Below are 72,089 nucleotides of genomic sequence, written 5' to 3'. Positions count from 1 at the left end.
AGCTCCTACGCGCGGAGCGCCTTTATATATACTCGAGATTGACGTCAGCGATCATGTGTCTTGCCACGCGGCTGCACGCGCGTTAAACTACTTCTCTCAGGTCAGTTGATCTTTGACCTTGACATTGACGTTTGGTGGAAACATAGCTACCAAAAACGATTATGGCTTAAGTTCAAACTTTACCTCGGAGCTGTTTGAAGGTCATGGAAGCACACAGTGACCTTGGCTTTTACCTCGCGTAGTAAAGCTATCGCTTCAAAACGTTTCGAGAGCATATGCGGTAGAGAAATGTAACAGCCTGGGCACTTCTGCTGCACAAGGTACATCGCGCGCCCCTTGTCGAACACAACCAGCTTTCCCTTGAACCCATCAAAGTACACTGGCGTTGTATAACTGGTTTACAGAAAAGGAAGAGCGCTGTATCTGCAACTCGCGGACAAATCTCGCCACCACATCTCGCGGACAAATCTCGCCGGCACAAGATTTTCATGTCGGGCCTACAGAGGCTACAACCTTTTAAAAAAATATTAGAACATGCGCAGCTAGCTGCACAATGTCGTCCATGACGCCGCTGCTGTCGCGATTTACGCAGTGTGAAATCACTACAAGAGACGCGTGATATACCGTGTGCAGCTCAGGCTTACGCATTTTTCCAGTGCAGATTCTACAGTGCACTCTTTAAAGTTTTGTAGTTGTTGTTGTTGGTGTTGTTGATACTGTCAACCTGTCAATTTGAAGGTCGTCACAAGGGCGGGTATAAAATAGAAAACACAACAGGCAAAACATCTTATAACATCTTACAACTTCAACGGGCAAAGCATTCCAAACCTCGATCACGTCAGGAAAAAAAAAGACTGGCGAAAAGCATCACCACGTGTCTCGTAAGGCTTGATTGGTCTAGTGTGGTTTGTACTCGCGCTCCGTTTTCCCAGCGCCCGAACGTATCTATTTTTTCTTATCATTAAATGTTCTTAGAATATCTGAAAGAAAAGCTTTAATATGAAATTTTGCCTTCGAATTTCAAGTATTTCCTTGCCACGATAAAGTTCTTATACAGGTGTATACAGGCTTCAATACAGCCTCAGTTCGAAACTGTGATCATTTTTTAGTAACAATGTTCACTCCGATATATGTGTGAGTGCCTGCACACCTCCAACAAATAACTGAAAGGATATAAATTGCTGAACTGCTGCATTCACTTGTACTGCCGGAAGAGAAGCGTCCTGATTCTCTTTTCAACCCTACTCTACAATCTACTGAGCAGCACATTTTTTGACAGGGCTATCCCATTGCACTCCACATATTTTCGCATGTGATACACATGCTTCTAGCTTAAGCGAGAAATTGCATCGATTTTTTTTATTATGCTGGTGCGTACACTAGCTTTTATTGTATTTGTGGACAAATAACCGCTGCCCCCAATGAAAACGTTGTCTCCAGCCTACTTAATTAAATAAAATGCTCACAGTTAAAACGCAGTTGCACTTTCCGGCAGCGAGAGTATACTTATAGTTTATTTATCTGCTTTCAAAACATGAAAAAAAAAAAAAGCTAGGATTTCTCCACCACTGAGATTTAACCATTCCGCTGCCGTAACTTTAATAACGTGACTCTGCTCGCTAACGTTTATTACAGGCCTCCCCTCGTAACCAAAAGGTAATTTCTCCCGACGGGTGTGCCTGCGGTTGAACAGGTCACAACCGGATGTCACGAATCGGGCGAAGCTCGTGATCAATCACTGGCTAGCTAGTCCTAACAACATCGATTCATCATCAGTGATTGCTCGAGCATCGTTTAAGTGTTCCATCACGCCTTGTTTGGAGCAAGGTGGCTGGAGCTCCTCCCGTGTATATTGTCGCTCGGAAGCATATGCGAACACGTAAGAGTTGCCAGTGCTCTGTAATCATAAAAGTAGCGAAAATTATCTCCAAAATTCACCCACCCATGGCTGTTTCTTTTATTCATCTATTTCTAATTTGAAGATGCAAACGGGTAGAGGATAACAAGAAAATGCAAAACGAGACCGAAAACCAAGCCATGATCAAAACGCATACAAATGAGACACGTACAGACACTTACTTATATTTTTTAACAAAGTGCACCGCCACATTATTGAAAGGGCGCAGCAGAACGTGCAGAAATAGGCGCCTTTCCATACAGCTTTCGAGAAGGCATTCCACTGCAGGCACCGGCGCTCCAGGGTACCATGAGTGTGCTCTGGAGAGGAAGTTTATTGTATACCGTTAACGTCGACTGTTACGGCTATGGAGGTTAACGAGCCCGCCAATACTCTCGGCCACCACCACGGGCGGGCTGACACCTCGGCACTCTTCGCAGGTTGCGTTTGTGCGCCATGGGGCGAGCGAAAGCTATCTTCCCGACATAACCCCCCTTGCTGGTCTGCAAGCAGCATGCTTTATCCTGGAAAAACGTAGTGTAATACTCATGCGCAGGTTTCATCTACATTACAGTAACTATAAAGCTTATACGTTAATTCTAATCCACATCTGCAACCAGCATCACCGGCGTCTTCATATCCGCATCCGGCTACCAGCTTTCGGGAGGTAACCCGTATGTACCGAGAGGAAAGGTGCAGACTGCCAGAACCGCACCACAAACTCACCATTCAACAACAGACGATCCTGCGTCGAGCGCAGGCGGGATCGCTTGCGCATCTCGTACTGATGAACCGCGTGTACCCTGCGGAACACGATATGCTCTGTCCTTTTTGAAAAAAAAGAAAAAAGGCACCTTGCCGCACATTTTGGCAGAATGCACAAAACTCATGACCCCCCCCCCCCCCTCCTCCTCCCCTTCCCGCCAATACCACCAACCCACAACCCCTTGAGCGATGGGAGACCTTGTTATCCAGCCCCGCCCTATCCATCCAGCTTGCACTGACGGGCAGGGGCCAGTAGCTGCTGGGAACATATGGGTCCCGCAACTAGGGAACCACCCCGTCGGGTACAAGCCTGCACCACCGAATTATTTCGGGCCAATAAATATTGATTCCTCCTCCTCGTCATATTAGGGACTTTTATTCTTATTGTTGACATAGAAAAAAGGGATGATGGAGTCGTCGGAATATGATGAAACTTCCCTATTATTCCGTCCCGGAACAAGTGTTCTTTTTCTAAGCACAATAAAAATGTTAGATGCTCGATTTGTTGCATTTACGGTGTTTAATCGTAACAGCAAATACATATCAGCTCTAAAACCTGCATTTTGCAGTAGCCATTAGTCGAAACGCTGAAAGCGCCTCCTGTTATTTTCGGACTGTAGTGTAACGCGAAGCAACTGAAAGCAGCTCACAGGCACACCAACCCGAATATGATCTTGTACACCATGCACCGAGCTTATGACGAAGGATGTACACGTGTCCTCGACAAACGCTACCCGGCTTCTACGGAATGTTTCACTGCACATAAGCCGGCGCTTCAAAATAAAATTCTCAAAGCAATGTGGCCCAGTTTTGAGATGGCCAGAACCGGACCTTTCCGCGGTTCGCTTCTAGGCGATGTTCACATTGGGTGTGTCTCAATCCCTCATAAAGAGAGGGAGATATATATATAGAGACTTAATTATCGGCACTTCAATAAAAGTTGTTTCAATCATTGGGTTTCTTTCCTCGTAAGATTATTTTTCGTCACACGATCTTCCATTCTGACAATCGCGCAAAGAAAAAAACAAGGTGAAATTTAAAGGATGCCACCCATACTTATCGTACCCACTTTTTTTTTTTTTTTTTCAAGCTTCTTGCGGATAGACCGTTTAGTATTGGAAGGTAATGATGCTTGAGTTGTAGGAGCCCTCAGTCAGACGCGATGCTTTATAAAGTTGTGGGATGATGAATTCAGTAATTACGGACAGCGTTATTGTTAAGTTCATTTCCTTCCTCTTGTTTCTGGGGTAGCTACATTGACAGCAATTGATTATGATTAGCTTTTGATAACGCTAAGAAAGTTCTATCGAAGAGAGTAGCGGCGATATCGTGTTTTATTCTTCAGCAAGAGACGGGGTCCAATGGCCCCTGTCGCCCATCTTAGCCTAATTACGATGCATTACCTTGCAGTCAAAGGACTCGTGTTCTCCTGCATTACTAATTGCACCCACAAACAACCAATGAAAAGACGACAAGCGCGACTCAAGGTGCAAAAAATTACGAATTTCGTTTGGTAAAACTTTATTTCTCACAGTAGGGGTCCTGAAGGACACTCGGCTAGGTGCCAGGTGTGGGGGCAGCTCCCATGTCGGCACAGAAAGCCCGAAGCTCTCCTCCGCCGCGTGGGCCTCCTGGACAGCCCGAAGCTGATCATTACGAATGTCATCTACCTTTGTCTCAAGCGGCAATGAGACAAAAGAAGTGAACGGGAGATATGGCTTGGGAGTAACCGCGAATCTTGGAGCGCTAACTCGCTCAGTTCTGGTCTTGCATGGTTTTTCTGACGTTCCTGGCTCTGGCGACCCACATGCGTAATGCCGGGAGCAAAAAAAAAAAATTAAGTTCATAGCAAGACCGCTTCGGCTCTACTGTACTCCGGCATCCCTTGCTGCCGACCGAGGTAACCAAGTGTCCGCCCTATTCTCAATGGATGCGAAAATGGCTCGCCTCGTTCTGCAACTCTCCTGATTAATGACATCACGGGAAGGTATCGCCTGGGCGGCGATTGAAGCAACCGAGGGGGCTCTTGTAGTACATGCACCACTTTTGATATCTATTGTACCCTTGTTTTTATAGCAAACAACTTCTTCAGCGCATTTATCTAATGCCCCATGTCTTTACTTTCAAACCGAACCAAAGCGTAGCCATGCAGATTGCCCTCGCATAACTCCAGGTTTAGCCACAGGCTAAACAACAGTTAATTTTTTTTTTTCTTCTCACGGACAGGCACAGACAGTCACGGCGAAATGGTGAGACTGTGGGCAATGGAGCTGTCGCTACAAAACTCTGTCTCCACCAGGAAACGAACCGCATATCGCTGCGATCCTCAACCGTGCGCGCAAACCACTACTCTACGCTGGGCTCGTGAGAAACACATCAGGGCCATTTTTTTTAGCATACATCAGCTACACCAGTGTAGAAAATCTCCTATACCTCCAATGGTTTTTAGGTACACAAGTGTAGTTGGTGGTAAAAAAAATGGCCTCGTCTCCTTGTCTAGCGAGCCTGACGTAGAGGGCGCCCTACGCTTCGGCGGAGAATGCCAGCGGGAGAGAGGCGTTGTAGGTAGTGGCTGCGCGATGACGATGTGGAGGAGGAAAAGCGGTAGTCCGCAGCCGTGCATCAACTTTGGCCTCGCTTCGCCGGACGACGTTGCTTTCCTGTGCGTGCACGGGCAGCCTGCATGGCCCAGTGGTGTATGTGCCTGTACTGTGACTGCGTGGCCCCTTCCCTTCCCTCCGGACTCATGCGCGCTTCTCCCCCACCCCCCTCTCTACCCTTTCCCAAACTTCCCTTATCCCTATACCCCCTGGTCGCCAAGAGTGCCGCCGCAGCTACAGGCCGGCATAAGTCCCGACCAGCTGTCCCCTTCCCTACATCATAGCAACCACCACCACCACTTTGGCATCGACCGCCGCCCCACGCCATCTGCCATCTTCGAAGACCCAATGGCGCAACAAGCGCGCGTTATCGCTGTCAAACGGAACTGCTGAACTCGAACCCGGAACCTAAGAATCCGCTCTCCTGCCCTGCATTGTCTGCAGAGGCGCCTCGCTCGACTAGTGCGAATGCCGCCAACTGAGCTCCTCGTCCGAAAAGGGGGAAGCAGCAGCGTGACCGCCTTCATAGAGCGTCACGGCCCTTGTCCAGGGGGACTTTCGCCCAGAGGAAACCTGGGAGGGGGTCTTGTCGGGCACTTCGGTGGGATTGTGATAGGTGGTTATATGTAGGGGTTGGACTTCTCGATTTAAACCGAAAAACACCGATAAAAGTACGCCGAAAGCATTTTAAAATGTTTGGTTTGTACCGAAAAAGGTCAGTACCTTTTCATGCACACCGCGAACTCTCGAAGATAGGAGAACATTACAACAGTGTTCAATCGAGGGGCATGATGTGGGACAGTGGGATCGCTGGTTTAAGCACAGCGGTTGAGAGTTTTGAAGCATTGTTCATGGCCTCACGAATAGGGAAAGAATAGCAGCCGTGCTTCCCGACCCTCCAACATATCAAGCATTCGAGGAGAGGCGCCTGCAGCAAGGCTGGCACTTTGAGTGGTGGAGGACATGCCAGAGCATTTGCAGTGAACGCGCTTCCAGGAAATCGCTAAGACCAAAACCTGCCAGTTTCTTGCCACGTGACACTACTCAGACACAAGCCGAGAGAAGCGCATTTGTTTTTTAAGTGATTTGGTTTATCCAAAAATTTGATCGTAATGAATAATAATTCAGTGACTCGTTTGTCTAACATGTGAATTTGTTTTACATATGTGTTTTGTCATAGCTCTAATTTTCATCACGACAACAGCATTTTCTTCCAGGAGCTTAGCTCTATATATGACCAACTGTACATTAAATAAAAGTGCATAAAAAAGCATGCAAGAAAAAAATCCAAAATGAGCACTACGTCACTTTTAACTGTAGGCGGATGCCTCTTATCTTACCGAAAAAAGCCTATATATTTCTTCAGCAGATATTATTATTCACCGAAAAAAAAAAAAAAAACGAGTGTTGTGTTTGCAAATAAACACCGAAAAAAGTCAGCCGAATTCTTTGAAAATAAAAACTGAAAACTCAAACCCCTAGTTTGTGACCTTGGGACGCAGCACTTTCTGGTGCCAAGTCCTCTCCCTACCTGACAAAGGCAATAGTTCGGTGAGCCCAAGCGAATGAGCCCGAAGATTGACTAAAATTTTGTGTGTGAGCCTGAGTGCGCACTCATAGTTTTGCCTAGGTATGCATCCTGCACAATACCAGAGTAAAACCACAATATGAGATATATTTTTCAGTCCCCGTTCATGCTAACCATAGAGTCCATTTCCCGTTCTTCCGTTTGTTGAAGAAGGCATCTATGATTCATAAGCTGTTCTGTTCTGCTAGCTCTGATAATCATTCCCCGTGCTATCTCTAGCGCCTATACCATATAGTCACCAACCTGGTCTCCAGTCTTTTTCTTCCGTCATTAAAACCACTAGCACAGTATATTCTGTTTTTATTTTAGCAATTGCTAATTCTCCGTCTTCATAGAAGCTTTCGACAACCTCGTCATTATGACTAGATGCAGACACGCAGCCGTGCAGAACATTGAGTTTGTACCGGACATTGAGGTTAAGATACCTGCAACCATGCATCAGCGCTTCTTACACTTGCTATTAAAGCTCGTAAACCTCCGCTCTTTTATATGCAGTGCGCGACTGAAAGTCTTCTCAATTCCTTCCTGTTTTAGTTTCGAAATGATGAATGTTTTTGTACCCCCTTCTCCCCACATATATCTTACAAGTGCCAATTCATTGCTATACTGCAATTGTTTTTGAGTACCACTTTTCCACCAAATCTTACAACGATATGAAGGGTCCGTGGAATTATGCAGGGTGTTCTAAATTAGTCTTTTAAGGCATGCTTGGGTCCAAACCCCATACCGCCAGAATTGTTTCTTCAAATGCGAACTTTCACAGTTTATGAAATCTGTACAGCTTTTCGTTGTAGCCTTATCGGTGCGCTTGGGTGCAAATTAGTCCATTACAGCGAATCTGCTACACCTTAGAAAATTCCCATAAATATTGGAAGAACATCGTAACCATTTTCAGTAATAGTCAGTTCACTCTCGCCTTACAATCTGCTACCGTTCTAGATAGACCAATTGCTCCAGTTTTGCGGTGATCTGGGTTCGAACCCCAGAGCCGGACGAATATTTCTTGAACTACGAAGCCTACGTGAACGCTCTATAGCTTTCCTTTGAATGCGGGCCTAGAAGATTATATACTCCTTGATTATAAAAGTAATTACTCATGACAAGAGGCTTTAACCATAAATTCTAAGAACTAAAAGATTGGACTCGGCTACCGAAAACCGAAGACTTCAGGTTATGTCAAGAAAGTGTGTGATAACTCTGAAGCGACGGGTCAGCAAAGTGGTCAACTAAAATAAGCATTAGGATGTGTTGTGACCGCACAAAGACGGATATCTAGTGGAGGTGACATTCATGAGGGACAAGTCATTTTTACACAGATGAGTGCGTAGCGAGATGAAGTTGAAAGGGAATACAAGTTTCTTTGTGAGCTAGCACATAGGCAGACAGAACTTTGCGAAGGTGATACTTTTAAAAAACAAATTATATTTGCAAGAACAGATAATCGTACTTAGCAATGTACAGCGATGAGCTATCCAGATGTAAGGCACATAGTGCACATAGAGAGGAAAACATAGCACCGTGAATTTAAACACGCACTTTGGAATCGGGCGGTAACAGGGACGTAGAAGATGCAGAAAAGGAAAAGCATAAAGTGCGCAGAAACAGTTTAAACAGTCACTGCACTCGCCTATACTTCGGCCGGGCTCACTTTGCGGTCTTTCATCCCGTGTTCCATTCCCGTTGCACGTTTTAAATAAATTGCCTTTCAAAATATCGCTCATATCGCCCTCATCTCCAATTTCTGTTTAAGATCATTGCCCAGTGGTTGTGAAAGTATATGAATAGATGTCAAAAAATAAATGTTATTTCTAAACTGCAGTGACCACTTGAAGAAAATGCGCTTTGGTTCATCAGTGATCAATGTGCAAACCAACGCAGTTCTCGAATCAGGTAATGGAGCACTTGAGCAACGGATACATCGCATCCTCTTCCTTGCACTGGAAGGCCGAGTGGAACTGCGATATGGTTCCCGCCGTGAAGATGCAGGCGGCGTGCGCAACGCGACCGCTCAGTGAATTCGGGTCTCGCTGAGAGAGCACCGCGGCGCAAAGGGACAGGCAGGCTCGCTTGAAGAATATCGCGTTCGTAGCGTCTAAGCGGGCCTCCTTGTGTCCTGTACTGCTCTGGTCGAAGGTGAGCTTGGCGCTAAGGGCAGCCCTGAATGCCTGCGCAAAATAAGAATGTCGACCTCGTCAGTCCATTTGCCCGGAACCAAAGTGTTCACCAGCAAGTTAGACATTTAACATAGCTCTACCGCTTATCTCTACCACTACCGCGTGTCGTTATCGGCACACGCGCTGATTGGCCCAGGTGCACTGGGTGCGCCGGTGAATGGCGGGCCCGTGGTGCCATCCGGTGATCTCAAGACGGTCTGCGCATGTACACGTGGTAGAGCTATGCTAAATGTATCTAACTAGTGGCCCCGCAGTAAAACCATAGCGCATGAAATAAAACTCTAGCGAAAGTTGTAAATGACTTCAAGACAGCTTACGAATATCTAATAAAGGTGAGCCAGGAGTAACCCACAGAAGGCTACTGCCGATTTTATTTCAGATTTCAAAGACGCCTCATGTTAACAAATGCCATGAAATATAATTCTAAGAAGTCGTGAGGCTTGACGCGGAGACGTGCTGTAGAAAAGGTTTAACTGTAACGAACAGAAAATCGTGTTGATCGTGAAAGCGCTAAGAAAGACAAGGACTACCTGTGTACTTTTTCCATTGGACCCATTACTAGCCGCTGGCTATGGGTCCAAGCAGTGTCTGCCTATTTTCCTGTAGCGCACCAAAAAAAAAAACAATAAAAAAAACTGTCTAACTGTCTGTCTAAAGGACAGACATACGAGTGCTCACTTTCAATTGACTTTATTTCATACAAGAAGCAGAATTTTGTATGAAATAAAGTTAGTCGGAAGTAAACACTCGTGTGTTTGTCGTTTCGTTTAGAACGTGACTTAGCGCTTTCACGATCAACATGTTAAACAAACCGCCCAAACGAGACCACCCATTCGAAAAAAACGACAGAACTGTGTCAAAAATACGACAAAACATCCTGTAGTTTTGTCGTAACCATCAAATTTTTCTGTAGTTCTGTAGTACTTTTCTGTATTTCTGTAGTTTTTCTGTAGTATATTTCTGTTGTCTGTAGTTCTGTAGCACTTTTTGTTGTAACTACAGAAATTTCTGATGTTACGACAGAATGTTCGGTTGTCACAGCAGGTTTCCCGTCAAAAACTGCACAGAAATTCTGTCGTAACATCAGAAAATTTTCTGTAGTTTTTTCCGACTGGGATGCATTAATAGAAAATATGAAGGGGGATTATTTTTACACGTCATGTGTACCGCGACCACATTAGCATTTCACGGGGAGTTTCGTCTTAAAAAAAGCAGTGAAAAGGTTAACAGAAAGATTAAGATCTCCCTAGACATGGGAGTACATTTTCTATTTTCATCAAAAGATGTAATGTAAAGGCTAAACACTATTCACTTTGCGAAGGCTAAGCATAAGCTGTGAAAGGACGCATGTTGGCAAGAAAGACACGGCTATACGAACGTTAGGAGCATGAGGGAACATTAACGTAATATTCTGGAGGTAAATTATGTAGTACGAAAACAACACTTAGCCATAATATTTAGCGCCTATTCCGCCAGTTAAGGGTTCGTAATTACACAAAAAAAGGTTTCAAATGATTGCTCTAACGGCGTAAGTCTCGTCGTCTGTCTTCCATTTGCGCTTACTGGGAGGGTATGGAGACAGCGGTTCTCATCAGCGGCCACCTAGGCCGACAACAGGTGAAGCTTAGACAAGAGAGTCCCTACTGTCATGGTGACGCTCGGCCAGCTCCCAGCGACAGGTCAATGCATTCGCAGTTCGCCATGTATACACACGAGCCAAATCCACGCGGACTTCATCTTTCCTTCCTAGAGAAGCCCTTTAAGATGCGAACCACTGGAGGCATTCTATCAACTCAGCCAGAAGTGAGCAGTTCACGACACCGGGCTTCCGAATATTCCTGTCGACGCAATTTTGGTGCGTCGGCTCTTTTGCCATGGAACTCCTTGGTGTGCAAGTAGCGGGGCCTGTCATCTATGAGCTTTGACTAAAGCGGAGGAGGCAGCGTTGACCGCCGTGATTTTTGAACTCAACGCTGCCATGATCCAATAGGCCACGGAGTGCCGTAAATCATCGTGCATAAAATGCGGCAATGCGTCATGTGTGCAATGCGGCATGCGAGTATCCAGGAAAGGTGCGAAGCTGGCCCTATAGCAGTGTGCTGGCATGTTCAGACTGCGTTCTCTTAGACACTGAGTTGAAATCCTCTGTTCACTCCTGCGAGCAACCAACTGCTGACGACTGCCTTAGATGAGCACCTCTCATAGCAGCTTTTTTCCCGTGAATAATATCATCCAGTTATAGGGACTTCATTTTAAGAGCGCCAATGCCTAGTGATCCCAGCCTAAGCAAAGATGCGGAAAGGAGAGCAGCGACCTGAGAAATAGACGCCCTATTCGATAAATCCTAAATGATTTCCACAACATGGCGGTAAACTTGCACGTTCACTGCATAGCACACGGGAGTCTTTCATTAATCCTTCATCAAAAATATAGTCGGCGCCAACTACTTTATATATCGCCTATCTGCACGGCGCTAGCTACGTTAACACCGGAACAAGGCAACCGCATAATGAACAACGTTCCAGGCATCTATACTGAGGCCTAAGTACTCTCGCAGTTAGACATTAGAGAGATTTAGCTTACCGTGATCCGCCACCGCGCGTTCCACTGCGCATGCCCAGATCCCCTTGACGCCGATAGATGGCGCCACATACTGGATGTCGGCACATAGACCTGCCGGATCACGGTAAACTAAATCTCTCTATTATCTCAGTAGCTTCTTCATTGCCAAGAAAAATTATAACCAAGCGAAGTAACCATCTCAAGCACACACAGTCAGCAACTGCGGCACTGCGATACTTGAAGGAGCAGGCAGCTGGACAAGCATTGCCACGTGTCTCAAGCTGGCCGTATTAAGATTAGCTGTTCCGTTCTGCACCGCATGGAATGAAAGACTTTTGGCAAGATACCACACCCAAATAGCCACTTAACCAAGAGGTGGTTGTTCGAAAAAACACTATGTTGCTTAAAGTACCTGCCAAGTGCTGAAGGCATCGGTGAACTGGTCCTCGTCCAGCTCATTGTGAAAAGCCGAGAAGTGTTCCGAATAGCACTTGCGCGCTCCCTGTACCTTCTCCAGCGTATACTTCCTCCACGCCGTGCCATTGTAGATGACGCGGAAGATCTTGCGAGCCAAAAGTGCTCCCGGCATAGCGAAGTTGATGTACTGCTCCTTCAACTTTTCGTAGTAGACAGGCGGGAAGCCAAACATGTGCGGTATCACGATGACCCTTGATTCTGCGTCCACCACAAGCTCCGTGCCCTGTATACAAGACGAGAGTTTCAACAAGTATATAACACTTAACGCAGAGCTAGCTGATATGGATTCATCGGGGTTCTAACCACGCGAAGAAAACAGACAAGGCAGGGCATAACATAATGACATGATATGTGATTTCCTAATCCGCTATTTTGTGTCTTCGTTCGTTTGGTAATGCTCGAAATGTTAAAAAATTCAAGCTAAATGTCACTGATTCCTCGTTAGCACTCTAAACCCAATGAACGGATGTTTAGGGTCGGCACGAAAAGAGACGTTACACTGACGGCTCAGTGTGCATGCATCAGCCATAACCCCTTCACGGAAGGTTCTTACTCCGCAAGTAGTACGAACTGCCGTTAGGCGAAAATTCTAACTTGTGCCTCTGCGCAACGCAGTGAGCCGATTGCGACGTAAGAACCAGCTTCCGAAAGGAGAATATGCGCGGGCGGAGGAGAGCCCGTGGCAGGGTCCCCCACTAAACGAGAGGCGTGCACGTGCACAGTGGCAGAGCAGCGCCGAAAGTGAGAGCGTATCACCGTCTGATCCAACGCGGCGCCCGAATTATAGTAAAATATACACAATTCAACGCAATTAAAGCGTAGAAAATAACAATAGGAAGTTTATTTTTCATTCAGGATCATTTCAAATGATGAAATTCAGCGAAAATAAATTAAAATTGATTGGCAGAACTTCCCTGCAACGGTACGTAGTCAAAGCGAAGAATGTTCAGTAAAAAAGCATCAAATGTCGAAACATTCGAAAAGCTCATTGTACTCTATATATCTGCTCATCGCATCAAATAATACGAGCGTTTGTCAGCTTTACCGCCTCATTCTGTCAGCTTCCGACTACCACTATCAATTCTTTTTTTTTTTTTCGGGACGAAGAGAAAAAGTAAGAAATCTGTCTGGCTCCTGAAAAGACAGGTCAAAGGTGTACCCCACCTCGATGTGTCAATAAATTAAGACAGCAGAACGAAATTGTTCGCAGCCCACCCTACAGTAGGGCACAAATCTATGAAGATCAGGAGGTATATAGTAGCCCGGCCGCTTGTACACACTCCACTCAACTCCTCGGCTCTGCCTGCTTTCAGCTAGGTGTATGCACCCAAATATCAGAATATAAATTTTCATTATCTTACTGATGCTTCGTGACCTCTTACGTTTGGACGACCCACAGAAAATTGGCATGCATATTAAATCGCGTTCTTGCATATCTCTCCTCCAGCCTATAAGCTGAACCTTGATGTCGAATAGAATTAGTCATACCTGCAAGTGTCTCAAAACTCTCGCTGGAAACGAACTTTTTTTCCCGAGACAGCGCCCCACGACGCGACCGAAAACCTGGACGCGGTTGCGGAGGAAGTCTTCATCGGAGACGTCAGTCCCGCTGTCGTACCGACTGCAGCGCAACTGTTCGTCGCTGAGCTCTCCTGTGCTGTAGCTGAGAAGCTTGAAAGAGCTTATCATCTTCTTCACTGTAACCCGATCTCCTTCATCCATCCACGCGGTGTACTTCGATATCCCATCCATTATGTACTGAAAGTAGCTACTAATCGACATCTTGGAGTCCTCTGTCATTGACAGAAATGCGCTCAAAGCCTGCTCCCAAATGTTTTCGAAGGCGAATCGCGTCGCTTCGTAGCACGCTGCTTCTAGCGCGCTGTCTTTCGAATCGACGGGTATCTGGTAGTTGAACCGCACGACCTCGGCGACAATCAGTGCGAGCGAGTAGAGCGGACGGATCATGGAGTTTGGGTTCCGCAGCGCAGTGTTGAGGTCGCGACACGTGTCCGAGAAGTGAGGCGCGTACACCTCTGTGTCGCCGTTCGCCTGAGGCTTATCACCCGGAATCGAGTTCAGCGTCTCCATCCAGATGTCGGGAGGAAACTGGTCGCAGACAAGCTCGCCAAACCTCTGCCTTTCAGTGGTGGTGACAGGTTCGCTTCTCCAGGCTTCAGTGAACTTCTTGTTGTCGATTTCAATGATGGTGTTCATGGTTAGGTCAGTGGCAAGGGCCCCACCTATGACCTTGAGAACACTACGCAAGTAATCACCAGCGCTCTGGTTGCGAGCTTCCGTGAGCCCTTCCGAAAGGCGATGCACGAATGCCCAACCGCGGTGGATCGCCCACGTATCTTGTCCCGAATCGTGGTCGAAACCCAGCTCGAAAAAGCTGTGAAGCTGGTAGACCAGTGAGAGGCGGAGAAGCTCCTTGAACACTGGATGCACGTCCTTCCCCTGGAGCCACGTGGCTGTGCTTATGTTTAGGTTCTGTTAAAGAGCAAAAAGGAAAATAAAACGCGCCAGCTTTCCAGGGCAGGATAATAAATGCAGCGATACATACATACATACATACATACATACATACATACATACATACATACATACATACATACATACATACATACATACATACATACATACATACATACATACATACATACATACATACATACATACATACATACATACATACATACATACATACATACATACATACATACATACATACATACATACATACATACATACATACATACATACATACATACATGCATGCATGCATGCATGCATGCATGCATGCATGCATACATACATACATACATACATACATACATACATACATACATACATACATACATACATACATACATACATACATACATACATACATACATACATACATACATACATACATACATACATACATACATACATACATACATACATACATACATACATACATACACACATACATACATACATACATACATACATACATACATACATACATACATACATACATACATACATACATACATACATACATACATACATACATACATACATACATACATACATACATACATACATACATACATACATACATACATGCATACATACATACATACATACATTGAAAAAAGTCTTACTTGGTGAACCACGTCGGAGGTTTAACGTGTTCTCAGCCAAGCCCAAATGAGATTTTGGGCGTGGCTTCTATTTTCAACGTATATATGTGCGTGTAAAGTATATATATATATATATATATATATATATATATATATATATATATATATATATATATATATATATATATATATATATATCTTTCCATCATTCCTCAATTATAAGTTACTGTCCGCCTTGTTCCTGACATGGCTCCGTCTTCGGCCCTTACCATACGGCGTTTCGTGAAAGACCACATCGCTGATGTCCTGCCGCCCCTTCCCGCGCTTTCGCCCAGCCCCTGCTGCCTAAGTAACGGCACCATTGACCTACGCCCAAGTTGCGGCCAGACCGCTAATGTCATCAGCATCTGATTCCTACCAGCCCGCCCCTTCCTTCCATCCTCCACCTTTGACTGAGCCTTTGGCTTTTACTGACAACAGCGATTCAGAATTATTATGTACATCACATATAATAATAACCTGTCCAACCTGTAGATTAACCTCGCAACTGACTCGATCCGTGGGCCTGAAGTGGAGAACGCCCGCAAAAGATAGTGGTGATCGGCAACAGCTAAGAAATGCCGACCGAACAGATGACGTTAGAATATGGTATAGTGTGGGAAGCAATTGTCGAAACGCCGACCGTTACAGGACTATTAAGCCCGGCCCTTCGCGTCAAGCATATATGCTGCTGGTCAGTGCAATCTCAATGACACACAATGTGAGGCCCTTTGTCGGGCGCAGGCAGTTGGATTTGAGGCAGTCCCTTCAACACGTATACATTGGTCTTTTTAAGGGAATGTTTCGCAAACCGAAATTTTGCTGACCATCTTAGAACCTTCGTCAGACCCATCTAGGCATTCAATGGGCTCATGCAAATCCGCTTTTTGTTCTCAGATGCAGCCCGCATCGGTAAACATATACATGGGAGATTCGTTAATGACTGCGACATTGCAACTAGCGTGGAAAAACACAAAGGACAGTGACAAAAGGTACCGACGGGACAGCACGCTGTCCTTTGTGTTTTTCCACGCTAGTTGCAATGTCGCAGTCATTAACGAATACGCACCAACTAGCCCAACTGGCTTCCATGATCATACATGGGAGAGTGTCGGGCAGCCATTGGGCCAATACGGACGCTAGTTGCAGAACACACATTGATCACACAGGCTGCCCACATTTGACCCGCAGTTATCCAATATAAGCTCTCCGCACTCCGAAGCAATATAAGCTCTCCGAAGTACCTAATGCAGCACTAGCGGAGCTAGTGCTGCATTAGGTACTTCGACGGCTAAGGGTATTGGTGGAGTGAAAAAAAAATATATATGCAAGACTTAATAAACCATCAATACCTCAGCTTCCTTAAGCCTACTGCAAGAAAAACACCTTCTCGCTAAGGTATCCACAAAGGAGTTCTTGCAAATATTAGCATGAACAAGACCTTGACAGTATGTAGCTACAATGCGTTGTTAATTATACCGGCATCCCGCTTCAGTGAGTCTCCGAACAGAAGCCAAATATATTTATGAGGGCCTTTCTGAGCCACATCATAAGGAACAAAAATTATGTGGCGATGACAGACAATGCTCTCTATCTACTCGTCTGCATTCGGGCTCTTCCCCTTCGCCTCATAGCTTCTCATGTTTCGAACACGCTGACAAATTTTCAGAAATTTATTGCTACCTTCCCTGAGAAGCGAAGTGCATAAGTCAATCACTTTGTCACTTTGTTTTGGCTTAACAGCCACAAACGTGGCATCGTGGCAAGATAGCCAAATTCTACAGAAAGGACATATTTTACGTCAGCGTTCTAAGTAATAAACTTCAGTTACGTCGTAAGTAAAGCGCTTCAGAAGGCTCACCGTGAGGAACCCAGTCACAATCTCGGGCAGCTCGCGCTTGCCACTGAAGTATGCAGTGCAGGAACGGTAATACCTGCGAGGAATAATAAACTGTAAATAAACCCACCAGTAGTAAGTTGGTGTGGAAAGATAAAAGTTAGGATGTCCAAATTGGATTAATGCGATGGCAATGCGGGAGCATACACCTTTTCGACCACACTTATCTAGTAATATGGAAGAACCTAAAGATTACTTCCTTAACTGTATTCGACTCTTCGCTGTTGCTGCCCGCATTCACCTGTTCATAAGTTGCCATCTACAGGCGTAGTTTCACCTCCTTGAGTAAAGTTATTTTTATTCATATTTAATTTTGATCTTTTTCTTAGTCGTTGTTAGTGGTATTTATTTTTCTCAGTCAATCTTCTTATACTTATTTTGCTGATCCTTAGTCATCTTTTTGATGCCATATTAGTCGCCTTCACTCTGCTGAATTTTGCTTTTCGGTCATGCTTGATCATTGCAATTAGTTGGTTGGCTTTAGTTTATGAAGTTTAAAGTCCCAAAGCGACTCAGGCTATGAGAGACGCCGTAGTGGAGGGCTCCGGACATTTCGACCACCCGAGGTTCTTTCACGGGCACTGACGTCGCACAGCACATGGGTGCCGTGCTTTTCGCCAACATCGAAAGGCAGCCGGCACGGCCGGGATTCTATCCCGCATCGTTGGGTATGGCAGTCGAGCACACCAACCTTTGCGCCACGTATTGCCGTTCCCCGAAAACTCCAGCCACGGAAGTGCCATGTACGTTACTAAATAATAAAACACAACGAAAAGCAACTCAATAAAGCCTTACGCTTTGTTCGAGCATACAGCGCAGTAAGCAAAGTGAAATGCAATATTAATGAAACTGTTTTCTGGTTTAAAATTACTTACAGTAGAGAGCTTAATACATCGGTTGCGTTCGTCGCTCCATCTTGCTACGATTCCGTTTTCTCAATGGTAGAGTCCCGCAACTTCTTTCTCCTCACTTGTTGTCTGCCAGCAAGTTAAACGGCAATTGTTGCTAACAGGTGTCTCTGAACGCAACCTAAGGGTAACATACACTCACTGAAGGCAAGCATTGATTACGATGAAGGTACCTGCATAGTGTAACCGTTGTCATAGAGTCACCTCGTGGCTGTGTTCACGGCTGGTCTTGCGACTATTAAGAATCAAAAACATCACATTATGCAACACACCCAAGGAAAGATGTTGGGTGGTTTAGTTGAACGTTGTGAATATATAAAAAAAAAAGAAATTTCAGAGCATTCCACTCACATGATTCGAACACATGGATTAGTGCTGAGATAATTAGTGTTAATACATTGCGCCACATAAGTGACGGGAATTGCGGGTTTTAAAAGCGCTCCTATTCGTTTGGATAATTTTTTTAACGATATTTATTGCCTCAGGGCATCAGTAAGGTATGAGATGGAGAATGAGCTAATGATTAAATGAATGGGAAAAGGTTGGCTGATTTTATGTAGTCCAAGAGTGAGCGATGATGTTGTCCATTTGTGCAACTGGCATTATCAGTGGATTACTGCAAGCAATTTTTATCCGGCAAACTATTTTTTTTTTTTGCATATACATTTTACGTTCTGTACTGCATTGTATACTCAACAAAAGATGACTTTACTGACTTGCTTTATGTTGTGTTTTATTCTTTAGTGACGCACCCGGCACAATACCGTTGCTGCAGTTTTCGGGGAACGGCAATACGCCACTGCGCCACTATGCGGGCTTATAATTACAGTTGGTAAAAAAAATGATAAACACTATTTCATCCGAGTCTGCTTACATTATTGGCTTTGTTTTTTCCGACCACTTCCTTACATCTAAGTCTTCTAGTAAATATATATATATATATATATATATATATATATATATATATATATATATATATATATATATATATATATATATATATATATATATATATATATATATATATATTGTGGGCGATTCCTCTGCCCGAGGGATGCGCACGACAAACACACAGTGGGCCGTATGATAAACATCTTTAATCTCACAGGGATCGGGGATCGTCGAAGTCGGTGTCGTCGTCCGGGTGGCTGCGGGTCGTTGAGCGCGCCGGAACGAAGAGCCAGGGACCAAGGAGCCAGAGACCAAGAGAGGATGGATGGATGGATGGATGGGGTCTTTGGGTTATTCTTGGGGGGGGGGGGGGGGGGGGGGGGGGGGGGATACCGGACACGGGTTATGCCGGCCTTAATTCGCGGCGGCACTCTTGGTGTCCGGGGGAAGGGGAGATGGGATGTTGGGAGGGGGAGGACCAAGAGAGGGCGAGACGGCGGCGCGTGCCTTCTTTTATAGCCCCCTCGCGCGGGACCGGTTATCCCCGAACGAGCGGGGAAAGGGAAACGGGCCGCGCGCAGGGAGCATCGGGAAGTGGCGCGGCCTTCGAATACGCGGCGCGCCACGAGCCCTACAATATATATATATATATATACTGGACACGTGACTAAACCGTCCGTCACGTTACAGAATAATGAGATAGCCTTAAGTGATAAGTGCCTTTCACTGCAGCGTAATCCATGATGTTGTATTTTTTTAGTTTTGCGCGTCTTCACCTTATATAGTTCATGTGTTTTCAAATAAATCAGTTGCTAGAACGAACCCGTGTCGTCTACTCTTTCTTCTGTCCTTTGTCTCGTTCGCACTATTCCACAAAATGAAAATAAATATCTATATAGTCTCGCTATATGCACACACGTACAACCCACAGGCTTCAAGCACACGGCAGACAATTAACGCCTTCATGGCACTCAATAAAGCAATGCAAGCAGAAGTGTCTGATGCATTTATTTTTAAGAGCACTAAAAACTGCTATGCACAGATATGTAAAATCATTTTCAGGGATGGCAAAAATCGCTGTTTAATAGAGATCTTACATAACGCAGAAGTTAACGCACTAAGTGCTTCCAACGACTAACTTTAAGATAAATCCCTCTAACATGGCAAGCTGACCCATTTTAAGAAAGCTCAACACTCCCTGGCTAAGATTCGTAAATTTTTGTCCTGAAGCTATAAATCGCATGGTCAGCAGCGATCTTTTTATTTTAAAAACTGTATGCAAGCAAACCACAGCGTGTAAATCCAGAAAAGCAATAAATAAAATGGGCAAAACTGCAAGAATGATGTTTCATCTGCCTTGGTTTTCAACTGCAATATCGATATTGTGAAAGAAGGCTAGGTTGAGACGGCAAAGTTGTGACGGCAAGGCCAGCGATGCCTTGTCTAGCGTTTTAATCCGATGACAAAACCCAGGCGCGTGCTGGAGCCGGCGTCGCAGAGCGATGACGGTGGTATGTGCAAATGAAAGAAGATCATGGCATAAACAAAATAAAGAACATCCACGGAAGGCTCACAATATGCAAGGGTGGAAGAACGGGCTAGTTGGTAAATCATCTTGGAAAGCAAACTAGCGCACTTCAAAACAGCGCTGTGTTGTCGTTCTCTTCCTGTGTCTTTGTTTTGAAGTGCGCTAGTTTACTTTCCAAGATGATTTACCAACTAGCCCGTTCTTCCACCCTTGTCAGCGCTGTGTTGTCGTTCTCTTCCTGTGTCTTTGTTTTGAAGTGCGCTAGTTTGCTTTCCAAGCTCACAATATGTATTATAATATTGTTTCTATTGTTGAACTCGCATGCCAAGTACATTTTATTTATTTATTTATTTATTTATTTATTTATTTATTTATTTATTTATTTATTTATTTATTTATTTATTTATTTATTTATTTATTTATTTATTTATTTATTTATTTATTTATTTATTTATTTATTTATTTATTTATTTATTTATTTATTTATTTATTTATTTATTTATTTATTTATTTATTTATTTATCAGATACTGCGGAGCAGACAGGGCCCAAGTATGTGATAATTCTAGTCTTGTTCTTCTGCCTGCACAGTTATACTTCCTCCAGAAGCCTGTCTTTTCTGAATCGTTGAGATCATAAGAAAATGCATCTCTCTCATATTGATAAGAAATCAACCACAGATTTTCAAGAGCCCCCACAAGAGCAAAAACACCATCCGCTGTCCAGATTCTCTGAAACTTACTGCCAGGCTTTCATTTCCAAAGAATCCGTTATTTATTACCCTACAGGACCAATTGTCGTTGTCTTTCTGCCACATTTAAAAGACAGGCCGATAACATGCATATCTAAGCTCGCCCTTGTTACTATGCCGCACAAGCGTGCCTTGCGTGTCCCACTCGGTAGCGACTCTCATTAGTAACTGAAAGATTGTGGGTTCAAATCTTAATTGCTCCAAATGTATTCAACTTAATTTTTAAGCTCAATTATTTACTTATAAAATAAGTCAAACATATACGATTACCTTTATTTCGCATTTGATCAATAACTTTCATTCCGTTTTCGACGTAACGTTTAACGTGATCATCGCGCAAATGCATACTGACTGTACACGTACTTGGAGGCGGCCTCGAGGACGGCTGCGTGCTTGCCTGAACGTTTCTCGCTGGACGCGAGCGCCGCGGCGCGAAGGGCGCTGAAATTACGAGCCACGTCGGTCATAAATGTGGATGGCTTGGCTACCTTGCTCAGCCAGTGGCCACACACGTGCCGGTAGAGGTCGTCGCATGGCTTCACGGTCTGGTCGGTGAAGCTCTCCACGAACTTCACGGCCTGAAAGCAAGCCGTGTAATAAATGTACCCGATGGCCTCTTTGCTATGCATAAGGGCGGTCCTTATTCATTTTTATTTTTTCCTTCGGAGCAGGCTAACGTGTCCACTTGCATCGATCACGGCCGAAAATCGGGCGTCACTTAACTTTTTCTTCACCTTAATGCACTAAAAGAAAGATATCATATTCAATCACCTAATTTAATTTATTTTATTCATTTAAATATCCTAAAGGCCCAAGCGGACAAGCGGACGTTACATAGGGGGACAGGATGACATAAAAACAGCAAAAGGTACAATATTGACACGTATTAGTTAACAAATGCACCTAAGAATTATGCATACAAATCGAAGTATACAGCACTACATTCAATAATGGATATCTAGGTTCAGGACACAGCGCAGAATGCTTAAGAAGACAATAGTGAAAGCATTACTGCGAATATAGGCAACCAAGGTGCCTTGAAAGCTTCATTTGAAATTGTGATAAGGTAGTTTCAGTAGCGATATCACTTGGCAATAAGTTCCAGTTTTCTATGTATAACAGTAAGGGTGAGGTTTGATATTTTAGCGTTGGTGCGAATACGGGCTACATATTTTAGGGATAATCAGTCCGGGATGAAATATGATGGGCAGGAGCGATGCGATCAGCTGCAAATGGGGAGTCACGTAATATGGGGAATGAAAGAACGATAAACGAGAAAACTTACGTCAAGTGATAAACTCGGCAATATAATTAGAGATGGTTTTAGTAATGACACCCTTTGATGAAGGTGAGTATGACGAAAGAAACTTGGCAGGTTTATTTTGGACAGACTAAAGACGGTTAATTAATGAGACGCTGCTTGTATTTCATATTATGGAGGCACACTCTAAAGCTGACCTTATGAGAGTAGTGTACACGTTAAGTTTTGTCTCGGAGTTGGCAAGGCAGAAACGACATTTAATGAGTCCCAGTTTTTTAAATGCTTTTTTTGTGATGTGATCTATATGGGTGCTCTAGAATAAATCAGCACTGAAACAAAAAACCAAGGTCCTTGAAGCACTCAACTGCCATTTATCGTGCATACATTATAAGGCGTATTATTGCGCGCAGAAAAGTTCAACAGCTTGTTTTTTTATTATTATAATTTCCATCTTCCATATCTGACATCCCTGATTTAGAAGCATACGTAAGTCTGTAAGATAACTCTTGGGAGCGATGGCTTAAGAATTCTTCGATCCATCGATGATGTCGCGATGCTGCTGAATGTTATTAACTTTTTTCATTAATCTTTTATGGGGAACGTGGTCAAAAGCTTTTGATAAATCTATAAATATGGCGTCAGTATATATTAATGTTTGCACCGATTCATGAAGACCTGTTGCGTACGAGCTCGAATAATTGTGCTTGGCAAGAATTCCTTGCCTATAGCCATGCTGGTTGTCATTATAAGTAGGTTGTTGTCGTTCATATGGGTCAATATGGGCGAATAATATGTTGAAGTATTTTGAAGCAAATTGAGGTTAGTGATATGAGGCTATAATTTTCCACAGATGTGATATCAGCGGATTTGAAAACGGAGCCAACGTTTCCTGTTTTCCAGTCATCTGGAATGCACGCGGCACTTCATTATAAATTTCCGACAGTTTTTATGCATTTGCCTTTACTGCGCTTGTTCTTTGCCGTCACAAATGTATATTTGTAATTGCTTTTGATCAGTTGCTTCGTGTTATTTGCAGCGTAATTTTATGTTGCTTCCTAACAGCTCACCGCGCTCTGTAACGCCTCAAGAACGAGCATCAAAATAAATAAGTATATTAAATTACAGCAGTACAGAGGCAGTCTGGCTAATGCATTTGGGCAGCAAAGAGCAGTGAACGAAAGGGATCAATAATAATGTCCAATCAGGGGAGTACTGCATGAGGCCTTTAAAATCGATCTATATAGAGTTTCGAAGATAAAAAAACGCCGAAATGCCAAATTCTGCACTACGCCATTTCAGTACGCGTCCCCCATGAAAGAAGCATCGAAATAAATCGAAATTTGGGCTAGATTATCGACTTCATTACTATATATGCACAAAAAAACTCAGACATAATTGCATACGAAAGAGAGAATACCGAAAACCACGTGTAACCGCCATGCAAATGAAGACTGCGGCTCGCTTGTGATTGACGATTGGAACGATGGAACGATGAAAGAGCCCAAAGAGGCAAGGGGAGAAAGAAAGTAATGATGAGGGACAAAAACATATCAGGCCGCATTTCTACGCATGTGTAGATGAAACGCACTGGTTAAAGTAAAATTGCCGCTTTTCGCTTTTTCCCATAACGAGACCGGATACCTTACTATCCTGCCCGTATGGCATGGTACGTACTGGTGAAAGCAGCATTAGATAAACAGCAACGGTGTATGAAAATAACCTCTCCTCCTCCACTCGCGCACGTACTGTGTCGTTATGTTTGCTCAAGACAAGCATGACAGAGCAAAATGCGTCTGATGTAATAGGCGCCCCCTGCATGAATGAAACGTCGACACTTGCGCAAAGAAGAATAGAGCTGGGTATAACCAAGCGACAAATTCGCTTATGATCCTAAAAGCGACCTTCCAAGGGGTCAACCAGTTGTACCGATTTAACGGTCAGTCGGCTTGCACCACCCAACCCCTTTCTATGTCCCGCTTTCATCAACATGGCGCTGACCGTGACATCACCACACCAGATCGACGTCATTAGTTCAATGGCTGCCGTTTCATTCAGGCGTATAATCGACTACAGACGCCTCCATCAGCAGTTTGAGAGATCTTCGAGCAGAGTGCTCGAACAGTATGCATAGCATGCAAAAAATCTTGATCAGAAAGTAGATCATGGCATGGTCGCTCTGTTTTGGTGCGCTTCAGTTGAACTGCTGTGGTCACAGGTTCCAGCCAAGGTGCCTGTGCGCACTTAGCTTGCAAGCCTATGTGACCCTTCCGCACAATCCTTAACGCCTAATGCTAGAATATGCGATGAGGCGTCGATTTCTACGCACGGAAGGTCATAACTAAAGCGATCAACGAAATGATAGCGTAGGCTATGTCAGAAATATGTGCCCTTTGAGCAGTTCCCGCACTACCGCTTCCTCCACCGCGCTTGTGCGGGGAAGTCCACAGTCGCCTAGTTCGCAAACACCTCGATAGCACTTGTTGTGAAGGCATATACCCAGACTAGCACATGTACAGATTCGGAATGGACACACTCGAACGCTCTAACCCGTGTATAAGGAAGTGAATTCACAGACGTGTCCGAGCAAAGTGCGGAAGCAGATACAAGCACGCTTGCCAACTTAGAGTGTGGCTCGCTAGTCGCTGTCACCTTGTGGCACTCCGGCGTGGTACAGGCGAGGTTCTCGAGGGTCGTCCTTTTCATTATTCTCAAGATGATGAAGACCGTGAGGCACATCAGGCAGACGACGCCCAAGAGTGACCCAACGAACAGAAGCAGGCGTTTTGGCTGGCTGGCCGCGTTAGCTGAAAGGTGCATGCACGCACAAGATAGTCGAGCTCTAACAGCGGGCCACGGATATGTCACAAAGAAAGAAAGCCGCATCAGTTTTCACTCGTTTAATTCGCTCCTGTCACATTTTTCAGGTCCTTCGAGATGATTTTGAGCACGGGATGCCAGTGTGCTGCTTCACCGGTCCTCCTTTGACACATGCCCACCTAGTTGGTTGGCACTACATTTACAAGCATCAGTGTCCGACCGGTTGACTCTTGCCAGAAAAAATTGGAGTAATGTCCACGTGGCAGACATCAACAAAATCGGAAACTCCAGTGAAACAATTGACCATATTATACTCGAATGTAATGGTATCCGTCCGGAAGTTGATGCAGACGCAATCACGGTTCCTGAAGCTCTGGGGTTTAGAGATACCAGTGGCCGGATGAATAAACCGGCGGTGGAAACTAGCAAAAAACGACTGGAAGATTGGTGGCTTAAAAGCAGAGAAGTGACATAATGTCAGTAATGTAGGAACAAAAATTTAATAAATAGAATGATGGTTTAGTTAACCATATTCTAAATCAATAATTAAGATATATGGAGAAAAATGAGCATGATAGCTACTGCTACCACCCCGTTTCAAAGGGGACGCTCCTATATTCCATCCATCTATCCATCCATGTGAACACGTCGCAGAAGGTGACATGACACCGGGAGAATGCCACGTCTAATGGGTCAATCTCGCCACTCCCACTGAGCCTGAGGACTATTTACGCAGCGGTCATGAATGATGAAGTTACTGCTCCTCAAGATCAGAGGTTGGGGCACCCCCCCCCCCCCCCCCCCCCCCACCTGCGGATTGGTTTCGCTTGAGCCATTACAGCACTCTTCAAAAATAGCTGGGCATTAAAGCGTTCCATTTCGCCAGCATCGTCACTCTTCTACGCTTGAAAACCGGGTGTTCTAGCTGTTTCCTATACAATCATCCCCGATATCACTGATTTATTTCATTTTTCGCTCATCCGGGAATTTCTGCACAAAATGCAATAAAGGATATGAAACAGGAAATCAGTCGTCTAATGTGCGTGGGTAAAGGAGTTCCCAGCTGAAACCCGGCTTAATGGCTGAATTGCCACTAATGTGGGGAAAACATGTTTGATGGAAGAACATTACCTTTACCACTCAGGTAGTGAACGCTTAATGATGGATATGTCAGAAAAAGAAAAGCGCCCCCATTTGCCCTAGAAGAAAAAGTTCCGATTACCGTCAGTTCCGCTGCACGGATCAGTTTGTCAATTTACGCACGCCTTGTCGCACATGACCTTGCTACCACAGTTTGTGGCGCTACAGTCGCGCGCCGTAAAGGTTAGTTTCTCCAAACTGGCCCTTGGAGCCACTACAGTGCCTATGAATGTTCTGCGCTATCACTCACTGAGAATAATCACACCAAAGTAAACGCTTGAGACATCAGAACCTTCTGTGATAAAGCGTTGCTCGTACATGAAGTGATGTCGACAGTGACGCGAAACCACAATATAATTTTGGATATTTGCTTTTCAGTTCCGCGGAAACGTACTGAAGAAGTTTTGCGATTTCATTATTCCTCCTATTTCTAGTTTACTTTTATTTATGTTTTATTAGAGTATTTATACTGCTGATTAAAGTGTGCGTGCCGCCTCCGTGTCCTACTGCAAGGATTGCCACTTTATCTAAGCAAATTCGCCTTTGGGCATTTCATTAACAGTATTAAATGTGTCTACAAACATTTTTCTGGGCATTTCGTTTTCATAAATAAAAATAAAGGTATAACATTTGGAATAAATTGGTAAACATTTTAAAACAATCACGCAAGCATGAGTCCATACGCTCTTGTTTCTGTAACTGGCTCGAAATTAGGGCATTGTACACCGAGCTAAGAATTGTGACCCCTTCCGCAAACTGCTGGCTAGGGGATACCAAAACACCCAATACATCAAGGTACGCGTTTGTGACTGGAGAGCTTTTTCAAGCAATATACGGTGTGCGCCGCAGATACGCACCTAGTGGGACCTTGATTTCTTCTGCTTGTACTGCGTCCTCCTTTTCTTTATTTTCTTCGGCGACCTTCGCTTCCTCTCCCTCTTCACCTGAACACAAGTGGAAAAAACACGCGTGGACATCATCATCTTCATCAGCCGGACTATACCCACTGCAGGGCGAAGGCCTCTCCCATATTCTTCCAATTAACCCGGTGCTGTGCTAGCTGCATCATCTTGATCCCTGCTAACTTCTTAACCTCCTCCGCCCACCTAACTTTCTGCCGCCCCCTGCTACGCTTTCCTTCTCTTGGAATGCAATTTGTTACCCTAAGCGACTATCGGTTGTACTCTTTACGCACTACCTGTACGGCCCATGCCCATTTCTTCTCGATTTCCACTAGAATGTCATTAACTCGAGTTTTTTCTCTGATCCACTCTGCGCGCTTCCTATCTCTTAACGTTATAAGTTAACCATTTTTCGTTCCATTTCTCTCTTCGTTGTTAACATAAGTGAACATCAATGAACCACGAGCAGGTATCCGCATAGTAAGCCGTATTGAAGGTAACTTGCCATCGAAGGCTCGCGACTAGCGATTGAGGCTGAGAGACAAGGAGAGAAGTAAGAAGTAACGGCCGGCGCATCTTTTAATCATGCGCCTTTTAAAAAAGTGTGCGGACAAAAGAACCCCCCCCCCCCCCCCGCTTCTGTAAACTAACTCGCCGGTGATCCATAACAACAGCGCGACAGAAGGGACGTGGAAGAAAGGACGACAACACAGAGCGCTGTCACGTCGGGACGTGTCAGAGACACGTCCTGAGACACGACAGACACGACAGACGGGACGTCTGTCGCGCAGTTGTTATGGATCACCGTGCACACCAACTCGCCCAACAACTGGTATTGTCGAACTCGCCGGATCATAGAACGGGTTAGTCTGCCAATAGTAAGAAAGAACAAAGAACAATGAGACATCACGTCTCAGAGTTATTGCAATGGACAATTTCTCTTCAAATTTCACAAGTTTGGCTAACGTTTTGACCTCTCCGATTAGGGGGGAATGATAATTATTTTAATCACGTACGCTTTTGGTGGTAGCTAATATTAGAATCATCATTAGCTTCCCGACCATGTCTAATTAGCTTGTTAAACAGCGAACTTTCTACACTGCAGGAGCATTTTCATAACTACGCAAAAACATGGTAGCCAAGACCGCAATTATCTGGAAACCCAAATACTAACAAGCTCCACCTCTCTTCTCAGTATGAGTCGTGTGAGCAAGAAGACATAATTACAAGGTATTCAACGCAGCACGCACTCACGCACGCACACACACACATACACACACACATACACACACACACACACGCACACACACAACACAAAAGAAAGAGGATACCACGAGGGGGGCTTCCAACTGTTTAATCAGGTGAAAGCACGAAGAGTTTGCTTTTTTTTATGCTGATCCGACAGGACTCTGGGCGTAGCTAAACATTTGTTAAAGGTGACAGAATTTCTGCTTCTGTTCAAACTGCGAGCTAGCCATCAGAAAAAAGTAGACATCTACTCTTTAAGGAGGTGATTTCGGGTGACAACTCATGTGATTCAAAATGCTGATGCCATTCTGCGTGTTTAGAAACTGTGCGAAGAGCTACAAATATCTGTTGATTTCATGCTGTTAACCCCGCACTAGCACACTGCATAAAATCTGTAGAATTCCTGAGAGTTTCGGAGTAGTTATTAATACAACCAGGGATAGGCCAGGCACATATGCTGACACCTAAACCCAAGACGCTGGGTGAGTCACATAGAGCTAGCGCTACAATTAGTCCTTGAATGTGCTGTGCGATGTCAGCGCACGTTAAAGATCCCCAGGTGGTCGAAATTACTCCGTAGCCCTCCACTACGGCTCCTCTTTCTCTCTTTCCACTTTCATTCCCACCCTCCTCCCTTCCCCTACGGCGCGGTTCGGGTGTCCACAGAGCAAGTGTGACAGTTACTGCGCCTTTCCCTTCCTGTGAACCAATTAATTAAAGCATAATTTTAGCATACTACCGTACTCTCCCAACGAAAGCACAAAAATAACCACACCATTCGCTAACATACTGAGGCAGTCCTGCAGGTCCTTATGACAGCATGAATTTGTGTCAAAATTACGTATTTTCTTTCGTAAATATCAAGGCGTATCTAGGTGCCTAAGGCCCTTCAATGGCCACTCTGTTTTGAAGCCCCCCCCCCCCCCCCCCCTTTATTGCCTTGTTACGAACAGGTGAACGAATTCACTGGCTCCTGGGTGGGTGAAAAGGAAAATCTCAGCCACCTCCTCGGACCTTTCCGAAACAATGCCCGGGAGGGGTGTTGAGAGACGGGCGTAGGTAAAAAGGCTCCCGGGGAAAGGGTCCCCGGAAAACATGTCCCCGGAAGATACCGCCCCGGAAAAAACGTCCCCGGAAGGCAGGATCCCTGAAGAAGGGGCCACTAGGAAAAACAATATTCCCGAGGTAAAAATTGGCCCTGAAGATGAATTCTTCCCGAATTGATATCGCAAAAAAAAATTCACTTTTGTTCCGTTATTTCTTGGCATTGTGATAAATGTAATAATTTGGAACCTGGGTCGCCAGGATGCCTAACTTGTTTGCAAGCACTGTAGAAGGATCTGCGAAAAAGCATGGTGAAAGAGCCGTCTAGCTCTTAATACGTTACGTGGTTCCACAGCTCGTTAAGCAATCATTAAGATAAGTCTAATCAACTTGGTAATATTATCCACTGATAAAAGTGCAAGCGGATCGGTGCGTTGTAGATTTGGGGAACCATCAAAAACAGAATGTGTTGCTAGAACTACCTCCCAGACTTTCCGGTGACGAAGTTCAACCCTTCATCTGATGATGGTGTAGAAACCTTGCTGCACTTCCCGTGGTAATGGATGTGCTGCATCGGGAAAGGCCGACCGAGGCTTAACCGGTCGTGCACCATGGCCACCCCAAAGCGTCGCCCCAAGCTTATGGTCCATTACAGTGTTCAGGTCGCCCTTTCCCCGAAATGAAAGCGAAGACAAGGCGCTGACACCGTGTTACCGCTTCGATATTTTTTTATTTTTTGTTAAGAACTTCCCGGTTTATTACAATATTCGCAACTTTCAAGCCGACTGGTGGCGGGCGCTATAGCACGCAATTTTGTAGACCGCTCCGGGGAAACTCAGTCTATGTCTTATAGCGCAAAGAATACAGTCCCGTCTGGGGACATTTTTTCCGGAGAAATGTTAACCGGAACCCGTTGAAAGACTCATTGCTTAAACAGGAGGAAGCATTTACAAGAAATCCTGCCTCTTTGTTGAAAACAACGTTCATACAGCACTGCTTTTGTTATATATCAATGATATTTCAATTGGTGTAAGGTCTTCATTTAGAATGTTCTCTGATGATTGTGTTGTTTACAGAGTGATTAGTGCCAATTCTAATTCACAAGTCTTGCAAGATGATTTAGATACCATAGCAGGTTGGTGTGCACGTTGGGACTTGTCATTAAATATAAATAAACTTTTCACGTCACATTTACAAGAAAACGCGCTTACCATCCGTATAGGTACAGAATTGGTGATATTATCTTAGGCAAGTAAGGAATTTAACTATCTGGGAGTCTCTTTTACATCTGATTTAGGGTGGAACAGGCACGTTAACTATGTTGCAAATAGGGCAGCATCAGTTTTGGGTTTCTTGAGTAGGAATTTCAGTCAACTTCCAAGTAACTTAAAAACCCAGCTCTACTTCAGTCATGTTCGACAAATACTTGAGTATGCGTGTGTTTGTTGGGACCCTCACACAGCTGAGCTTATTGGCTAATTAGAAAAAAATCCAGAACTGAGCAGTCTGATTTGTTCTTGGAAATTACAGCCGGAAACTTAGCATGACAGAAAGCAAACATGAACTTAAATGGCAAGAGCTAAAAAACTTTAGAAGAAATGCTAGATTAAAGCTTTTTAAAATATTTATTACTCTAAAACAGACATCAACCGCGAAAAGTATATCCAGGCCCCAACTTATATATCGAAGCGACTAGACCACGATTTGAAGGTCAGGTAATTTTCTTGTAGTGGTGTCGTCTTGCGTTACTCTTCTTTTTTTTGTTTTTTTTTTTTGTTTTTTTTGTTAGAACCGTTCGAGAATGGAACAGTTTGCCATCACGCACTGTGTATATACCGATGAACGACGCTTTTTACCATGCATTGAAATGATATGTAAAGTCAAAATTAATGTTTGTACCCCACTGCTGTAATGCACTACATGCGATGCAGGTATCCAATAAATAAAATAAAATAAATAAAGCAATCCTCTCTTTTGCACAAACTTACCGCGAGTTTCTTGTGGTACTTCGTCGGTATCAATTGACGCTGAAATTAGGAATTGAAAAGACGGTAATTTCTCTCCGATATTTTACATTCGCCACACAGTATAGTCGGCACTGCGAAAGCCTCGCGTAATGATTCTTTCAGTCCACTAAACCCTTTATAAGAGCATATCATTCTTTTGTCGAAAGAGTCATTTACTTACAGATAGACTTCGATTTCACTGCGACAGAAAAAAAAAAGCAAGAACAATGACGCTGAAGCTTAGAAAAAAAATCATTTGTTTGTCCAGAAAGTATCGATCAGATTGGTAACGACTATGCTATATAACTAAGGATGAGTCAATGCCTTATGACAACGTATAGCACTTGCACACAGCATTTCGTTACGGTGTGCATTCATATTATATATAAATGAGTCTTCAGTCGATTTGTGTACGTTAAGGCGAAAAGTTACTGCCATACAAAAATTGGAAATACTTACGAGTCAGTCTTATGGCTAATTGAAATGAAGCATAAATTAAAATACAGATGAACGCTTGAGAAAAGTGAATTATCAGGAAGGCAGAACAGTCTCCACCACGACTGCTATTGTTAGCAAGTAGCCGCTGATTATAGCTACAAATTACAAGTTCATGCCATTCTTACTTTGGCGCAGTGTGAAGCTCGCGGATTTATGCGCATTTTGCTCAGCGCGAGCTATGCATTCATTGCGTAATTGAACACTATGAAGAGAAGGTATTATCTTACATGTAGCCCGTTTATCTATATTTGCTCATTCCCTTCTAAAATAAACGTTCTGTCGGAGGTGCCCGTATCACCTTTGAATAAAAGAAATCATCCAAATAAACTGTGTTCAGTTATTCAAGAACTGCAGCGATGTATCAGGGCCTTGAGTCTGTTAATATGCGCCTAGCGCCTGCAAGCTGCTGCGAAAAGAAATGACTCGAAAATTAGGCGGTGCTCCTTCCTAAACAGGCATCTTCGAAGTTTGCGGTATAGACAACCGAAAAGAAAATTCTGTATTACTACAACCGGAAAGAAAATTCCGCAGTGACACTTCCGAAACTTATAAATCATACTACTTTGCAAAAGGGCTACTAAAGAGTCATGACAATGACTGGATGGCATGACTATGCGTAACTTTTGCACAAACTTCATACCTCACATTGTGCTGTTTTGTAAGCGGCTGAGTTATGCTACATTACATACTGACTATGAATGTGACTCATGGTTGCGTAACTTTTGTGCAAAGTCTACTACACCTGTGTTACATTGTTAAGTGATGATTCATGCTACGTTGCATAATCAGTATGGCTACAAGTGCCGACTTTTAAGTCGGGCGGTACGTTACTCTCCATCATTCATGGCTGTACAGTGCAATGCGACCTGAAGGTCATCACTTCAGGGCTAACATACTCAAATTTAGCAGCTCGAACACTGGTCATTTCGCAAGCACCGAACAGCAAGTGTGTGGGCTTAGCTAACCGATAATGATTCCTCTAAATTGCACCGTCACCCTTGTTGCGGACTAAGCAGTCGCAACGCGGAGAGAAATTTCTTAGTTCGTTTTGCCGGAACGAACGTGATAACCTTTAAATCGAGCTAGATTGCAGTACACAGTCATATTACATTCGGCTGCGGCAGGCATTTTCCAATGGAGGCAAAAAGCAAGTCGCCCGTGTGCTGTGCGATGTCGTGGAATTTTAATGAATCCCAGGTGGTCAAAATTTTTAGATCCCTCCACTACGGCGCCTCTCAGAGCCTTAGTCGCTTTTGGGAAAGTAAACCCCACAAAATCAATCATCTTACGTCTGCTGTAACATCGTACACCGACGCACATTGCTGTCACCCGAATTTGGTGTCATGGATATTAAATAACAACGCTAGCGTTCGTGCTGATGAGATATACACTGCTCTCACATTAGTAATTTTGTTTCGGATGCTACCATCTTAGATGACAATTCGCAGGTCACGCTCGTGTGAACACCGGTAGTGAGAAGCCACAGTGAGAAGTCGAGAAACCTCCGCTAGTGGCCTATGCGAACACGCCATAAGGTCAAAATGGTTTGGTTAGTTTGGTTAGTAGGGCTTAACATCCCAAAGCGACTCAGGCTATGATAAAAACCGTAGTGGGGGACTCTGGAAATTTCGAACAGCCGGGATTCTTTAACGTGCACTGACGGCGTTATGCGTGCCTAGTTAGGAAGTAAAAGGAAGGGGGGGGGGGGGGAAGGGGAGCTTGCACATCGTAAAAACGCCTTACTTTCAGTAAGCACGCACGCAATATGTCGGTAATAAATGAGTACCTGTAGGAATCAAGTCACGAGCGTGTAATTCATCACCGGTTGGTGCGGGTCGAGCCTTGAGCAACTCGGTGATTTCTCTCTGCCCTGTTAAGAAAAGCGGCCGTAGAAGAAAAAAATCACAATGAGCTTTACTGCTTCGCCAAGCATAATTTTACCAACAAAATGCGTTATCAATGCAGTAAATACAAATGACGATTGAAAAAGGACGTCTACAAGTCTCGCATTTATTAATAACCCGTTAAATATATCAGTTCTCGTTATTTGATTCTTCTCCATTGACTAGCGAACTTCTAGAAATAGCGAACGAAGGGCGGGCTTGTAGCCACGAAGCAAAGCGATGGTGGTAAAACTTTAATGTACAACAGATACAGGATAGGCATTAACCTATCAGCCTAGACGGTGGCCTGGAGCCATTGGATCCGGGCGGCGTGTTCGGCCAGTCAGGTTAGACCTGAGTTTCAGGCTATTAGCTCAACATTATAGTCTCCCAAAATTTTTCTGTTTTCTCTCTTGATCTATATTGGGGATTTCTGGACACGTCCATTATATGTACCCTGCAGATCCGCTTTATCCTGACATAGTTTGCATCTATCTGAGAACTGTTCCGGTTACCACTGGCCAAGGGTACCCTTATTCGGAAAAGCCCTTGTTTGTAAGTGCCTCCAGGTGCTTTCTTGGGTCTTATTTAGTGTCCTATCTGCCACTGGGTATTCTACCCTGTTTAGTCCATAGCGCTCAGTTATCTCTTTATAGCTTACTACCCTGTCCCTGCTCAGATTTCACTGGGCGTCAGAACCTACCTGTAAGGTGAGATCGGGAGCAAGCTTGTGAGCTTCCTCATTTTCCTGCAGCTGGAAGTGGACTGGGGGCCCATTTTAGTCGGATTATTATTTGAGCCTGACATGTTTTTTTTTTTTTTTTTTTTTGTACACGTTTTGTCTCTGAGACCCATTCCTTGATAAAATTGCATATTGCTGCTTTTTAATCACTTATTCGCTGTAGCCATTGTCCAAGCTATCGCAAGGGTAATGGTCACCTCTTGAGCCTTGTCAGCTAAGCTCGTTTTGACCTGGCCGCTTATTTTCAGGTTTTAGTGATCATCTGTTACTACCGTAACCTTAACATGTCTGTACTCGTACTCGGCGGCGTCGACATAGGCCAGGTCTTGTCTTCCTTGATATATCTTCTGCAGCATTTCTGCCCTTTTCTTCCTTTTTTTCTTTTTTCTGGTGATTCTCTGGATGCATACTACGTGGCAGTTGAGGGATTTTATTCGCTTCGTGGCTTCCATCGGGACATCTTCTGGTCTTCTTGTCTTCGTACCGAACGCCTAGTCTTAGCAGTATGCTTCTTCCCGTCCGTCCGAGTCTGCCAGTCTTTCGTACTGGGAGATTTAGTTGGCCTCTCTATCACTTCTGTCAGCGTGTGTGACTGAGCGATCGGTGCGGTTTCAAATGTTTTTTTTTGTTTTTTATCATCTTTTTTCTGGTTTTAGTTTCTGTATTCATGGTAAACTTTGCAGTGCGCAATGTGCATGTTTTCTCTTTTGCTGAAATCGCTGCACATGTTTCTATTTTTACAGTTTTCTTACTATGCTGATATGTTGCTTGCCCAACGTTTTTTTCCTAGTTTTTCATAAAGATTTCTTAACTAGTTATATACTTCCCTCACATACCACCATAACATCATCTGTTATCCTGTTTTTGTTCTACCCTGATTTGTTTCCACATCCCCCCCTTTGCAATGCCCTACTGGCCCCTTAATTTCAAATAAAATAAATAAATAAAAGTACTGTGCCCCCCCCCCCCCCCCCCCCCCAGCTTCATTAGGTATCAGTAGATGTACTGATGGGAAGTCCAAAGGCTGCTTTTATGCTCTTCTTGATCATTCTTTTAATCTTAAGCTTCTCGCAGTTAGCCAGGTGTAAATACGGGACATCGTAGGCGCAGACAGCCAGATAAGTATGGCACTGGCATTCACGTGTTATCGGCATCGGGAGCTGTGCCTTTTTCCTGTCTACAAAAAAAATATTTCTTATTTCATGCTAACTTGTCACCTGCATAATGGACATGCCATCGGCCTGCTCGGCAAATATTTTGCCGTTGTACGACCATATCGACTTCCAGCGGTGCTTTTTTTTTTTTTTCACTGCCATTGCCAGAAGTTACTTAGAGCGGGACAGAGGTATTTGTTCACGTATTTAGAGTCCGAGTTGTCTAAGCTAATGTCCTTGCTTGTCAAGCGAGCTTTTTTTTTTTTTTTTGTTAGGACAGTGAACAGTGTCTCGCTTTGGGCAGGACTTGGACTGGACGAGGATGTGTGACTCCTCAGCAGTTCACGTAGGCCCGAGATGGTAGCCTTCAACTCCCGCTTCTTTTATCGGTTCTTCAATGGTGTAAATTTTGGAGAGAATCTCGCTCGGAGATTCGTTTTCAGTCTCTTTAATGTCCTTAATTTAAATCCTATTCTTCCTCGAATATTACTCAGAATGAAGGAGCCTGCCTTCTACATTTCGCAGTTTGCTTTCGAGGGACGCGCATCTGATACGCAGTGCCAATTTCAGTTGCCAGTTGCGCGTTTTTTTCAAAATGTCATCCATTTTTTTTTTTCATGTCTTACACTGTCCCATCATCAAACTCGAGGCTCTGTGTCATGCTCATTTGCTCATTATTTAGCTCACGGATTTCGCTTCGCATGTCATTTTCCATAACTTTGTGTTGTACGCTGATAATAGCTTTGTTGTTATTTTTAGCCCTAATGCCAATACCTTAATGATAAAATGTGATGATGTTTTATCCCAGCTATCTAACTCGTGCGGGTTAAATCGCCTTCAAATTAATTCCAGAAAACTAAAGCAATTATATTTCACATTAAAAACAAGCTGCTTGAACAAAGTCACACAATAACGTTTAAGTGCCAAGAGATAGACATTATTGATCACCATAAAATCTTGGGTGTGTACACTTTTTCTCACACCTGAAGTGGGATGCTCATGTTGATTACCTTTGCAAAAGGTTTTGCTCTATTGCAGGAGCTATATCTCGCTTGTGTAGAATACTTTCACCATTATTAAAACTTGATATATATCATGCTCTATTCACCTCACATTTCAGGTACTGCAGTCTAGTTTGGTGCTCAACTGTCACAGCTAATATAAATAAACTCTAACATACAGAAAAATTTATCCGCTGTATTGTGGACATTGAAGCCATGCAAAAAAAAAAGACGCATTTGAATCCTTTAATATAATAAGTGTAGACAAGCTATACCGATTTCGTTCAATAAAATCAGTGTATTTGTCGTCAAGTGAAGTTATAAACCGGATAAAATCTTTGGCATCTTTAGAGCGGCAAAATATTAGCATGTAAACAAGAGATACTGATGCGTGGGCTCTCTCGCTTCCGTTAGTTTCATAAATACCAGTCGCTGACCCATAACCTACACTTAAGAAAAACGAATATACAAAGGGAATGAACAAAAAGCAATTACATTATCTTTTTGTACGCCTATGATCTGTGTATTTTGCTTATCTTGCATTGCATACTATGTTCTACAAGCGTTTCTTTTGGTTAATTGCTGGCAGCATTTCTTGAAATAAACATTGTTCTAAGTTGTCACATTCTTGTCTTCTATACTGCGAGTAGAGAGACTCGCACTACTTTCATTATGCTGCTGCCATGTAAATGGTCTCTAGGGCCTCGTCAAGCTTTTCGTGTAGCTTTTAGTCCAAGAGACCATCCAGCTAGTTCTTTCAGGAAAATTAAGATGTATTGTATATTTGCATCATGCTGATGACAAAAGCTTGTACGATTCTTAGAAGGTTGGTTTCCCTCATTCCCGACTTGCGGTTAGCGATGCATCTTTATTGCTTCTCAGTGAAGACCATTTTCTTGTAACCGCATACCTAAGGCCCAAACCTTGTCCGCTCTGGTGATGGATACTCTGCCTGTTTTATTTCGCGTTCTGTGTTCTTGTAATTTTCTCTACAGCTATCCAAATTACAGGCATGCAGCGCCCACTTAATTTTCATTTTCATCCATCGTAAAAGTCGTAATCATATCATCTTGCAACTGCTGCTTGTCTCTAGCACCTCGGTGTAGCCGATATTATTGCGTATTCGCTACTTAAAAGACAAAGCTTACATTAACAAATTATCCGCACCATCAACTGCGGTTGCTTGAAGCGATAATAAGGACGTGTCAACAAAAATAGCGCAGGGACAGAACAAGAACAAGGAACGGCACACACGAGCGCTCGTATGTGTCCTTGCTTGTCTTTGTTCTGTCCATGTGTTATTTCTGTTTACATGTGTTACCAACAAGCCCAAGCAGCCACCTCAATAGATAATAGATACATTTAGTCTACCGCTGCCACTAATCCCGGCAGTCTACCGCTACCGCGCCCCATCAGCACAGCACGCGCTGATTGGTCCCTGCGCGTGGAGTCCGCCGAAACTTGACAGGAACGTGGCGCCATCTGCAGCCCGCGGAGTGATCTGCGCATGCGTACTGACGCTTGTGCGGCAGCGGTAGACGGTAGCGGTAAGCGGCAGCGCTAAACTAAAGGTCTCTATTAAGAAGACACCTCAAATGACGAGCATTAGCGGCAGCATGCATGCATGCGTATCAAGAGGAGCAAAGTAGCGAAAAATCGGTGCGTTCACAAAACCTGTCGTGAACTCTCATTTGACAATGGCGTATCAGTTCCAACGGAAATAGAAATTACCGGTGCCAACAAGTTTCACGTATGAGCAAATATATAGGTTTTCTTTTATTGTTGAGTGCATAGTCTACAGTCGAATGCGATCGGAAATCAAAAAGCGAAAAAAAATGTCACTCCTTACCGGGAGCTGGAAGGGGGAGTGAAATGAAAAAAAAAAGATTAAATAAGTAGCGGTAGCATAACATACGTATTTAAAAATTTTGCGTCGAACGCTTTATTGTTTTATTTCGTACTTACGCGTCTGTTCTCCACCTGCATTGCGGTATAATGCTATGCGTTATTAATGCAAAGCTCTCCTATGCTGGAAGCACTGACAACATAATTTTTTCTCCACTTCGTACAGTAGTGCATTTCACATTATCAGAGGTATGAAAATTTTAGCGCTATCCACATATTTTAGTACCTATATATGTACACTGATGTATGCAAATCATTCGAATGAATATCTGATATTTAATATTAAATCTTTCATGGTTTACATATGCGTACAGAAGGCATATTATGGGCTGCAAGCCATATAACTGTATATAAAAAGATTAAACATAAAATTTACTGGCGTTCTGGCGGGAGACTCGCCCTCATCAGAGTGGGATGTTCTAAACCGCTGTTTGCTAGGTGCTGGGGAGAAGTTGCTACAGTGCACCTTAGCTACGATGCAAAGAAAGGAGCGGGAATTAAGAAAATGATGCACAACCAATCACTCGCGTGATGCTCTATCGAATAGACCCAGCCCAAAACGATGTCCCTTGATTGCATTCAGCACGAAACACAAACTTCCTCGACACACACACAAACACATACGCACGCATGCACACACACACAAACACATACGCACGCACGCACGCACGCACGCACGCACGCACGCACGCACACACACACACACACACACACACACACACACACACACACACACACACACACACACACACACACACACACACAATTGTACAGGGGTACGCGGTTGACTGACCGGAAAATACAATTAAATGGGGAGGGGCTGGACACGTATCATACAGATATCGCGAATGCGCCTAATTATAACCTTCGCGACAGCTGATATGAATCATCAGCTTAGCTGCCAAGACGAAGGACGTATAGTTGGATGTTAACAGATTACGGATTTTCTAAAAGTTGAGCAGCAGTACGAGTCTGCGAGCCCGGACCTACGGTTCGGTGTCGTCGATGAAGTAGCCGGAAATTCGTCGAAGTATAGTGTTGCCTGAAAAACCTGGACTGGTTTTATATTCTAATGAAGACCCGTCACACAGCCGAAACGTCATTGACTGTTTCAGACGCTGATCTCTTTTCCATTGTATACTATACAAATACGTGTATTGTGTCTTTGGCGCGACGTGACAGTGCTGTACAGGCATGGTACGTCGCGTTCAACGTGCAGTAACTTCTCATGGGACATACGAGTCGCCATAGAGTGTGGTTTAGTGAGCTATTACTAGGCCTCTGATTCCGACGATAAACAGTTGTTTGTGTGTTTTAAACTAGCTAGACCAATAGAATATAGTAGCGCCGTTTACATGGACCCAACAGGGGCAAGTTAAGTTGTGCTATTAGGTCGAAAACCGGTTACTGATTTCGTGTAAACGCCGTCAGGTCGGCTCGACGAGTGAAGGTATATAGCCTTTATAGTCGAGGAGTCGAGCCCAGACAACTCCGCCGCAAAGAGTGGATTGACTCGCTCGACCCCGCTGCAGGAAGCGTGTAAACGCGGTCGAGTTGAGTCGGTGAATAGTGAGAGAGAACAGTACGGAAAGCACGCGGAACGCGTTGGGAAAAAAAGAATCGGGTGTCATCTGCTAGTTTTTCGTCTCGCGCGAGGCACCGCTGAAATCGCTGCTCGTCCGGTCTAGTTCACGTCAACTCGGTAGGATGCAGTCCACTCAACCCAACCCCTCAACGCGACCTCTACAGTTTGGTTCATGTACACCGGGATAGCGTGAGCTCTACGAAAAAGACCTCCCTCGCATCACGAACCTGCAGCGACGTAGGCAAACCAAATTCGCTGGCCGTTGCACGAGAGCACTATGCTATCACCGCAAGGTTTTCCTTTTAATGCGTGGAAATAGATCCAAAATATAAAATTTACCACCTGAACTCAACTTTTAGTTTTTCCCTGTTTAAGTAACCGTCGTACTCAATTCGTTCATGATAGAACCACCTCCCCGCCACTGTGGCTACTATTACTAGTGTCAGCGCTTTCAAAATGGCCGGTGTTACTGTTCTATAACACGTTGCATTGCTATTAATACATCATGTATTTCGCTCTCACTCTGGTTCTTATTATTTGAGTTTTTTAACCAACTCCTCTCTGTAATGTCTGGGCTTCGAGATTAACTAAAAAATAAATAAAAGTCTGCTTCACCAACTGGTCCAGCTACGCGTTTTGTTAAGTGAACTCCGTCGCGTCAAATCACTTGGCTGCATACTAGCAGCACATCCCCATGGATATGAAAAATCTGGTATGCACTAGCATGGGTCGAAATCTCGCAGCCAATCAGAGGGGTTTTCGTGCGAGCACAGACTCCACGCATCAGGGCGTACCCCTCTCTGAAGACTGAATTCGATGATCGCGACGTTTCCTCATGTCTGTCGATCTTAAGGCCCTTCCATAAACTGAACACTCATCAACAAAACGAGATACCAAGGCACAATATAGTTTTCTTGAGCAGGCTAAAATCGTTTACGATGTTATTTCAATATCCTTTTTAAGAGTTCAGTTTGCCTCTGTGGTTAACTCCCTCCCTCTCTCTCTCCCTCTGGCGTTCCTTGTCATCGTCGTCTTCATCAACTTGCTATCGTGCACAGTGGATACAAAACACACCGCTAGCGCATTGCCTTCTTAACCTCCATTAAGCGGTGCCAACATTTGTTTTCTTTTTTTTTTTTTAATGTGCTACTGCTGTTGCGGCCAATCGCTAGTTTCGCCTATCTTTGCTTGAAGCCTTATCCTCAAAACCCATATAGCCTCGAACCGAAATCGAGACAAAACGCAACGGGCTAGTTCACGTACTTTGCATAAAGGCCTGCTAAACAAAACGGCTGAAATGCTTTGTGTGAGTGCGAATAAGAGGACTTACCGATACTTCTTTTCAAAACTGAAAAAGAAAAGGGTACAATGACATTTAGTTCTTTTTTTTACGCCGCCAAACGCAATAAATTCGGAGTATATTGTGGGCATCGAAATTTTTGTTCAGTTCAAAATTTTCACCTTGGCGCGATTACTTGGTGCGAGTAAGATCAAGTACAGGTAACTATAGCAACAATTTCCATTTCAGCTTTGTACAAGAAAATTGTGCTCTTCGTCGCATACCATCATGCTTAAATTAGATCAAAAACCGCGCTTCCCGGGGATATATTCAAATAAATAATAACTGAGCGAATTTTACGCCCCCAGATAAACATGACATCCTTTCAAAGCATCGTCCATCATGTTTTCTTGTAACCGCTGTCCGATATGTCTGATTTCGTCTCAGAGGGGAAAAGCACGCCGATCTGTAAAGTAAAACAACCTTTGGTTTGTAACATTGTCAGTTCTTCTCAGGCCTGTCGAAGCACAGACCTATCGTTGTTTTACGTCCGTAATCGCACGCAGAGCCATGTAAAAGAATTATTTCATGCAATCGTTCTTTTTTATATCATCATCATCATCATCAGCCTGATTATATCCACCGCAGGGCGAAGGCCTCTCCCATATTTCTCCACTTAACCCTGTTCTGTGCTAGCTGCATCCACTTGACTCCTGCGAACTTCTTAACCTCATCCGCCCACCTAACTTTCTGCCACCCCCTGCTACGCTTTCCTTCCCTTGGAATCCAGTTTGTTACCCTCAGCGACCATCGGTTATCCTCTATTCGCACTACATGTCCTGCCCATGTCCATTTCTTCTTCTTAATTTCCACTAGAATGTCGGTAACTTGAGTTATTTCTCTGACCCACTCTGCACGCTTTCTATCTCTTAATGTTACCCCTGCCATTTTTCGTTCCATAGCCCTCTGGGTTGTCCTCAACTTAAGTAGAACTCTCTTGGTTAGCCTCCACGTTTCAGCCCCATAGGTGAGTACAGGCAAGATGCAACTGTTGTATACTTTCCTCTTGAGCGATACCGGTAAGCTGCTAGTCATAATCTGCGAGTGCTTGCCAAATGCGCTCCATCCCAATCTTATTCTTCTTGTTATTTCCTTTTCATGGTTTTTTTTATATATGTACCCGCTAACAACGGTATGTCATATTTCTACTTCATTCGGGGAGGGATTAGGTGAGGCGTTGAATGTTATCAGTTGCGAGACTTTGAACGCCACTGAGGTTCCAATACCGGCAGTTTTATCAAAATTGTGAAACGCAGAATTTTTTTTCTCAGTGAACATTATCTTCTTCTTGAGCTCGTAGAAGAAACATTGTTTCGTTTTCTTTGCTCGAAGTAGAAACATTGTTTCGTTTTCTTTTCCTTTTTTTTAAATAACCTGCTTCCCTTCATGTATTGTGGGTAAAGTGCATATAGTCATTTCATGCGTAATTTATCTTTTTTCAATTTTTCTATTCAAAACATCAACGCTGTGTTGAGGCCTACTTAGGACGTCAGCAGACACAGCCGCTCTCGTATTGTGGCGAATATTTTGCATTTGCGGATACACTTCACAAATTCAGACCTTTCAGACCTTCACAACCTTTATCCGGGAGCGAAAGCTTTTCTTGGATCATGCGCATCGTGTATGGTAAGTGTGATAAGAAATTCTGATCAGAAAACGTCCTTCGCATTAGCACTTTAAGAAAAATATCTGTTGTGGTTTAGCGAAGGCTTGATTTGGCTGTGTTTTTACACGGTCAGGCTTGCTGTGTTAGGCAGGCGGCCCGGCGCCGCCGATACATCGTCGCCTTTCATTGCATAAGGCGGCGCAGCTCTTGCACGTCACGTGATTGTGACGTCATGCTGCGGCTGTTGCAAGGCTGGTTTCTCGGAGCAGAGTTTACTCGCTCCTGCCAATCCAGTAAAGTTTTCGCTTTAAAAGACTGAAGAATCTTTCGTCTTTGCCGGAAATCGAGCCACTACACCTCCGATCCCCAACTGAGCGCCTAAACCTAGTTTCATCCATCCCACCACTATACCACTACTTTACGCCGGGCTCGTGAGAAAAGGATCGTAATTATCCTTCTCTTGCGACACAGCTGTTGTCTCCATGGCAACGTAGGAGGCGCCACCGTGCCTCGGCGAAAGATGTCTGGCGGTCTAGCGGCTCTTCAGTCCGTCTTTCCCTGGACGCGGTAGCTATAGTTGACGCGTGATGTGTGCTAATCGAACTCCTGTGTCTCCAAACACTAAACGGGCTCGTGCCGCAGAGAGCAATGGTTTCAAACGTCAGGAACGACGATAGATAAGTGTCTCAACGGACTCCTCAACCTCTGAGAACGAAGAGGAAGTACTAGCCCTAAAGTATTTCGCCTTACCGAGCTCTTGTGGTCTTAAGTGCTACCTAGAATTTTTTTGCTTTTCCGAACATTGCGGCGTCCCTACAGTGACATTTAATTTAAATATTGGGCAGTTTTGGCGCTATAGAAAGATTACATTCATGGTTCAAAACATGCTAAAAGTTCAAGGCGTCTTAAAGGCGATCCAAGAAGAACGTTTCCCATGTTGTACTTACAGCTTTTCCTTCTTCCCAGATCTGCAAGAAAGAAACCAACACGACGGTAAGAAAAGTGGTATCAAGGTGTTTCCTTTGCCTTTTATATAATCGGTTTGGTGCGCTGTGCTTACCTGGTTTAGATCGACGACCTATGAGGATGAAATTGAAATCACTGCATTTAGAATAACTACAACAGCACGTGATGCGGCTATGTGGCACTCCTAAAATATGTATCACGATTTTAATTCTCCTAAAACACAGGCCCTCATAGATATTGCCTCCAAAACAGACACGCCAGCGTTGGCCGAACACTTCGCTGGGTTACCGGGCCAGATTTATAGGAGTGACAATTGACATCTGGCAGAAATTTTTACTAATTTGTTATTCTACATTGCCCATACATAACTATCGGAATAGCCGTGTCTGCTTGCAAGCGGCCAGTATAAATAGAACCCCCCCCCCCCCCCCCCCCCTTGCGTTAGGAACTAAAAGTATTTTACTACTTATACAAGGTATAAGTGAATTTTAACTCATATTACCCAGTCGAAAACTGCGGAAAAGTTTCTGATGTTACAACAGAATTTCTTTACGGTTTCCGAAGCCTATTGTGGCAACATAAATTTCTCTTGTATCGTCAGAAGCTTTTGTAGTTACGGCAGAAAAGTACTGCGAAAAAAACTACAAAGCTGCAAAAAAAAAACGACTGCAAAACATAAGAAAAAATTGATGTCGCGAGGCATTACAGAATATTTTGTCGTATTTTGAGGCTCTTGTGTAGTTTTATTTTTTCTGCAGTACATTGCTTTGCCATTTCCTTTTGTACAAAACATACATTAAATTTTAAAACATCATTTCATCCTTTCTCAAAGCACATATTTTTCTGTGTGAGCGGCCATGAGAGCCGACATAAAAGTTGTGAAGGCCTTGTCACGATTGCGCAAAACACAATTTGTTCATGAAAGCGCTGTCTTAAGCAACAACGTTAATTGTCGCCAATCTCTGGTTTACTGGTTTGCACGAGCAAAACGAAAAAGCGTGTCATGCATTCCAAACAACGAATTTCAAACCTTCGTGACTGCTGCAGTGACTCGCTTTCCTGAATATATGCGGGGAACATCTTTGAAGTGTTTTTGTATTTTTGTTTGTTTGTTTTTTGTTTGTTTTTTTTTTTTTGTTTTGTTTTTTTTTTTTTTTAGATTAGAGACTGAAGGACAATTAAAGGAAAAGCCACATTACATCAATGTTATTCAGGACTTACTATGACTACTTACGCTCGCTATTGTCCGGTAATTCTGAAAGGAAAACATTTCAACTCCTTTTAATTTATTAGTTCATGAACAAGCTCGAAAGCCAAATTCAGCTAAAGTAATTTCTACTGCTCGTCCTAACCCCTCAAGCTACAGTTATACCTTAAGAAATGCTCAGCACGACCCTTAACAGAAACTGCCTTCAAAGTTATTTCTATAAAAGCATAGATAAAACTATAAAGCTTAAATTTACAAGGTTCACATTAACAAGTGCCTAATAAGCAATGTCCTGTCAGTATAGAGCTAATTAAACAGCAATAAGCAAACCCATGATTTCTGGAAAAGCTAATTATCTTAACAGGGTGTTATTTATTAATGCCTTTTTTTTTTTTTTGACGCAGTATTATATTATTACAGCATGAAAGTCGGTATACTCGCTGACCATCTCCCGGGAGACTTGTATTTTGTTGCTGTCTATTGTCAAAAACGCAGCTCCTTATTTCTTTACGGCAGTCTAACTACACTCGATACGAGCTAAGGCCAAACTCATGCCACACAGGAGAGGGTACGATATTCCCACCAATTATGTTCATTATATTTTCGGACAATATTCGGCAGTTCCCTGCAAAGTGTAGGGTGCGTCGACCTCAGCCAAGCCTTTTTTTTTTCTGGCTTTTTGTCAGCGCACTCAGCATCTTTATGGCGTTGAATAAATTGAATTGACCTTAATTGAACTAAAAATTATATGTCCAAAAAATCATAACTTTGAGACAAAAATCCACTCATCGTTGGCCAGTTTTTGTAGCGAAAGATACACTAGGCTTGTCAGCAGCGCATTTCAGGCGATCCGCGCTAGTAACCTCCGCGCTAGTAACCTCTGCGCATACTGCGCATAAGCTGTGTTCAGAACCTTTAACAGAAGGGATACCGACTACAAAATAGAGTATTTTTCTGGCCTCTTGACTCAATCTTGTGACTTCCAACATCGAAATATGCTGACTATTGCCGTTTCAGCAGCACGGTGCTTTGGATTTTAGTTTATAAGCTTTAACGTCTCCGAGCAACGCAAGTCGTGAGAGGTGCTATAGGGAAGGGCTCCGGATAAATTTAGACCGCTTGGGTTTCTTCGAAGTGCACAGATATCACACTGTACGCCCGCGTAAACCTTGCTTGTTGCCTCCATCGAAAGCAGCCGCCATGACCGTGATCGAACCCACGACCTTGGAATCAGCAATCGAGCATCCTAACCACTGAGCCGACCCTGCGGGGCAGCATAGTGGTTTGCGTCCTTTACTTTCGATTCCTGGTGAAAAAAGTGCAAATAAGACGAACTCACACACCGAAGGAACAAGCACTACAGGAAAAATGCAGGAAATGGCATTTGAAATTAACTGCGACTGCATTCCATAGGCACCCTGTATCCACCAGGCACCGCCATCACCGATGCGGCGTTCAGCACCCCGCACGGCAACTTTCTCGTCCTTGTCAGGACGGCTCTCCTGCGCCTCCGAAGGGATCCCGTCTGCTAGCGGCGTGCCGCTGGTAATATAGGCGGGATTGGAGGTATTATTAAATCTGAAACATGCTTCCGATGAGCAAACAGCAGCAAAGGAACGAATCTTTTTGAAGAAGCCCATAGCCATGTGCACGCATATGCAGGGGCCGAAGTAGCAGCAGAGTACGTTAAACCAACAAGCATCAGTCTGTTTGTGCTAATCGCTGCGATGCAAACTAAAACCTTTAGCATGTATATACACACGTAAAGTGAAAGCCCCAGATTCGGTACCTCCACACTTGGCGGTAATCCAATTTATAGCTCGGTCAGTAAATTCTATGATCCTGCACGTATCATATTGCCTTCTGAAAGCTCGGCAGAACTGGCGCTGCAGTGCCAGTCGTGACGGTCAATACTTTCTTCGATCCTCTTGTGTTCATAAGAACGAATTTCAATATCATGAATGCCGTTCTGCTGTGCAGATAATCACTGGAAATCACGACACAAAAATTAGCTGCGAGAAAAAGGGCACTCTATAGGCAAACGAAGAGACGCTCCGCGCACACCGTCGCCAACGCGACATATGGGACCGCATACAGCAGAGTAGTACGTTTGAAAGAGATGACAAGACGGTCCAGATCCTATAGCACCATCACTGCATCGGAGCTTTGCAACCATGACACTATTCATGTATCCAACCATTGTCATTTTTCAAACCAATTCCGTGTTCTAGGAACTGATATCTAACACCGCGATGTCAGAATACTTAACACAAGAAAGGAACTGATATCTAACACCGATGTCAGAATACTTAACACAAGAAAATGAATCCAATGTTAGCACGGCTGCCCTAGCATTCAGAATAACCACTCAACTGCGCTTGATCTGTTCTAGGATGGGTGCACTTCCTCATTACATTTGGCATTAACATGAAATGGTTGCTGCATAATATAGATTTTGCCGAAAACTCCCAAACCGTTCCATCTTCGCTGCAGTTAAACATAAAAACAAATGAGGTCAATAATCTGCTACGCGCTTGCAACAGGTGAGAATACGGCGCATTTATCCAATGTCATATATGTTCACTAAAGTAGATCACGACAAATGCCAAGAAACATACTTTACAATAAGCACCTACTTCTAGAGAAGGATGTGAAAGGTAAAAACAATGATCTAACTTACTCTTGGCGACGAACAGGCCGAATCTAATGTTCTCGTCTTCCATCTTTCTGTTTGGTTTGGTTTGTGGGGTTTAACGTCCCAAAGCAACTCAGGCTATGAGAGACGCCGTAGTGGAGGACTCCGGAAATTTCGACCACCAGGGGTTCTTTAACGTGCACTGACATCGCACAGCACACGGGCGCCTTGCTTTTCGCCTCCATCGAAAAGCGGCCGCCGAGGCCGGGATTCGATCCCGCGCCCTTGGGAACAGTAGTCGAGCGCCGTAACCACTGCGCCACCCCGGCGGGGTCCATCTTTCTGTCTCGCGTTTGGAAAACCATACTTCTTTTGTTGTTTTTTTCGCACAGCACACGGGCGAAAAGCAAGGCGCCCGTGTGCTGCGCGATGTCAATGCACGTTAAAGGACCCCAGGTGGTAGAAATTTCCGAAGTCCTCCACTACGGCGTATCTCATAGCCTGAGTCGCTTTGGGACGTTAAACCCAACAAACCAAAACCAAACTTTTTTTTTTCAAGCTTATTCGTGTGTGTATTATTGCACCTTACAACACAGAATTGTGCCCGTATGTTTTTATACACCATTTGCTCTCGAGAAGAATGCGCAGAGCTGCTTTACGACGACGCGCACAGCACTTTCGGAGCCGTTAAGACTGCCCCCGCCTTCCTGACATTACACGGGCGCCGCCGCGAGTAGCGCGCGCGTCGCGCCGGAGTTATATGCGCAAGGTGCCTATATCACGAACATTGACTGCATTTAGCTATCAAACGCCGGGAGAAAAAGTGGTCGAAAGCGCAGAACACTTCTTGACTTTCTTATTTCTTCGTTGTGTCATCGTGCTATTTCATCATCATCATTATCATCATCATCAACAGCCTGGCTATATCCACTGCAGGGCGAAGGCCTCTCCCATATTTCTCCACTTAGCCCGGTTCTGTGCTAGCTGCATCCACTTGACCCCTACGAACTTCTTAACCTCATCCGCCCACCTTTCTGCCGCCCCATGCTACGCTTTCCTTCCCTTGGAATCCACTTTGTTACCCTAAGCGACCATCGGTTATCCTCTCTTCGCACTACATGTACTGCCCATGCCCATTTCGTTTTCTTAATTTCCACTAGAATGTCGGTAACTTGAGTTATTTCTCTGGCCCACTCTGCACGCTTCCTATCTCTTAATGTTACCCCTACCATTTTTCGTTCCATAGCCCTCTGGGTTGTCCTCAACTTAAGTTGCGATTTTTCTACTGCTTCATCATCCCCAACTGTAGCGCAATCTAGCCTCGTGAATCGGCACAAAAACTACGGAGATGGGATACATATGTTTAAATTTGTTCACCGTTCCTTGGCTATAGGAAACCTTCACTGCTGTAACTGTACTGCAGCGCGCCTAAATAATGCTGCTGTTGGCCGCTTGGTCCGCGATAAACGACCGAGCATATTCAGCACGCGTGTGACAGACAACGTCCTTGGCCAGGCGCTCTCGATGCAGCCCAGTTATTTGACACACGCCATACAAAGCTTCGACAGAGCGTGCAATCTGATCCCTGTAAGCTCATGAAGGTAACGTGAAAACGCCTTACGAAACCGCCTCAAAAGTATTTGCTCGTCTTGCTAGGATATGTGTTACGGTGGGGCGATTGTCACAGCAAACTTCACTGCAGGTTGCCTATAAAAGCTGCATTTGCAGCTAATATAGCGTCTTTCAGATTAGACCGGTGGGCATTATCAGCAAAGGCCAACTTAAAGCTGTCGTAAATTTTCCCAGTGTCAGTTCCTATGATGGGACTGCTGTACTGACATCAAGAGCGCCCACAACATGGAGTGGCCAACGCACTACGTACGTAAAGGTCATTTTTATGAACCATATAGTGTGCACTTACCACCAAATTTAGCCTTATCTTGGACGACAACTGAAATAGAAAAGGCGTTTAGTAAGTAAAGAAAGAAACATTCATTAAAACTTGAACAGCTAAACATGCATATGTACACACAATGAATATCTTGCATACATAATATATTGCTCGCAGTTATGATTAAGAATTGGAACAACTGCTTCACAAATAAAACGTTGTTCAAATAAGTATGAAAATTAAGCTCTTAATGTCTTCTTGTTACTGTTGGCATGAATTCATAGCTAACATGAGCGTATAAACATGGACACAGAATATACGCACACAACAATCGCTCACTGCAGCTACTTCTTAACTCATGCACGTAAGCAACCATCCACTCGGAAAATTACAGAAGATTTTTTTGTTGTCACAACAAAATTTCTATGAGGGTTTTGACAGTGAACCTGTTGTGACAACGGAAATTCTGCAGTAATGTCAGAATTTTCTGTAGTTACCAAGAAGAGTAGGACTACAGACTACAGAAAAGCATAACAGAAAAAACTACAGGACTACAGGAAAGTACTACAGAACAACAAAGAATGCTGATGTTTACGACAGCACAATGGAATATTTTTTTTTTTCGTATTTTTGACACGGTTTTTGTATATTGCTTCGACTGGGACAGCGACAAATAGAAAACCAGAAAAAAAAAAAACAGCAATGCCACAATGAGTGACAAAAATAGAAATTAAAAAAATAGGAAACTTTAAAAATATGATAGAAACAATAAAAATAAAGGTATATAACAAGGCAAAAGCAAAAATAACAACCGGCATACTGGCAGCAAACTATAGCATCAAAGTGTTCAAATCAACAGCACTCTGCACAATGAACACGCATTCAGTTGGTATCTTCAATCTATCGGCCAACATAAGCAGTCCTAAAAGGTCCAATTCCTTCTACGACACCCCCACAGGCGGACAACTGATGCAGATATCACCATGGCACGCTATGAAAAAAGCTTCCTCAAATTCTCTAATGCTAGCTTATCTTTATGAATAAAAGTAATTACTGTTCTTTCAAAAACAGTATTACATCCACAAGAAAGACGATGCCTTGCAACGTTTTTGCTCTGTGTTTTCTTTCTGGAGTTAAAAAGTTGAAGTGAGAGGCTGTTGTATCCTTATATTCTCGCTCTGTCCGTATTTATGCTCTCACCTTAGCTATGTGTCCATACCAACACGCCCAGATTTCTTCGTTGAACATTGTTAGTGTGCGAGTGAGTCAGGTGGTAGTGCCAGCAACTTTATAAGCAAATTTGAAGATATCAAAGACATAAAAGGCTGCTTTCTCTCTGTCAGATTCAGGTCATTTTTTTCTCCAACTGGATCAAAAGCATCACGATAAAGCCGACAGATGAAATGTTTTCCTAGAATTTTAATATATCGTGTCTATAAAACTAGCAGTTTCTAAAGCTCAAATCAAGCTATCAGATTTTGCCTCGAGGAAATGCAAAATAACCAGGCCTCCTGTTAAAAGTATAAAATACTGCGTCAGCAACTCAGCGAAACTATCTTTGGACAAATGAAACAAATTTTGTTATTTATTGGCTCTCCAATAGTGTTTTTCATACTCTCTCCACACTATTCTTCAGTGGGCGCAAAAGGAAAACATATTATGCAAAAGTGATACCATGCGTACTACCTCGAGGGTACCGAGAAGCAGCGTCATCGGACATTGCCACCTTGACTATAGGCCAGAAATAGATGTTTAAGAAATAGGTGAAGATAAATAACTCACTATTAAACAAAAAAGAAATTTCAATGTACCTGTACACGACATAACATGGGCATAGGCCAAACACACTGATCGATGAATAACCCTTCATTTGTGGAACGTGTCTGTACACTACTTACAAGTAGGTCTTCGGACCTTGGGAACAGCTGAAACAACAAATGAATAACTTACGTGAGCCTGATTGTACCTCACTACTTTTGGACTTTGTGGCGAGCTTCCGCACTCACCAGCCAGCAGCTCGTCCGCACTGCACTACAAATCAGCGTGAGAGCACCGTCAATGTGTTTACCAGCCCAAAGCAACACCAGGCTGCGCCATCCTAAAGGTAGGACGTCCTTTGCCCATGCGCGTAAAATGTAAATCGCAGGCGGCGATTATTTGCGCCGACACGTGCAGCGCGACGAGCTTATCGAAGGCTTCCATACTAGTGTCGCTTATCGCGTCGCTCAGATTCTGGGTTTGTTGAAAACTTGTTGCTTCAGCCGTATTGCAGAAGGCTTTACTTCCGGTTTATATAATTTTCTAGTGAAGTTTGCATTTTGTTTTCGCGAAGAAGCTGCCAACGCTCGCTTCTCCAGAGCCATGATCTGAAAGATGTATCGAAATAGTCCATGCAGTAGTTGTTGCATTTGTGTGGTTAGTTGTAAAGGAAAGGCGTTTGATAGAAAAGTGGAGCAAGTCTTAGCACTTAAAAACGTAGTACGGGCCTACTTTCCTTTAGAGAGGGTCCTTTAGAAATGCAACATGTCACCCGAAGAATTTGCGTCGGCGTTTTCATCGTTTTTTTCTTTATGCTGTTTGGTCTTAGCCATGGCGTACTAGCGCAGTTATACTTCCTTGATGACGCGAGGAAACGGGATGGTGAGGCAACGGAGTAACACTGGAAATATCGTCGCTTTGTGCGGTTGCACCAGCGGCTGAGGTGGGCGATGGCCATCGCAATCCATCGCGTCATGCGGCAAAGATAAAATTATGCAAAATTTCCCAAAGCGGTCCAGATTATGATGGGCGCAAATGTGAACTCTAGATCATTTTGCCCTCTTAAGGTTATTACACGGTTAAGGTCTTATTTTTCACCTGCATAGAAACAAGGCCATCTTAAACAGCATCGAATTCGGGTCAGGCGGCTCATTAGTCTAGAGCTTGACCACTGAGGCACTGCGGCGCACGCCCCTTGGAAAAGACCCACTTGAGCTCAGCATCCTAATTTTCCACTTGTCTAAAACACTTCTTCGCAAATATATGCCCTTCAAACCTTATGCAAGCAGGCGAGTGCTTTACGGAGCCAGGATATGAGACACTGTCACACAGTAATACTTGTGATTGAGGCTAGTTAGAACATTCTTCACAAAAATACATGCGCTGCGTGGGTTTAAAAGAGAGGGTATAAATAAGACAACACGAACGTCAAAGTGTAAAATGCTTGCGTCGTCTTTTAACCAAGCAGGGCACGTATATTTATTATGAGTGTCACTCACCTTTCTCATTTTTCTCAAACACTAACCTCGACACTGGCCTCAACTTATTATCACGTAATCAGCATGGGTTTCGCCGCGGCCTATCTACTATTACTCAATTAACGGAAGTTGTTCATGACCTCGCTTTAAATATTGATAACTGCAGCCAAACTGACATTATATTACTCGATTTCGCTAAAGCATTTGACTGCGTGTGTCATTCAAAACTAATCGCAAAGTTGCGAGGCTTCATTGGTGATAGCGAAATATTGGCTTGGATAGAGGACTTTTTGCATCAACGGTCACAATTCGTATTCTACCACCACGTGCAATCCAGATCGGTAGCAGTCACATCCGGAGTTCCTCAAGGCTCTGTTCTGGGACCCCTGTTATTTCTTATCTTTATTAACGATATTACTGCCAATATTAACTGTAAGATCAAACTCTTTGCTGACGACTGCATAATATACAGAGAAATAAGAAGCCACGAAGATCATGTCATTCTCAACAGGTCATTAGAAAAAATCGCTGAATGGTGCAATAACTGGCAGATGTCAATCAACACAAAGAAATCCGTAGCAATGGCAGTAACCAGGAAAAAACAGCCTTCTAATTTCGTGTATAAAATGAATGACATTCCACTTACCTTTGTTAACAAACACAAATATTTAGGTGTCACACTGACTTCAGACCTTAGATGGAACGAACACATTAGTAACATCACTGCTACAGCATTGCGCAAGTTATTTTTTCTTAGAAGATGTATTCGCCTAGCCCCTGCACAAACTAAACTTTTAGCTTATAAGACTTTTATTAGACCAGTACTAGAATATGCTAACACCGTTTGGTTTCCCCAGTCTCTTACTAACATTTCGAGGCTTGAAAGAATACAGCGTAAAGCACTAAGATTCATTCATAACAAATACAAGCGAACAGATTCACCAACCGAACTAGCTGTAATATCCGGGCTCGAAACGCTATCAGCAAGAGCAAAGTTGGCGCGATTAAAATTTTTATATCAACTACTACATAACGCCTTTAACATCGACTTATCACAGTATGTTTCATTATCACATAAGCGAGAGTTGAGAAACCATCACGCGTTCACGCTAACCGAATTTTCATGTCACAGTGATGCATTTAAACATTCTTTCTTCCCGTTGGCAACAAGCGAATGGAATTGCCTGCACTCATCTGTTACTAACGCTGACTCATTTTCAAGTTTTTGTTCCAAACTACAGGCCACGGTGTGAGCTGACATTATTCGGTTACGAATTTCGCTTTCTTTTTTCTTTCGCTTGTTTAACGCATTCGACAGCCTGTTATCCCATTGTTTCGTTTTTGAACTTGTATGTGTTCTTTATTTTGTGAGCTGTTTGTGCGCATTTGATAACACATTTTCAGTTTTTTGTGCTTTAAGAATTGCCTAATACTGTATCTTTGTAGAGCTGCTTTATTTCTTGTCATCATCATTTTTTCGATATTATGAATACAATGCCCACCTGCTATGGTCTCAACTAGAGACTGGCAGTATTGTAAATAAATAAATAAATAAAAAATAGAGTTCACTCTACTACGCACGCCATCCCTCACCAAATAATAACCTCAAATTATTTATCTGATATTTCAGCCATAAACGTGCTTGCTCCACTGAATTTTCCAAGCTCCTCTGTCCGTCTGGCACGAATAACATCGATCACATACTACTCTATACTGGCCTCGAATAGAGTGCACTCTACTACGAACGTCACCTCCCACCAAATAATAACCTCAAATTATTTCACGGATATTTCAGCCGGGACCATGTTGCTCCACTGCATTTTCCAAGCTACTCTGTCCGTCTGACACAGATAGCATCAATCGACATACTCCTCGTCGCGTTGCACATTTTTACACTCAGATGAAAAGGGTTGCAGTTTCATAGCTCGTAGGTACTATCACGCTCAGTATGAACTACATAGCCGAAGCACGTGGCGGAGCGCACTCTCTGGTTGTACAGGGACGCCGATCATATCATTATTCGTCGCTATAGCTTTCTGCTGCACTTTGTAAAAAAGGAACATTACCTCAACCCTTTCTGCAGCCGCATCTCGGTCCCGCTTGCTTCTTTATCTCGGCCTCGTATTTTTCTAGCTTGCTTTTATTGTTTCCTTTATAGCTTTCTGCTGTCTATTGAATCATAACCACAAACTGTAAAGCTACAAGCGCATATGCATTTCAGCAATAGATGTAGTGATTCAGCAAAAAAGCGGCTGACCATATATTGTAGAAGCACCGATACCGCCTTAAAGAAAATAAGGGCGAGGGGGACAGCAAGCAAGCAAGCGGTAGTGGTGCTTGCTAGCAGCAACAGCCACATTCTCCCTCGATATTTCGCAAACACCTCCCTGTCGACGCCATGTGCAACCACAGAGTGCTCTAGGGTGTAACTCATACTCAGTGGGATTATACAGATAACGTGCACTTTTCAATTTTAACACAAATTTGAGTGCTGAAAGTGCGTTTGGCAATATGCGAATAATGATAATTTTACTCACGTGAACGATTGCTGATGGCTGAAGCCGTGGGTAAAAAAAAAATACAAATAACTTACGCGATCGAAGTGGTGAGAACATAGAAAAATGTTTACAAAACGAGGCGTTGTACAAATTCTGCTATCATGTCACAGCGCTAACTTACCGGACATGTCTGCGCCTGGAAGTTTGAGAAAAACAGCGAAAAGGCAGTGAATGCACTGTGGACTTGGTGCGACAAATTAACGACCGTCAAACAGAAAATACTGTCAATAGCCACGTAATAAGCGCTCGGCAGCGGTATTAAATAGTGCCATGACAACCTACACTGGACACACATTTCGATATTTGTCCTGAATTGTCCTCTTATTTCACCACTTTTTTTATCTTCCGAACCATCACGGAGTAAAGTCGTCCATTTCTCCGTATCCATACTTCTACTAGCAGTGCCTTTTGAAATTATTCAGGTAGTGAACAACTTAACAGCCTCCTAAGGACGCCTGCGTTGAAATTTGCATGGCATCAGTTGCACGGCAGAGAGCTTATATCAACCTCAATCCGGCGGATGCTTATTTCCCTCTAAAAGGATTCTTTCAATTCGGAATGGCACCATTACTCCAGCTACCAGCCACCGCTAATGCTTCTCGTTGTGGCTGGTGACGCCCGTGCATGAAGATCCAGAACAATGGGAAATAGAGCTGCAGAGGGACCTTCTCCTCTTACCTGAAAAATCTCGACGGCTTTAAATTATTCCCCAGTGCGAAGAATAGACAATGACAGCTGTGGCGCACCCCTATTCCCTAGCCTCACCGTTTTCACTAGCTTCGAGACCCAGCTGCGCCCATAATTAAAATAGTTTAAGGCGCAAAAAACACAAACACAAAGGTAAGTGACGGGACGAAGCGCCACATGGCCTCCAAAGCGCCGATGGCGCTTCGTCCCGTCACTTACCTTTGTGTTTGTCTGTTTTTTGCGCTTTAAACTATTTTAATTATGAACCAAAACCAATTAGCCCAGCAGCAAGTGCTTTTAGACCAGCTGCGCCACATGGCCATAGGGGACCATTGCGACAATATGACCCATTTCTTAGATCGTTATAATATATATATATATATATATATATATAAATATATAGAAAGAGAAAGAGAGAGGGAGAGAGAGAGATACTTCAGAATTTGAAGTTTGGCCGCTCACAAGTAAGGCTCTTCAGTAAAGAAAAGCAGTGAATTTTAAATAACCAGCATTAGAGACGGAGGCTGAAAAAAAGAAAATACAAGGCGGCCCCACATGAAAACAGAAAGAAGTCTTAGAAACTCCAGTGCATAGTGTGAATTTCAGCGTAACTTCTGAGAATACTGTGCTTATTGAAGCTTAGAAATTTCAGAGCCCTTATTAGGTAACAAAGAGTTCTATGGTTGTCTACAAGCAAAAACGTAAAACAGACTTCTTTATTTTTTTGCGAAAATTGAAAGGCATTTGTTCATTCAGTCAGCTTGTCGTCAGCATCGTTGAGACTATTTAAGCTTCAGGCAGCACACGCATACTACGATGTGTTGCCGTGCCGGAGGTCGACGTATTGTACCGATCGTAAACCTCGAAGCTGCGTCTTTCTCTCATCCTATACAGACGTGAAATGTCCACATTCGTCTTTGAAACGGAGAAAGCATTTTAATTATTTTAAGGATTTGTCTCAAGTAATGGCAAAGCCTGCAGCGCCGTTATTTTTCGCTAAACGCTGCTATAGCCGGAATTACGCAATAATCGGTGGCTGTCAAGCACACATGCGGCCGCTTTCTCAAAAACAAAACAGTCCCAGGTATTCAGACTTGGCGATAGAATAAAAACAACCAACAGTCATCAAGTCATATGCATGCATGTCTATAGGGACCAACGTGAAGAGAGCGAGTGTTGGCAACGCCACCGGATGTTTAAAACGCAATAATAGATTTAGTCATGTGTGTTGACTATGTGTCTACTTAATGTTTGCAGTACCTGTCAAGTAAGACACTTTTAACAAATCAATCAATTTCCCTGTGCCCTCTCCGTGCATAAAGTAAAAAAGAGAACATACTTTAACTGCCGTCCTATGGGAAGCAAACATTGTTTGGCATTTTTTGCGTTACAGTATTATTTCGAAGAGAATTAATCACCAATTTCGGTGGAGTACTTTTGTGTATGTCACACACAATTATTGTCAGGTTGCATTTCATATCAGGTGGTCAAAATTGTCACCTAGAGCTTTAAACCTTTTCTGTGCTGTGAATAGGTGTTCGTCGGAATAGCATTAAGAGAGATCACACAGTCTCTTCGTGGAGTCTGCGTGTCGCTTCAAAAAGCCAACCTGACTACACTGCTCAGCCGGCATCGTTATGAATGCGCGCTCTAAATGATGCTGCAAGGCTACAATAGCGATTTGTAGTTTTTTCTTCAAAAACATGTAACTGGTAAAAAGGACTAGCTGCATCTGTACAATTTCAATTAAAGCTGCAGGCGACCTCACTTTTAGTGGTACCAACTGCTAGTCGTTCGTTTATCGCACAAGCAATATAAACTCACGCGTGTCTCATGGTTCCTCGTAGAATTCCGTCGTATCGACAACATATACAACAGATGAAAGAAATATGTAACATGACACCAACATGATACAAGTTTAGGCCATGCTGCTCTCTGACAATGTTACGTGCATTATTCGACTTACTTTCGCGCGTCTTTGGCAATGGCGGTAAATCACAAACACAACGTGCGTTTACACCCTCTCACGCCATCTTTTCTGGTATGATATCACAACAGACTATAACTCTGACTGAAACTCCTAGAATAGAAAATTTTTGCTTTTCCGCGAAAATCGCTATGATTTTATTTCAAATATCTTGTACCTTATACTTACTATCATCCTTCTCGGCCCTCTCTTTGTAGTTGGGCTGATCCACCCTCGCGTTCTTGTTGTCGCTCTTATCCTTAGCTTTCTTCTTGTCGGTCTCATTATCCTGGTCCTTTTCCTTCTGCTTGTTCTTCTCCTTGTCCTTTAACTCTACCTTTTCCTTGTCTTTATGCTTGTCCTTCTCAGCGTCCTTCTGCTCTTTCTCTTCCTTGGATATCTCCTTGTCCTTCTTGTACTTACCCCCTACCTTATCTTTGTCTTTCTGCTTGTTATCGACCTTACTCTCTAACTCTTTCGTGTCTTTCTTCTTCTCTTTGTCTGTACCTTTATTATCGACCTTCTTGTCTTTATCCTTGTTTTTATCTTCCTGCTTCTCCTTATCTGTCTGCTTGTCTTTTCCTTTCTGTGTGTCCATACCCTTGTCCTTTGAACCTCCAGCCTCTCCAATAGACTTCTTTCGCATCTCCTTCTTCTCTCCTTCAGAAAATGAAAACAAAAATACAACACATCCGGCTGTCCCTTTAGAAGCTTCAAAAAAAAAAAGTTTGACTAACTCGGCACTTTCACAGCATCCGAGGCTTGCTCGTGCAAAGACAATATGAAATGGGTAATTGCAAGTACAAGAAAGTCCTTCCTCTCATCCGCCAGGCGTGCGCAAGGTGAGAAACAATGGCATATACGACCACAGTCACAGCCCGTGCTTCAATTATTCGCTCATGACTTGCTAACACCTTATATACTTTCTCCCCCATCAACACTGCGCATTCTAAATTGTCTTTTAACCCTTCCCCTCTCCACAAAACGAACTTCCACATCACGTCCGACAGCTTATACAAATCAAGAATATTCAGCAGGCTGTTCTTATAAACATTTAATGCAAAAAAAAAAAAAAAACAGCTTCCTACACTTCAACTTTTCTATCACCGATATTATAACCACCAGGTAATTTTCTTTTTTTTTCCAGTACGAGCAGAATTTCTCAGCAGACCATTATTGGTACGCCGTTCTTCAAACTAGTGCCAGGAGACTGTAACCACTGCTGGTTATGTCACTGTGTTCTTCTTTGCAAGTCGTATGTAGTGTAGAGCAGTAAATATACGCGCTGTGACTACAAGATGGATGCTCTACACCTTCCACTCACACAACTGTAAAAAGGCATTGAGTGCCCTCCGCAGGCTGAAAAAGTCAAGCTGCTGCCTTTTTTGTTTTAGCCAACCCTTTTTGCCCCCTCTTATGCCAGGATTTCGAGTGCTTCGTCAGCTTAAATAGACACTACATAGTCACGCATGTAGCGTCTATTACATGTATCAGGCATTATTAAACGAAATAAACTACATGTAGCTGCTGAGGGCTCATTTTCTATCATATATATATATATATATATATATATATATATATATATATATATATATATATATATATATATATATATATATATATATAACGTTCTTGTGCCACCTAGGATCCAGGCGATAGCCTGTACACCAGCTTTACACCATGTAATGCACCATCGTTATGTCAAACTGTGTCAAACCAAAATGCAGGCACAATCAAGCGCTGCGAAGAAAAAAAAAGACGCACGTGGGTCCTGAACAAAGTCACTATGCGAACGCGCTCAGGTATGTTTGCCGTTTCAGCAAACCGCTCCTGCAGATCAGGGGTCTGAAATTCATGCCGCTATGCGCGCCGCATCGAGAAAATGTTGTCCTCACGGGCCAGGAGCCAGAAAATAACAAATATTATGAATTAAATTAATGTAAGTAAATTAAAGGCCGTAAGCAGCAATGAAATAAAGAAACAACCAAAACGTCTTGCTCCCATGACCCTCCTTCCCATTATTTGACCCCTGCTCTAAACAATGCGCAGTCGTGCCTCGCATTTATAGGCACTTTGGTTGTCGAGTATGCATGAAATGAGGAATCGTGGTGAAAACCTAGACAAAAATATGACGACATACAAAGAGGTCAGCGTTTGCTGCCTAATGTGCAGCTTGCTACAGGAGCTTTCATTTTCCTGGCCGCCATTATCATAAAATACCCGGCGAAGTTTGGAGCCCACGGTGATGTATACAGACACGGCAGGGGGAGCCTCTACTGTCACTTCTCTTTGCATTCCATAAAACACGAGTAAATTATATCTGTAGTCAGCTGTTTCTTGGGAGCTATTTTAATGGGCAGGTATTAATATAAGCTTATGATATAAAAACCACCCGCAGAAGGTGCCCGTAAAAGGTGTGTACAAAAATTCCCGTCCCCGAAATCGGCCCTTTACAGCCCCGAAACTTCATTTTTCCACATTTGGAGCCAATCTAATTCGAGTATGGCTAACTGAAGGGTGAACTCCAAATGTTCGGTTTGGTTCTGTTCGGGGTATTTAACTTCCCAAAGCAACTCAGGCTATGAGAGACGCCGTAGTGGAGGGCTCCACTAGGGAGGGAAATTTCGACCATCTGGGGTTCTTTAACGCGCACTGGCATCGCACAGCACACGGGCAAGGCTTTTCGCCTCCGTCGAAAAGCGGCCGCCATGGCCGGGATGCGTATTTGGGTTTGCTCGGTACGGTGGCTCCGCAAGGGAAAAAACGACAGAAGAGACGAAGAAAGCGGGCTGTTCCGACTAGCATCTACCGCCCCCAGGAGCCAAGCAGCCTAGCGATTAGCGGCGCATGCTTTTTCAATGGGCGTCATGTTGGACGCGGCACTAGCTTGAGAAAGCCTACACATCCCGCATCCTTGGGTCACCTGGGCCCTCAAAAGTTTTGCTTTTCAGATCACCACCAAAATTAATGTCTAACCTAATTCGAGTATGGACATACTATATTGCGATGATTTCCAGCTTGGTTGGGCCGCCCCGAAATTTATCGTTGTAAGAATTTGGCTAAAACTGATGTTCAACCAAATTCGATTATGTCCAACTCCGTTGTGATTTTCAAATTAATATGGGCCACCTCCAAAATTTGGCATGCTTACGCATTCTATGCACGTAGAGGGCGCATGCAGCTTTGGATTTTTTACAGTAATACACGTGTAAAGCTGCCACCGACAAAGTATGTTTGCTCCGTAATGCACGAAACCACAAGACAAAAATGTCGCTATTGAGTCGCTCGCACACGTCCCTTTTGTCTATGGCTCACATCCGCAACACCCCAGTGACTTTCCCAACCGGACTCTTCGTATGATATCTGACTGGCGTTCGGCGTTCATAACACAGCAGGAACGTGTAGTTGGGAAGCCGAGGTTCTCATCCTATAGCGGTTGGTGTCCACGCGTGAAAGCAGATGGGCCGAAAAGGCTCGATGCATTTTCGTCCTTTTCGAGGCTGCGGTATTCCACATTAAAGGGGAACTGAAAGGGTGCATCCGAGAATAAACAAAGCCGGCGATGCTGATAGATATGAAATGTCATATCATCCTCCAGCAGAAAAATAATATTAATAAATAAATAAACCTAGCACATGTATCACCGTAGATATCGACCATTATAAAAAGCATCCACGTGTTTCCTCTACTCCAATACAACGAAACAAGCGAGAAAAACAAAAATAACAGGCAGATAGAATGGGTGACAGTCGCCCATGACCAGCAGTTTCGTGATGCGAGCTCTAGAAATATCCGAACTAAGCTAGCCAGTTCATCCCATTATGTGCGTAGTCTATGAGAACTTAAATTTGACGGTATGCACATCACAACCGACTGACTTCATAACAACCAAAATAACTATACGACAATCAGGATATATTATAAGCTGAAAAATAAACATTTGGAGTGCTTGATAATCAATCACCTGGATTATTTATTCCCACTGAATAAAATTTCAAGTCTGGAAATTTAGCTATTCGTTGCTACATGTCAGTGCACTTTAAAGAACTCCAGGTGGTCGAAACTTCCGGAGTCCTCCACTAGGGCGTCTTACATAGCATGAGTTGATTTGGGACTTTAAACCCCACAAACCAAACCAAACCTAAAATGGAAACGCTCTTCTGTAGGGGAAAAAAAAGAAAATGAACCAAATTGCCTGCGTTAAATTTACCCGAGCCGATCCGGGTATGTCCCGTATGTTATTTGGTAGGCAACTACCCTAGCACCCTGCCCACCAATGCGTCAATACATCCCGGTTCAGTTTTGAGCTTTTTTTTTTTTTTTTTTGCCGCTTGCTTAACCTTCACATCTTGGCAATAAATGAGTGTGGGCAAAAGGAGTCAGGCTCCACCATATTCTTCGGCGCTGTCTTTGGCCAGCGAATGACAGCCCCTTCCTAGTAAAATCGCGGCAAATGGCCTGTTGCCAGCGTTATGCATCAGTCATCTAGATCAATGACTTGCCTTGAACGGGCGGCATAGTAGACTCCGTAGGGCTTCCTGGTTAAACAAAATGTCGAAAGGAAGACTCCAACCGTGTCCGTCTTTTCGCCTAAGGGGCTTCTGCTCGGACGAACGTCGGAAGGATACCAGCCGGTGTCCGTCTGTTCTTCTTCTGCTTCTTTGCCGCGGGACAAGACGGCTCGTGTTCTTCCTCTCCTTCTCTCCTCTTTACATACGCGACATATACTAACATTGGACCAGGGTAGTTGTTATTGTTGTTTACCAAATAGCATATGGCGCATACCCACGCAGGGGGATAGGCTAGGGTAAAATTTGCATGGGCACTTTGGTTCATTTTCTTTTTTTTTCCCTGCAAGAGTGCGTTTCCATTTTAGGCTTGGATTGGTCTGTGGAATTTAACGTCCCAAACAACTCAGGCTATAAAATACGCCCTAGTGAAGGGCTCCAGAAGTTTGCACCACCTGGGGTTCTTAAAAGTGCACTAACCTGGAGCAACGAATAGCTTAATTTTCGGACTTTTTAAAACCTTTTTCCCTGGAAGGAGGAGAAAGACATTTAATAACTCGAAATGAGTATGTCCAGACAAGTGTTACTGGATCAACCCTCGAGGGGCTGGTTCTCACAAGCACTAGATGGAGTCTCTAGTACGGGACCCCAGTGGCGTCGGCTGCTGCCCAGGCGCGCTCTACCAAGGCCTTTTGGACCTGTAGGTCATAGCAGCTGTTGCGCATTTTCCGCGTTAGTCGCTGGCTGCTCATCGTTCTGTTTCTTTCTCCTTCGAAGAAGCTGCCTTTTCCGCCTCTTCCTCATCCATGAGGCGGCTGTTTTCTTCGCCCACCGTGGCTGCTCCAACTACGACGGCTCAGTCGTTCAATCGTGTCCGACTCTTCGTGACCCTATGGACCATGTCACGCCACGCTTTCCGGTCTCTCACTATACTTCTTAACATCACATAGCTTCAGCTGCAATGCCTCGAGAATGCCATCTAACCATCGCGTTCGCTGCCTACCCCTTCTCCGGCGACCCTCAACCTTTCCCAACACCAAATCTTTCTCCAGCGACTCCTCTCTTCTCACCAGATGACCAAAGTAGCTGAGCTTTAACTTTAGAATTTGACCCTCCAATGAGCAGTCAGGGTTTATGGTCGACAATATCGACTGATTTGATCTTCTGGCAGTCCAAGGAACTCTCAAGAGTCTTCGCCAGCACCACAATTCAAACGCGTCAATTCTTCGGCGGTCAGCCTTTTTCACAGTCCAACTCTCGCATCCATACATCACAACTGGAAAGACCATAGCACGAGTTATGCGGATCTTGGTTGGCAGACTAATGTCTCTGCTCTTTACTAGGCGGTCAAGGCTAACTATTGCTCTCTTTCCCAGAAGCAAGCGTCTCCTAATTTCATGGCTGCAGTCTCCTTCCGAGGTAATCTTGGAGCCCAAGAACAGAAAATCTGTCACAGCTTCCACTTCTTGTCCATTGATGCTCCAGGACTTGATAGGGCAAGACGCCATGATCTTTGTCTTTTTGATGTTCAGTTTAAGCCCAAACTTCTCACTCTCTGTGCGCACGACGGCGTACGTGCGCACAGAGTCGATGCGTTCGTGCCCGAACGCTCAGCACTTGCTGCAGCGCGGCGTCTGGCAGTCACGACGGATGTGGCCCTTTAACTTGCACCGCAGCCACGTTGGCGCCCAACCCGGCACGACGATAAGAACTGCACCGTCAACGAACCTGGAAAGATCTGGTAGCGACTCCGGTGTGACCCTTTTCTTAATCCGGGCCACACGGGTGGTGGACTACGCCAGCTCGAAACCGCTTGCCTTCTATTCTTCTAGCCGGATGTCGGTCACTTCTCCGTACTCGCTCAAAACTCACGGCTTCGTCCGGCACGAAGAAAGGGATCCAGTAGATTTTTATAGTAATCTCTCTAGTATCGAGTGGTCTACAGCGCAATACCTTCCCTAAGCCTCCAAACCGTCGGCTCAGATCAGCGCTTCCTTATCTTCCGGCGTGCGCAGCTTTACCAGCCACACGTGTCCCATTTGGTAAGGCCCGATCCCTGAAACAGCTTTCAAAAGCCCTAATTCGAAAATCTTCGATGCGGTATGGTCTGCCATCCACTTCGCAGTGGGAAAACATGCAGTCCTCAAGGGCTTCGTGCGAAGGCAGCAACGGCAACACAAACCTGTTACCCCGCAGGAGGGTACTCATATGGGCCCACAGGCGTTCGCCGGTGGAAAGGCTCTGTCTAGAACGAGCCATTCTACGACCGCTCCGCTCGAGAGCTCTAAAGGGCTGCCCGGGAGGGACAAGTGTCAGTGGGGAAGAGTCGGCGCCAAGGCCAACTAGTCTCAAGAAGCGGAGGAGGAAGATGGAGAGCTGGGAGAGAATGGGGCTCTAGGAAAAAACAAACACTTGCCGTAATCAGGATTCGAGCCAGGATTATTGCGGCCACTAGGTAAGACCTTTGCAACGAGGGCCCCCTGGGAGTCTCCATAATGCTCGCTGGGCTGTTGTGTGCGCCTGACGTAAGTACGAGGGAAGCGGCCCAGGAACCGGTTTGAAACAGCCCAGAGAAGAGGTGTTTTGACCTCCTTTTCACCCGATTGAAAGGTCGGCTGCCCGGGAAGAACAGGTGGCAGTGGGGAAGTTGTTCTTGTTGCGACGGTAGGAAAGAAAAGAAAATGCACGGGCCTACTATACTGGCTCTGCAGCTGAGCCACCTCTACTGCCTCGTGCGGACAGAGGAGAAAATAGAGAAGAAAATTAAGAAAGCAGAGAGAGAAAGATGCGCGTCGCAACAGCCGTCGTCCAGCACCGAAGTGGTGGCGGGTGTAATGACGGTCTACAACAGGGCTGGGTATAGTAGGCTCCCGCCATTTCTCGCCTGCCACCGGCAGTTGTATCTGTTGTAGGCCGTCATTGCACCCGCCACCACTTCGGTGGTAGACGATGGCTGTTGCGACGCGCGTCTTTCTCTCTCCCGCTCGACTACCGTGCCCAAGGAAGCAGGATCGAATCCCGGCCTCGACGGCTGCGTTTCGATGGGGGTGAAACGGAGTGGCATCCGTGTGCTGTGCGATGTCAGTGCACGCTAAAGAGCCCCAGGTGGTCGAAATTTCCGGAGTTCTCCAGTACGGCATCTCTCATAGCCTGAGTCGCTAAACCAAACCAAACCACCTTTTTCACTCCGGCCAGGAGCAGCCACCCTTTTTCCGTCTCAGTGGGAAAGAGTCGGCGCTAAGGCCAACTATAGTTCTAAAGAAGTGGTGGAGGAAGATGGAAGGTGAGAGAAAAGGACGCTGTGCGAAAAAAAAAATACTTGCCGTGACCAGGATTCGAACCTGGGTTATTGCGGCCACAACGCAAGGTACTAACCACTATACGATCACGGCTGCCCGGGAGGGACAGCGCTGAAGAGCCAGCGCCAAGGCCAACTAGTTCTGAAGAAACTGGAGGAAGAAGGAGAGGGAGCTCTGCGCAAAAAGATAGAACTTGCCGTGACCAGGATTCGAACGTGGGTTATAGCGGCCACAACGCAAGGTACTAACCACTATACGATGACAGCTGCCCGGGAAGGACAGGTAGCAGTGGAGAAGAGCCGCTGTCAAGGCCAACTAATTCTGAAGAAGCTATGGAAGATGGAGAGCTGAGAGAGAAGAGTGCTCTGCAAAAATAAAAAAAAGAATGCTTGCCGTGAAAAAAAGAAGAAAGAATGCTTGCCGTGACCAGAATTCGAAACTGGATTATTGCAACCACGATGCGACGTTTTTTTTTTTTTCTTTATTGTAAGATTTGGCATGAGTACAGAAAACGTTCGAACAGATGAAATAACGTGGTTTCCGTGTCACTTGGCAGACAACCGTGTCTAATGGACTTTCGTTTGGACCAGTTTGTCTAACGGACAAGTTTGTGCAGCACACTTAGTACAACACCATTACCGCACTGTTGATGTCCCACGACTTCTCTCCATTTGGCTTTCAATAAAGTAACTACACGCCTGTCGCGCCTCCAGGTCACAATGGAGAAAGGCCATCCTGCTACGCCATATGCTATGAAGACCCAACAACATAAGGCCGTACTGGATAGGCTCGTTTTCAACCGTTAAATACCGATTTCCTGGCGTTGTAAGAGGTAAATCTTTTTTTAAGCGTCCTGTGTAAAACATCCCAGTAGAACACCGCGTCCCAGCAGTCGTGGAACACGTGTTCTATTGTCTCTGGTTTTTTACAAACCAAACTTTGTGACCCCCCCCCCTCCCCTCCGGAACGAAAATCTCTTTTTTTCTCTAACCACGTTTTCACTGGTAAGGTTCCGGTCCGGTGGGTAGTTTAGAAAATAAGGTTTTAACACCAAGGCCAACGACCATTAATTTCACTCTTTTCAGCACATCATTTCCTGCCACTTCAGCGTATATTGTCCTATACAGAGGGGCTGGGAAAAGATCAATAATAACATCCTTATACAGCCGCTTATACCATTACATTTCAAATTCAAATTCAGTTTATTTCAGCATTTTTTATATGGATAGCGGGCGCCGTAGACTAAAAGCTACACAGACGGCTTGACGAGGTCCACGGCTCCGTACGCTTGACATAGGCTGACAGCAAAAACGGCAAAAAAGTGCATGAACCTACACCTACACACCTACACTTACACAGTTACAATCAACATGTGTAGAGAATAGGGCAGTTCCTGGCCCTACGGGGTTGGGACGGTGGGCCGACGCCGCTCGCGGCGGGGGCTGGCCAGCCACCGAATTTTTACCTGTTGTAGACCGTCATTGCACCCGCCACCGCTTCGGTGATGGTGGACGACGGCCGTTGTTGCGGCGCGCGTCTTTCTCTCCCTCTTCTTTTTTCTTCTCTATTTTCTCTTCTGTCCGCACGAGGCAGCGGAGGTGGCTCAGCTACAGAGCCAGTAGCAGGCCCGTGCATTTTCTTTTCCTTCTTCCTACAGCCACAACAACAACAACAACATGTGTAGACGCCGCATAATGGCGGGCTCCGTAAAATTCTACCACGGGTGTTCTTTAGCGTGCACTGGCATCATGCATTACACGGGCTCCTTGCTTTTCGACTCCATCAAAAAGCGGACCCCACCGCGGCCAGGATTTGAAGCTGCGTGTCCATATTAGTTCATCAGTTGAGCGCCCTAACCACTTTAGTCACCGTGGCGACGCAGAAGCGCTACCTTTGTAGTGGACATCAAAAACACCATAAAACAGTGCTTCGAGTATAGCATATTATTAGTCTAACCAGAGGCGCTGCTCTAACCAAAGTTTATTCTAACATTAGGTACTACCGACAGCGAGACATGTTCTAAGTCGGTTACCATTGAGCACACTGGCACAGCGTGCATGGGGGCTGCTTGTTTCTGGATTATGGATAATAAACAGAGCAAAAAAAACTAAATTTGCACCATTAGAAATCATTTCTCCATATTGTTACGTACTCAGTACGTAACGGGGATGTTTATTTGTAGTGTAGGCGGTGTAGGGGTGTAGGTACTGCGAGTCCCCAAGGCACACCACATTGCGCTTCCTCTCTTTCACCCTTATGCTTCTTCCTCTGCCTTCTCACGACGTCCCAAAGCACGTGACAGTTCCCCCTTCGCAGACAAAGCTCCATGGCAAGCATTTTAAGCAACCTGCCGAAGATGGAACCTTTTTAGCCGAGCGGCATGCACCACCTGGGTCCGGTGTGAGCATCAGCCACTTTCAGTACGGCGTGATATTACATAGTTCACGGCACACAGGCGCTCCAGAACGACAAAAGGGCCGCTGTAGTGAAACCGCAGCTTCTGGGATAAACCACGCTTGCGCAGCGGCGTCCACAGCAACATAGCAAACATGTGCGCGTCGGTTGTCGTAACGCTTCTTCGAATGCTCCTCTGAGTCAAGTATGCGTATAGACGGGCAATGCGGCGAGCTTCCTCGGCTCGACATAGAGTGGCGGCGATAGAAGGCTCGTTGTTGCGGAGGGAAAAGGGTAGGGTGGTATCGAGGCAGCTGCGGGGAACTCGAGCAAAAGGACATAAAACAGACTTTAGCAGTTGTCTCATGCTGCACAGTATTATACGCGTATGTAATGAAACGGAAAATGTCATCCCAGTTCTATAGTGATCAGAATCGACATACATCGCTAACATAGTGGTCAGTGTGTTGTTGGTGCGTTAAACAATCTCATTCGTTTCCGGTGGTACGGCGTCGAATGTCAGTAATCGCAGACACAGAGACGAAGGAGTTGTACCCACGGTCACTTATCAGAACTCGAGAAGAGCCATGTCGCGGGACGAGAAATAGCAAAAGAAATATGGATACCTCGGAAGCAATGGCTAAGGGTATGGCGGCTGTTTTTGAATATCGAGCGAGATGGTCAACACATACTCTTATTCATCGGTTACTGTTCGAAGACCGCGGAAAAGGACCCAGGAGGTCGATGCCCACCTGCTCAAAGGGTGCGGTCCTGGTGAACGGGAAGTAGGGAGCTCTTATCGCTGGCAGGAATGCGGAAATTTTCCGGAACGACGAGAAGAAAGCGTGCGCCCCCGGTGTTGAAATTCTTCTTGTATAGTAAACTGGCACGAACGCAGAAACGTGCGTCTCTCGAAGCATGAGCGCCAGCGAAGAACGGCGCTAAAGTCTGATCGTTGCTTTGTTCTGTATGGAACAGTTGAGGATCTGGAAACGTTGCTGATATAGACGCCAGGTAGTCATCAAAGTGGTCACTGTTACTACCAGTTGACGAAAGCGGCATGCGTGGAAAGAGTCAGCGTCGACGTGCTGACTGCCACTTTTGTATGCCACTGTGAATTTACTCTTGCAAACGCAAAACCTATCGATCAAGCCGGCCGCAAGGGTCACGGAGATTTACTAGCCAACAGAGCGAATTATGGTCGGGGACGATGGTAAAAACATTTCCAGAGAAGTAGGAACGAAATCGTTTCATCGCGAAAACGACTGCGAGGCACTCTTGTTCAGTAACAGTGTAGTTACGTTCTGACTTGCTTAATGAACGACTAGCATAAGCTATCACATGCTGATCGCAGCCATAGCGCTGGATGAGCACAGCGCCAAAGCCCACGCCGATAGCATCGGTGTGAACTACGATGAGAGCAGAAGGGCAGACGGGGCGTAGAATAAGTGCCGAAGTAAGAAGAAAATTGAGATGGCGGAAGGCAGAATCACTGTCAGCAGTCCAAATGAACGGTGCATCTTTCTGCAAAAGGCATTCGAGCGGGTAGGCGACGTCAGCGAATCTGCGCACGAAACGCCGAAAATAGGAACATAGTCCTAAAAATCTCCTAAGCTCCTTGACTAATTTCGGCGCTGCAAAATTGGTTACAGCCTCAACCATCTGAGGATTCGGCCGAACACCATCTTTACCGACCAAATGACCAAGCATAATTTTCTGGCGTTCACCAAAGTGGAATTTCTTAGAGCTGAGGACGAGGCCTGCTCTTCCAGTGCAGTCAAGAACGATGGCAAGGCGGCTATTATGCTCCTGCAAGGCCTTGCCGAATATCATAACGCGCCCAAATAGCACAAATTTTCGATTTGAGTGCGCGCAGAATGGTGTCCATGAATTGTTCAAACGTGGCAGACGCATTGCATAATCCAAAGGGCATCCCGTTAAATTCATAAAGACCGTCGGGTGTCACATATACCGTCTTTTCTTTGTCGGCCGGGTGCATTGGCATCTGCCAGTACCCTGATCTTAAATCTACCGAGGATAAGTATGACGGTGAGTGGAGACAGTCGATTGTGTCGTCAATACGCGGAAGCGGATACACATCTTTTTTGCCTATAGTCCACACAGAAGCGTCATATGTTGTCTTTTTTTTAACAGGGATAACTGGAGCCGCCCAAGGACTTGAAGAATACTGGATGACGCCACGCTGGAGCATGTCGTAACTTGTTCGTCAATAAGCTGACGTTCACTCGGCGACACATGGTAGGGCTTCTTTTTGATCGGACGAGAGGTTCCAGTATCAATCGAATGATGGATGCAAGAAGTTGGAATCTGTAAAACGGAAACAGGCTTGGAAAGCAGATCAGTCAAAATTTGGCGCTAATTTGTTGACAAAGATATGTTCTACATTGCCTGGATTTGAGACTCCGCAAAAGAGTGTGTTTTCTCTTCAAGAGCACAGTCACCTAGTGCCGCCACAGAAATCGACACTACCTTCCTCGAAATGAGCGAGTTTCATGCCACGAGGTAACATAACTGGCTCGTCTGAAAAGTGCAAGGTGTTGCCTCTGGTCACTGAAACTACGCAACAAGTTCCAAGACACTCCGCACAGGTAAGTGTTGGGCTCCACTGCGGCGTCAAAATCCTCGCACAAATTTGTAGATGAAACAATTTGGATGAATTCCGCAGACTTCGCTGATACAACTGTATCTTCAAACACAGAAAGCGCTTCCAAATCAAGCGACGAGGCTTCTACAAGAGATGACATCAGCGTAGTATTTAGTGAAATTTGTCCACTCCGGCAGTCTAACGTTGCACCACACTGTTGCAAAAACTATATGCCTAGATTTACTTCAGGTGTGAAACGAGTCGACACTGTGCATTCTGTTCTAAATGCCTGGACGCCAATCATAACGTTCGCTCAGCACACACCATGAGGCACCAATGATTCACCGCCAACACCACGAAACACCGCAGCTTGATTCGCACTGAACATTACGTCCCATACAATTCTTAAATCCTGAACTCACAACAGAGTCTGTTTCTCTAGTGTCAATCAATGCCACGGTGTGGTCGTCTACGAAGACTTCAAGTTTGTTCTTTAACATAAGTGCAGGCAGAGGTGTTGGTAACGTTGATTCTCCGACGACCTCACCTCCATCGGCCGCGCCTTCTACTTTCCCTAATGGGAAGAACGACGCTTAGGAGACGGTGAGCGTCGCTGTGTTTGGGTTGGCGGCGTCAAGCTGCGGTCGCAAGCAGGTGAGGCATTTCGCATCTGGGCACGGCAGTAGGTATTCAAAGTCGGTGTGAACGTCGGCGGATAAAATTCCGTATTGAGGCGATCAGAAGCGTTGAGCAATAGGCGAATGTTTTGCGGCAGAAGACCAATTGTCACAACAGT

At 44.5% G+C, this 72,089-nt stretch overlaps 1 protein-coding gene and 1 non-coding gene across 2 annotated transcripts; both read right to left on the bottom strand.

The window, feature by feature from the left end:
- Nucleotides 1-13,194: 13,194 nt before the first annotated feature.
- Nucleotides 13,195-59,133, bottom strand: LOC146172727 (uncharacterized). Its single transcript, XM_084584384.1, has 8 exons — nucleotides 58,677-59,133; nucleotides 33,913-33,996; nucleotides 31,611-31,649; nucleotides 27,286-27,372; nucleotides 25,121-25,275; nucleotides 21,574-21,788; nucleotides 17,098-17,170; nucleotides 13,195-14,556 (listed from the first exon to the last, which is right to left on the bottom strand). The coding sequence occupies exons 1-8, from the start codon at nucleotides 59,131-59,133 to the stop codon at nucleotides 13,546-13,548; spliced, it is 2,121 nt and encodes a 706-aa protein (XP_084440510.1). The 3' UTR covers nucleotides 13,195-13,545.
- Nucleotides 59,134-66,315: 7,182 nt separating this feature from the next.
- On the bottom strand, nucleotides 66,316-66,387 carry TRNAH-GUG (transfer RNA histidin (anticodon GUG)). Its single transcript has one exon. It is a non-coding gene; the product is annotated as a tRNA-His (tRNA).
- Between the last annotated feature and the right edge of the window lie 5,702 nt (nucleotides 66,388-72,089).

Source organism: Amblyomma maculatum, chromosome 11 (assembly GCF_055883805.1).
Source record: "Amblyomma maculatum isolate TAMU_Amacu chromosome 11, ASM5588380v1, whole genome shotgun sequence".
In the NCBI taxonomy this organism is placed as follows: domain Eukaryota; kingdom Metazoa; phylum Arthropoda; class Arachnida; order Ixodida; family Ixodidae; genus Amblyomma; species Amblyomma maculatum.
The sequence above is the reverse complement of the archived record's forward strand: the minus strand, read 5'-3'. Positions and strand labels throughout refer to the sequence as shown.

Bases quoted from the DNA above. Each gene is read 5' to 3' on its own strand.
- LOC146172727 (XM_084584384.1), bottom strand. From the start codon at position 59,133: ATGCGAAAGAAGTCTATTGGAGAGGCTGGAGGTTCAAAGGACAAGGGT. The intron at 31,650-33,912 runs GTACTCATTTAT...TCCTAATTTCAG, and splicing joins TCGTGACTTGATTCCTACAG to CGTCAATTGATACCGACGAA. The intron at 17,171-21,573 runs GTACGTGTACAG...TATTCCTCGCAG, and splicing joins GTCCTCGAGGCCGCCTCCAA to GTATTACCGTTCCTGCACTG.